General features: G+C 42.5%; 3 protein-coding genes across 3 annotated transcripts; 1 reads left to right on the plus strand and 2 right to left on the minus strand.

Moving 5' to 3' along the window:
• Window positions 1-6,904: 6,904 nt before the first annotated feature.
• On the minus strand, window positions 6,905-33,770 carry pcnx2 (pecanex 2). Its single transcript, XM_038974633.1, has 32 exons — window positions 33,618-33,770; window positions 31,713-31,863; window positions 28,090-29,235; window positions 27,801-27,939; window positions 27,520-27,662; window positions 26,508-26,586; window positions 26,235-26,370; window positions 25,459-25,601; window positions 25,203-25,356; window positions 24,882-24,914; window positions 24,042-24,213; window positions 23,798-23,908; window positions 23,588-23,679; window positions 23,331-23,440; window positions 23,113-23,221; window positions 22,886-22,978; window positions 22,285-22,435; window positions 21,878-22,019; window positions 19,884-20,061; window positions 19,476-19,584; window positions 19,150-19,279; window positions 18,168-18,226; window positions 17,778-17,993; window positions 17,238-17,491; window positions 16,460-16,693; window positions 16,125-16,228; window positions 13,922-14,066; window positions 11,578-11,808; window positions 9,088-9,362; window positions 8,475-8,650; window positions 7,357-7,790; window positions 6,905-7,075 (listed from the first exon to the last, which is right to left on the minus strand). Exons 1-32 carry the CDS (start codon window positions 33,768-33,770, stop codon window positions 6,905-6,907), a joined length of 5,973 nt encoding a protein of 1,990 aa, XP_038830561.1.
• Window positions 33,771-48,473: 14,703 nt separating this feature from the next.
• Window positions 48,474-64,974, plus strand: map3k21 (mitogen-activated protein kinase kinase kinase 21). The gene is made up of 10 exons (XM_038974999.1): window positions 48,474-50,136; window positions 55,899-56,079; window positions 56,749-56,897; window positions 57,303-57,478; window positions 59,339-59,579; window positions 60,083-60,199; window positions 61,094-61,244; window positions 61,347-61,444; window positions 61,555-62,328; window positions 62,452-64,974. Exons 1-10 carry the CDS (start codon window positions 49,362-49,364, stop codon window positions 62,844-62,846), a joined length of 3,057 nt encoding a protein of 1,018 aa, XP_038830927.1. The 5' UTR covers window positions 48,474-49,361; the 3' UTR covers window positions 62,847-64,974.
• A 3,656-nt stretch (window positions 64,975-68,630) lies between these two features.
• On the minus strand, window positions 68,631-70,719 carry il22ra2 (interleukin 22 receptor, alpha 2). Its single transcript, XM_038974634.1, has 5 exons — window positions 70,656-70,719; window positions 70,398-70,530; window positions 69,765-69,943; window positions 69,473-69,642; window positions 68,631-68,792 (listed from the first exon to the last, which is right to left on the minus strand). The coding sequence occupies exons 1-5, from the start codon at window positions 70,717-70,719 to the stop codon at window positions 68,631-68,633; spliced, it is 708 nt and encodes a 235-aa protein (XP_038830562.1).
• Window positions 70,720-72,089: the final 1,370 nt, after the last annotated feature.

Consider the following 72,089-nt stretch of genomic DNA (forward strand, 5'->3'; position numbering starts at 1 on the left):
GTACAAAATAAGTTACAAACACAGCAAAAAAACACAAAATAGCACAATTGGTTAGGAACCTGTAAAACCGTAGCCATCCCCTCCAGCTCCATTATGTACTAAGTAAAACATTTGTAAGAGTATAAGTACTGCCAACAGAGAGTAACTAGAAAAGTAGAAATTCCGCCAAAAATGTACTTAAGTACATGTAATGTGTTACTTGTAGCGCGTTACTACCCACCTCTGGTAGCTAGGATATATCAGTTAGCTAACCATTTACAGAAACAGCAGTTTATTAATAAGGCAATACACACTATCATTGTTGTGGCTAGATTACAAAGCTAACCTGAAATATAAAGCAGAAATTGAAAGACCTAACCTTATCTTGGCACTGAGGCGTGGTATGGAGGCTATTAATTGATTCATGAATAGATTAATAGAACGGAGTTATAAGGTTGAACTGCTTTTCTGAAGGGACAGAAAGTGTTGGCTGTGTATTTGGTCAATGACAGGAATTCCACATTTAAATCCACCCACACCTGAAAATCGGAACTTACACGGACCGTCTTTTTATACATTTTTTATTTAACTAGGCAAGTCAGTTAAGAACAAATTCTTATTTACAATGACGGCCTACCCCAGCCAAACCCTAACCCGGGTGACGCTGGGCCAATTGTGCGCTGCCCTATGGGACTCCCAATCACGTCCGGTTGTGCTACAGCCTGGAATCGATCCAGGGTCTGTAGTGACGCCTCTAGCACTGAGATGCAGTGCCTTGGACCGCTGACTACTTGGGAGCTCCTTCTGAGTATCTCAAAGACTTATTTCAATATACAATCAGTTTAATAAATAGGCAAACAGATTATGACTTTACTATTGTAACATGCAGTGATTATATTGTCTCTGTCAAGAGTTTGGACTTTTGCCGTAGATGGTAGAGTTCTCGACTCTGGACTGCAAGATTGCGTTCCGCTAAGGCACTTCTCTCTCTCTACATCGGTCGACTACGTTGGTGACCATGGTGGGATCCTTTGGATATGTGTAATGGTTGTCTTGTGGTGAATGAGCGGACCAAGGCGCAGCGGGTGATGAAGACATAATGAATATTTATTTACAGAACGACGAAACACGAAAACTCTTAAACAAACTACAAAACAACTAAACGACGTAGACTGACCTAAAACATGAGAACTTACAAATACACGAAGAACGCACGAACAGGTACAGACTACAAACAAACGCTACAGTCCCGTGTGGTACGAACATACATACAGACACGGAAGACAATCACCCACAAACAAACAGTGTGAAACAGCCTACCTATATATGATTCTCAATCAGAGGAAATGAAAAACACTTGTCCCTGATTGAGAACCATATAAGGCTAACAGACAATGAACCTAAACATAGAAACACATAACATAGAATGCCCACCCCAACTCACGCCCTGACCAACTAAACACATACAAAAACAAGAGAAAACAGGTCAGGAACGTGACAATATGCCTATGGGGCCTGGCCACGTGAATGAGTGAGCCTAGAGAGGCCTTCAAGCAGGATGTATAATACTGTACGTCACAAGACATATGATACTATAGTCCTCCAATTGGATTGATATTGTACGACCAGGTAAGAGGCTTGATACTATACGTTCACCAATTTTTATGATATTATATGACTGATATTCCGTTTGTAACATAGCCTAGTGGTTAGAGCATTGGGCCAGTAACTGGAAGGTTGCTGGATCGAATCCCCAAGCTGACAAGGTAAAAATCTGTTGTTCTGCCCCTGAGCAAGGCAGTTAACCCACTGCCATATGGAGGGGATGTACATTCTATCCTTTGACTCCGTAGTATTGAAGTCAATATCTTCTCTGTTACATCTTCTACTGAACATAGCCTTACAGTATATTGCATGACCTGGGTCTGGCTGTGGGAGCTAGGTTGAGTGTCACACACACACACACACACATCAGCTAATGGGGATCCTTAATAAATACAAATACACACACACACACAGAAAGAGAGAGAGTGAGGCGTCGTGAGACTGACAGCTGAACCCAGCGAAGGCTGCTCATGATGGCAGCCGTGAAGACAAAACACCAGAAAACCAATTATGCCATTGACAGACTGGACAGTTTGGGAAGAATGTGAGCTTAGTTTTTTACATTTTCCCACAATTCCAAAAGCATCAACACAGCCAGAAAAAGGGTAAAAAAAAAGCTGTGCCCCACTCCTTCCCCTAGCCTCCCAAAACTCTCACTCCCTTCCCCACAGCCTCAGCAGTGTGGAGAGGTGGGATTAGATTCAGGTGCGAGGGCCTGTTTGGGTTGGACGGGCCCCAGTCCAGAACAAAGTGTTTCTGTCTGCACTCAACCCAGTTAACAGCTTATTATGAGATGTTGCCATTCCGAGATGTCAATCAGTCGGAGGGCTCTGAACCAGCTGCAGGCTCTGAAAACATTTGACTCTAAGTTTTTAATGGGATCCCTTTACATGCCCCCTACCTCCACAAACCCAACCAACTACTGCCCCCATGCTGGTAACAAGAGCTACTCCAGGTATTCTCTGGCAAACATTAAAGCCCCCAATCCAACAGGAGAGAGATAGAATGGCAGAATAGTATATAGGGTTCTGAAAGAGGCGATTGCGTAGGTGCTGACTGACGTGGAGCCGTAACGGTGGTCTGTATCTGAGACTGGTCTCACTGACTAACAAGTATCCATGAACCCTTTCACAACAGCCTGAAAACTGCCTTACAGCCATATAGGAGCCAGAATGACGGTATCTACTGATGCCCAGAGGGTAGTGATTGTATGGCCCATAATGAGGGTTACCACTGAAAATGTTTTGGTCCTGACTGACTGACAGCCTCTATGTACGTCTATGGCATGCAGTGAATACTCTAGCATGGGAATACTGTAGAATGCGGTGATCACAGTTCTACTGTCGCCATCAGAGGCACAGGCTTTTGGCATAGATGGTAGAGCTCTCATCTAATTTCTGGACTGCACCCTCTTACAGCACTGCTCTCTCTCTATACATTGATCAGCCGTGGTGGAAAAAGTACCCAATTGTCAAACTTTAGTAAAAGTAAAGATTTCTTAAAAGAAAATTACTAAAGTAAAAGTGAAAGTCACCCAGTAAAATACTACTTCAGTAAAAGTCTAAAAGTATTTGGTTTTAAATATACTGTACTCAAGTATCAAAAGTAAATGTAATTGATAAAATATACTTAAGTATCAAAAGCAAAAGTATAAATCATTTAAAATTCCTTATGTTAAACAAACACGAAGGCACCGTTTTCTTGTTTTTTAATTTTATTTATTTATGGAGAGCCAGAGGCACACTCCAACACCCAGACATTTGTGTTTAGTGAGTCGGCCAGATCAGAGGTAGTACAGATGACCAGGGATGTTCTCTTGATAATTGCGTGAATTTGACCATTTTCCTGTCCTTCTAAGTATTCAAAATGTAACGAGTACTTTTGGGTAAAAAGTACATTATTTTCTTTAGGAATGTAGTGAAGTAAAAGTTGTCAAACATATAAATTGTAAAGTAAAGAACAGATACCCCAAAAAACGACTTAAGTAGTTTACACCACTGTAGGTTAAGGTTACACTATATTTAGATACTCCAAATACTGCCTGAGACACCTTTAATATTTGTCTCTGTATCCAATAAATAGTGATCGAGGAAGATCCCATTATAGCGCGATTGACATTTAATGGTAATTTCCGATTGAGCCGACATCCAGGCTGGGAGTCCCATGGGCGGGGCACAATTGGCCCAGCGTCGGCCGGGTTTGGTCGTCATTGTAAATAATAATTTGTTATTTAACTGACTTGCATAGTTAAATAAAGGTTAAATAAAAATAACAAATAAAAAAACATTATGTAGCGTTTCCGGTCTCCGTGAACACGGAAACATTGCCTTTAATAGGTGCATAGCCGGCAAAGGGCGATTGGATTGAATCTAACCCTAAATGTGATGTTCTTTGTTCAAATGTATATGCATGAAATGTACAATATATAAAACATGTCTCGCACTGTCATAATTAGTAGAATATTGGATGTGCAAGATTTTGGCACAATCAAAATGTTTGCCACTGCAGATATGGCACTGGGGTTAGAAGTTAACCACCTTCATTTATTCACATTCATTGACTTAATAATAAGTATCTGAAATTGAAACATTCATTTCCCAACTGCTTTTCTATAATTTGCAGGCTCTTTATCGTTCGACATTAGATCTAGCTCCCAACCACAGTGCAGCCAATGTGTACAACAATCCCAACGCTCTGTCAAAAGTTAATAAAGATTGCGTGTTATACGGTTTTGGAAACTCCAGAAACTAATTTCATATCACCCCAAAATAATTTTACAAATACAGAAGGTAAACTTACTGTGCGCCGTTTAACCACACACAGGTGTTATGCGTTGCACATTAAACTGAACTGTGATACTTCCTTAGCTAAATGGAAACTCGGGAACACAAATAAATTTGTCTCGAAGCTGTGTCACACAAATCTGTGGTAAAACAGCTAACAGTAAGTAAGTCTATTTTTTATTTTATTTTGTAAAGTTATTTTTGGATGATAATTAAGCTGAGTGTTGAAGGTTTCCAAAAACGTTTCGCAATCAAGGATAAATTGTTTCTAGACAAATCACCTCAGCTAATCTAGAGACGTTGAATGACTCCAATGTAGCATTGGCATCAGACGGGCAACATTAGATCCAGCCTTATATCTGAATGCATTCAACATTAAGCATGTGCACCACAGGCGACTGGTGGCACCTTTATTGGGGAGGACGCCGGGCTCATATGAATAATATATGCCATTTATTGCCTTTTATTCAAAGTGACTTAAAGTCATGCATTCATACATTTTAAGTATGGGTGGTCCCTGTGATTGAACCCACTAGCCTGGTGTTACAAGTACCATGCACTACCAACTGAACTACAAAGGACCAGTAATGACTGGAATGGAATGGTATTGACACATCAAACACATGGTTTCCTTGTGTTTGATACCATTCCATTCACTTCATTCCAGTCATTATTATGAGCTGTCCTCCCCTCACCAGCCTCCTGTCATGTACACCATAATATTGGTGTGATATTGGGCAACTGCTAACAACTATTATTTCACCACTGGTTAACAAACTCTGGCTCTCTAATTTCAGAGCACATTGTACACCTTTTAATAAACTGGTTTTAGAGAAAATTGGATCTGTTGTATTGCATGTTGCACTATGTGTGTAGGTCATGTAGCAATCCATCAGTTTTTAAACCTCCATTCTCTCATACACACTATGCTTTTATTTTGGTTGACTTCCAGTCGACTCGGTTCGACATCTCACTTTGGGACATGATCTAGTAAGATCATTTGGTGGATTTGGCCTGATCAATATGGGTGTGGCCATCTGAATTCGCAAAACTCGTGCAGCACACCATAATATGGTAACTGCCCTCTGGGCCGCCATAATCACAATTTTTTTTAACTGGTCGTTCAGTACAGTACCGTTTCCGTGTCTGTTGAATTCAACATTGCGTACCGTTCTGGCATACTGAACGCAACCCTGATGGCTTGATGCCGAAACGTTTGTTTTGTTTTTTCACCTTACATTATGAACTTTTCTGCACAATGCACTTTTTGGGCATCATGATGTCCCAATAAATAATCTCTATTTTTGCATTTAAACCTGTTTTGGATTTTTCCTCATTTTCGACAGTGTGCGGGTCTCCATCTCTCCCAGTATTATTATATATTTTGAAACCTACTCACCTGTAACAGACACTATTTGATATAAAGGTCCTTTAAAGAGCGAATATGGACACCCATCATTTCATTAGAGGCCCAGTGCAGTCAGAAACGGGATTTTCCTGTTTTATATACACTGAGTGTATAAAACATTATGACACCTGCTCTTTCCATTACATAGACTGACCAGGTGAATCCTATGATCCCTTATTGATGTCACTGGTAAATCCACTTCAATCAGTGTAGATGAAGGGGAGAAGACAGGTTAAAGAAGGATTTTTAAGCCTTGAGACAATTGATACATGGATTGTGTATGTGTGCCATTCAGAGGGTTTTTACCCTTAGTGTGGTAAAAATAAACGTATGGAGGTGTGCTAGACAATCTATACTTAAAAGGATCAGTTGTGTATTGTTTTTAAACATATGCATGCTTTTCTCCCACAAGAAAACATCTGCGGTAGGATACACCTGAGAATCCTCTGCAGAGGCAATCGAGGAGAGGAGCAAACTCCTCTGTTCACCTATTAACGAATTGACACTCAAAACATATGGGGACCAATTATCAGTTTCCGGGTCATGGAGGAGAGGAAGACGGAGGAGTCGAGGAGAGGACTTACTTTTGCACAATTGAGAAAAGGCTTATGTGTTCTACTTTCCCAGCCAGCACCTCACCAACCAATAGAGATACAACCTTTAGAAAGTGACAAAATATTTTCCAATTTATGAACGCTCAAAACTTTGTTTCAAGCACCTTTTGTTAGGTTTTTTATTGGTACACTGAGCACATTGTGAAAAATTAACATCAGTCCATGGAAAGTGCCCATATCTCATGCACCAGATATATCCTTAAAGTGATCTGTGATTATTGTTCACATTTACTCCACAGTATGAAATGAAACCAGTGATCCAGCGACACCATGAACACGACTGAACCTTTGAATGTGTTTAATTTGTTAAGTGTTTATGAGTTTTTAGTACACTATTAACACACCACATAATTCACAACCCTTTGGACAACCCTCCCGGTATAGGATCATGAACGGTGCAGGAGTTGTCTTTCTTACAAAAAAGTTTATTTTGTCACTCGAGCAACAGGCATTGTTGTTTACATTCAGAACACTGGGGCTGAACATGCTGCGGAGTGAGGCAGGTGTTGGTGGTCTCAGATAGTCTTTTGCTCTGGAAGTTCGTGGGTTTCAGAAGTTGTTGTGTCCTCCTGGCTCTTATCTGCGACCTGTGTGCAGCCTTTGTCACTTGAAGGCTTGTTGACTTTCACGCCATTGGGAGTGTTGGAGTAGGTTGCATCTATACTCTCGTAGGGCTCTGATGTCCACTGGGGGGCAACATAGAAAAGATAGACATTTTTTAATTCATTCAGAATTATTTCATTACATTTATTTAATACAATCTGAAATCTGATGCATTGTACCAACTAAAAAGCAAATTTAGTCTCATTTGAATTTTACTTATTTAAAGGTTCTGACAAGTGTCCTCAATCAACTGTTGACATTAAATGCTAACATAGGTAACCACAACATAGTTAAACGTTAATATAGTCTCATGAATTAAGCTTAATAAATGCTACTAAATATGTTATCGGGCTGGAGCTTCTACCTGTGTGGCTCGGCTAGTGGACCGGCAGGAGGGTCCACCCATGGCGATGTTGACGCTGCTGGATGACTGCGTGTCCGTGGTGTTGCCCCCCTCGGCCGCCGACAAGCCGGAAATGACCAGACCGCTGGAGAAGCTCCTCTTGCCGAACAGCAGGCTGAGGGTGGAACTGGAGGAGGACACCTGGCTTGAGCGGTGGTGGGCTGCAGCCTGGAGCTGGGAGCTCAGTTGGCCCCCGGCCGTGGAGAGCCGCGGCACCTGGGAGAAGATGGAGGCGATTGAGGTGTTGAAGGACAGCTGGCTGTTGGAGAGGCGCTGCACCAGGCCGTTGGCAGAAGCTGACACCTGCTGGCTGTCCAGGATGGGCCCTGACTGGCTGGTGACTGGAGGCCGCTGGCTCTGGGGCTGCACTGAGCGGCTCCGGTACTCTCTCCTGGCTGGATGCACATAAAGAAAAGAAGACACAGTCCGTGTCAGAACCTAACATGTCAGAACCATGAACATAGCTGTCAGAACCTAACGTTTCAGAACCATGAACATAGCTGGCAGAACCTAACGTTTCAGAACCATGAACATAGCTGGCAGAACATAACATGGCAGAACCATGAACATAGCTGGCAGAACATAACATGGCAGAACCATGAACATAGCTCGCAGAACCTAGCTGTCAGAACCTAACATGGCAGAACCATGAACATGGCTGTCAGAACCTAACATGGCAGAACCCTGAACATAGATGTCAGAACCTAACATGGCAGAACCCTGAACATAGATGTCAGAACCTAACATGGCAGAACCCTGAACATAGATGTCAGAACCTAACATGGCAAAACCCTGAACATAAATGTCAGAACCTAACATGGCAAAACCCTGAACATAGATGTCAGAACCTAACATGGCAAAACCCTGAACATAGATGTCAGAACCTAACATGGCAAAACCCTGAACATAACTGTGCAAGACACATCAATGTACTCTACTTAGATGTGTAATGCTTTCATGGTAAGGAAACCAATATGTAAATTAGTAACTTGGGTGAACCATCCCTTTAAACGTATCATGTATTGCATTTGTTGAGCATACGTGTGCATCTCCAGTAGAGAAAAGCTGGTGAACCAAACCTGCAGCGTGCTGCCTATTGGCGTGAGAGGTCCTGTTGGGCCTGGCCTGGTAAAGACTCAGGCTCTGGGAGGTGATGGAGTTTGGGTTGTGGCTCAGAGAAGAGGAGCCCCCTGCACAGTCCACATCCTCGATGTTCACACCACTGTTACAACTGGTCAGGTTATCCTTCCGCACCCTGCAACACAACACACACACACACATAGCGTGTGTGTGTTACCTTTATATTACCTTTATATGCCGTCCGACAGCTCTATTAAAATGATGTTTAACTCAAGGGCAATGAATCTGGATTGAAAAATCTACATCTAATGTCAATCGAAAGCATGGACCTATAAAAGGCTTACACAGTGCAGCCGTACCTCCACCCAATAAACACTCTAAACATAAAAGTTCCATTAGCCTAACAGAAGATGCTAATGGTCAGTTAGTTATTTCAATCTCTCTGGATGCAGCCAAACATGTTGCAGCACTTTAGCCCTATAGGGTTTGGAAAGAGTGGTGCTGTCACAGCAGAAAAGTCCCTGATTGGATTCCACCCATAGGGGAGCAGAGCTCTAGCAGACTGGTTGATAAAGGATACTCTTCTGTTTCCCCTTGGCAGCCAGCACTCACCGCAGCCACTTGGAGAAGAGCCAGGTCCTGATGCTGTCCAGGCTGAGAGGGCCGCCCCAGATGCTCCTCAGCTGCTTGTGGGTGCCCATGTAGGAGGTGGTGAGGGGGGACACGTACATGGGGTAGCCCAGTGGCTGGTCGCACGACGAGTTGATCATGTTTCGCAGGGCCTGCTTGGAGTTCTGGATGCTGCCGCGCTCTGGGTTGCGGTTGCGCAAGAACACCAGCTCCTGCTGCTGGCCGGCCCACAGGCCCCTTACACACTCCTTATTGATCTAGAAGAGAGGAGAGGATGAAGAGGGTAGTATTACTTACATATGAATACACATGACACAGTCCAAATCCATACTTCTTTGATTTAAATCACCATTTTAATCAACTATGATACTATGATTAAATCATGACTTCAATCTACTGGCGATGGCAGAGAGAGGGATCAGGGTAGTACTATTGACACCTGAAAACACATCACACACCTTGTCCAATTCCACATTTCTTTACTCTGATTAAATCACAATTTTAATCAACTGGATATGGCAGACCCATTTGGATAAAGTTTCTTTACTTCATTAACCAAACCAACAACTCGTCCACCCCACACTGCTCACTCTAAACTATTAATATACAGTGCCTTATGAAAATATTCAAAGCCCTTGACCTTTTCCATATTTTGTGTTTCAGACTGAATTTAAAATTGATTAAATTGAGTTTTTTGTCACTGGCCTACACACAATACCCTATAATGTTAAAGTTGAATTATGTTTTTACAAATTAATTAAAAATGAAAAGCTGAAATGTCTTAGGTTAATAAGTATTCAACCCCTTTGTTATGGCAAGCATGAATATGTTCAGGAGTAAGCATTTGCCTAAAAAGTCACATAATAAGTTGCATGGACTCACTCTGTGTGCAATATTAGTTTAACATGATCTCTGTACCCCACTTATACAATTATCTGTAAGGTCCCTCAGTCGAGAAGTGAATTTCAAACACAGATTCAACCACAAAGACCAGGGAGGTTTTTCCAATGCCTCGCAAAGAAGGGCACTTACTGGTAGATGGGTAATAATAAAAAAAAAGTAGACATTTAATATCACTTTGAGCATGGTGAAGTTATTAATTACACTTTGGATGGTGTATCAATACACCCAGTCACTACAAAGTTACAGACAGGACTCTGCCAGAGAGAAAATAAACTGTTCAGGGATTTCACCATTAGGCCAATGGTGACTTTAAAAAGGTTAGAGTTGAATGGCTGTGATAGGAGAACACTGAAGATGGATCAACAACATTGTAGTTAATCCACAATACTAACCTAATTGACAGAGTGAAAAGAAGGAAGCCTGTACAAAATACACATATTCCAAAACATGCATCCTGTTTGCAACAATGCACTAAAGCAATACTGCAAAAAAATGTGGCAAAGCAATTTACTTTTGTCTTGAATACAAAGTGTGTTTTTGCCAAATCCAATACAACACATTACTGAGTAGCACTTTTCATATTTTCAAGCATAGTGGTGGCTGCATCATGTTATGGGTATGCTTGAAATCATTAAGGACTGAGGAGTTTTTCAGGATAAAAAAGAAACAGAACCTGGTTCAGTCTGCTTTCCACCAGACACTGGGAGATTAATTCACCTTTCAGCAGGAAAATAACCAAAAACACAAGGCCAAATCTACACTGGAGTTGCTTACCAAGAAGAGTGAATGTTCCTGAGAAGCTGAGTTACAGTTTTGACTTATCTGCTTGAAAATCTATGTCAAGACCTGAAAATGGTTGTCTATCAATGATTATCAACCAATCAACCAGGTGTGGAAAGCTATTAGAGCCTTACCCAGAAAGGCTCACAGGTGTATTTGCTGTCAAAGGTGATTCTAACATGTATTGACTCAGGGGGTTGAATACTTATCTAATCAAGATATACTAGTATTTTTTTCTTCATATTTTTTTTAATTAAAAAAATAATAATTATAATAATTTATAATTTTTCTTCCACTTTGACATTAGAGTATTTTGTGTAGATTGTTGACAAGAAAAGACAATTAAATACATTTTAATCCCACTTTGTAACACCATAAAATGTGGAAAAAGTCAAGGGGTGTGAATAATTTTTATCAGAGTAATCTCATGTTCCAGACAGCTTCACACAGCTGGAATAGACAGCAATTCTGAATAATTCCAGTTTGAACTATAATACCATAGGCACTTCTATAGATCTGAAAGCACTGGATAGATGTAAGCAATATCGTAATAGCTTCATCTTGTCTTTTGGTTGGTAGAAAAACTGCCATATTGCTTACATTATACACTCCTCACTGATCTACAGAAGTAGCTACAGAATAGGGGCTTGGAATTCATCATGTGTTCAGCACAACTGTTCATTCCAATCTGGGGTGAAGTTTTTTAACCATTGGTGGGGAAAATGCTAAACTGACCCAAGATCAGTGTATAGGGGCAACTACACTCTACACCATTCATCCCACACCCACCTTAATGACCTTGAAGCTGAGGTGGCGTTTGTAGAGCATGATGATCTTGTACTCGTCCGTGCCATCATCCACCATGTGTCTCAGTGTGAGAAGAGTGTCCCGGCTGGACAGAACCGCCTTCCTCCAGGCTGGGTCGCTTTCATGGCAGATCACCAGACTGGTCTTGTAGTTACTAATGGCCTCGTACAAGATGGCTGGCTCCTCTGTCTCCTCCAGACATGTGAAGTGGTCCTGAGAACAACCAAGGAACAGAGCAGTAAGTAGAACCGCCATAAGTAAAAGCTTTATTTCAGGGATTTACTGAACCACTTAAAGGACAGGATTCAATTAACAGAGCATTGTCGAAAACTTTTATAGCGCAATTTGCACTGGAACCGACATCCGCCTATTTACCCGTGAATTGCTCCTTTTAAAGGCAATTTCTCTTGACATTTGCGGGAATCACATTCACAGTAAATGCTGCAGATGTCAGCTCAAGGGTAAATAACCTTTAAAAGCAAAGTGCAGTCAGTGCACTTATCGACAATGCGCTTTTGATTGCATCCTGGCCTAAATAAATCAATCTTTGCAGCTCTACTGTAAAGTGCCTTCAGAAAGTATTCACACCCCTAGACTTTTTCCAAAAATGTTTGTGTTACAAAGTGAAGTGGGATTAAAATGGATTTAATTTAATGTTTTTGTCAACAATCTACACAAAATATTCTGTAATGTTAAAGTGGAAGACAAATTCAAACATTTGAAAAAAATATATATGAAACATTTATTAGATATATAAGTATTCAACCCCCTGAGTCAATAGAGTGGCGCAGTGGTCTAAGACACTGAATCTCAATGCAAGAGGCATCACTGCAGTACCTGGTTTCAAAACCTGGTTTCAAAACCAGGCTGCATCACATCCGGCCGTGATTGGGAGTCCTATAGGGTGGCGCACAAGTTGGCCGGGGTGGGCCGTCATTGTAAATAAGAATTCGTTCTTTACTGACTTGCCTGGTTAAATATATATATTTTAATAGATGTTAGAATCACCTTTGGCAGTGATTACAGCTGCGAGTAAGTCTCTAAGAGCTTTCCACACATGGATTGCGCAACATTTGCCCATTATTATTTTCAAAAATCTTCAATCTTTGTCATATTGGTTGTTGATCATTGCTAGACAACCATGTTCAGATCTTAGATTTTCAAGTAGATTTAAGTAAAAACTAACTCGGCCACTCAGTAACATTTACTGTCTTCTTGGTAAGAAACTCCAGTGTAGATTTGGTGCTTAGCGCCATTCCGTCTTTTTTATCCTGAAAAACTCCCCAGTCCTTAACGATTACCAGAATACCCATAACACGATGCAGCCACACTATGCTTGAAAATATGGAGAGTGGTACTCAGTAATACTGTATGTTGTATTAGATTTGCCAAAAACATAACAGTTTGTATTCAGGACAAACAGGATGCATGTTTTGGAATATGTTTTATTCTGTACAGGCTTCCTTCTTTTCATTTGGGTTAGTAATGTGGAGTAACTACAATGTTGTTGATCAAACCTCAGTGTTCTACTATCGCAGCCATTAAACTCTGTAACAATTTTAAATTCACTCATGATGAAATCCCTGAGCGGTTTCCTTCCTCTCTGGCAACTGAATTAGGGAGGACGCCTGTATCTTTGTAGTGACTGGGTGTATTGATTCACCATCCAAAGTGTAATTAATAACTTCACCATGCTCAAAGGGATATATAAATATATATTTTTTTACAATCTACAAATAGGTACCCCTCTTTGCTAGGCATTGGAAAATCTCTTTGGTCTTTGTGGTTGAATCTGTGTTTGAAATTCACTGCTCAACTGAGGGACCTTACAGACCATTGTATGTGTGGGGTACAGAGATGAGGTAGTCATTCAAAAATCATGTCAAACACTATTAGTGCACACAGTCCATGCAACTTATTATGTGACTTGCTAAGCACATTTTTACTCCTGAACATATTTAGGCTTGCCATAACAAAGGAGTTGAATACTTATTGACTCAAGACATTTACGCTTTTCATTTTTAATTAATTTGTAAACATTTGTAAAAACATAATTCCATGTTGACATTATGGGGTATTATGTGTAGGCCATTTAATCCATTTTAAATTCAGTTTAACTCAACAACATTTGGAAAAAGTCAAGGGGTGTCAATACTTTCTGAAGGCACTGTACAGCAAGATACCATGGTTAATAGATACATGTACAGTCCACTGAGAATGAGCAGGAAGAGTTTAAGGTTAAATGTACAGTCACCTACATATTCTACTTCAATAAGGGAACAAGAGAGCAAATGTTATTGTCTTCAAGATAGGCTATTGTGAATACCTGATGGAGTTTGAGACTCATCCTCACACCTGGGGCCACCACTTTCTGCAGCAGATCCATGTCTGTGAACACCCACTCATCTTTAGTAGCGATACGGAAGTCTCCTTTGAACAGAGTGTTGAACCCATACAAGAAGGACTCCAAACTGAGTTAGAGAGACAGAGAAAGGGAGCATTGTCTTTTTTAATCACATTACAGAAAACAGAGGGTTAAAGTTTAAAGAGACTTGCGTACACTGTGATACTACAGTGTATTTGTACAGTTGAAGTTGGAAGTTTATATACACTTAGGTTGTCATTAAAACTCGTTTTTCAACCACTCCACAAATTTCTTTTTAACAAACTATAGTTTTGGCAAGTCGGTTAGGACATCTACTTTGTGCATGACACAAGTAATTTTTCCAACAATTGTTTACAGACAGATTATTTTACTTATAATTCACTGTATCACAATTCCAGTGGGTCAGAAGTTTACGTACGCTAAGTTGACTGTGCCTTTAAACAGCTTGGAAAAGTCCAGAAAATTATGTCATGGCTTTAGAAGCTTCTGATAGGCTAATTGACATCATTTGAGTCAATTGGAGGTGTACCTGTGGATGTATTTCAAGCCTACCTTCAAACTCAGTGCCTCTTTGCTTGACATCATGGGAAAATCAAAAGAAATCAGCCAAGACCTCAGAAAAATAATTGTAGACCTCCACAAGTCTGGTTCATCCTTGGGAGCAATTTCCAAATGCCTGAAGGTACCACGTTCATCTGTACAAACAATAGTACGCAAGCATAAACACCATGGGACCACTCAGTCGTCATACTGCTCAGGAAGGAGACGCGTTCTGTCTCCTAGAGATGAACGTACTTTGGTGCGAAAAGTGCAAATCAATCCCAGAACAACAGCTAAGAACCTTGTGAAGATGCTGGAGAAAACAGGTACAAAAGTATCTATATCAAGGTATTGGAGTGGCCATCACAAAGCCCTGACCTCAATCCTATAGAGAATTTGTGGGCAGAACTGAAAAAGCATGGGTGAGCAAGGAGGCCTACAAACCTGACTCAGTTACACCAGCTCTGTCAGGAGGAATGGGCCAAATTCACCCAACTCATTGTGGGAAGCTTGTGGAAGGCTCCCCAAAACGTTTGACCCAAGTTAAACAATTTAAAGGCAATGCTACCAAATACTAATTGAGTGTATGTAAACGTCTTACCCACTGGGAATTTGATGAAAAAAATTAAAGACGAAATAAATCATTCTCTCTTCTATTATTCTGACATTTCACATTCTTAAAATAAAGTGGTGATCCTAACTGACCTAAGACAGGACATTTTTACAAGGATGAAATGTCAAGAATTGTGAAAAACTGAGTTTATATGTATTTGGCTGAAGTGTATGTAAACTTCCGACTTCAACTGTATCGGTATTTATCTTCCTGGGGTCCAAACACATTAAGGCACTTACATCACACATAAAACAAAAGATAAAACAGTACATCATATAACATAAATACACCACTACATATCTACAACACAAAATGCATAAAACCACCAGACAACAATATTACAATGTACAGTGCGTGTGCTAGCGTGTGTGTGCGTATGCGTGTGTCTGTACCTGTGTGTGTGTCTCTTCACAGTCCCCGCGGTTCCATAAGGTGTATTTGTATCAGTTTTTAAATCTGATTCTACTACTTGCATCAGTTACCTGATGTGGAATAGAGTTCCATGTAGTCATGGCTCTATGTAGTACTGTGCGCCTCCCATAGTCTGTTCTTGATTTGGGGATTGTGAAGAGACCTCTGGTGGCATGTCTTGTGGGGTATGCATGGGTGTCCGAGCTGTGTGCTAGTAGTTTAAACAGACACCTTGGTGCATTCAGCATGTCAATACTTCTTTTACAAAAACAAGTAGCGATGAAGTCAATCTCTTCTCCATCTTGAGCCATGAAAGATTTACATACATATTATTAATGTTAGCTCTCCGTGTACATTTAAGCGCCAGCCGTGCTGCCCTGTTCTGAGCCAATTGTAATTTTCCGAGGTCCCTCTTTGTGGCACCTGACCACACGAGAGCCGTAGCTGCCCCCTTATGGAATCTCAATGTAACTACAGCTTAGTGTAGATTGATGTGTTTTTACCGTCCATGCCTGGAGGGTAATAAATCCCATATTTATCATGAAAGGAATGAATATTTGACAGCAATGGAAGGTTTACCTGTTGGACATGTTGTGAGATGCAGTCCCCAAGGATCTCCTGCCCAGCACAGACAAGGCATAGCACAGAGTGACCAGAGGGGAGTCCTCGTCACAGTCCACAGGCTGGCAAAGCACAAAGGTCAAAGGTTCTTATTGTTCACATCCACTGAAATGACCAGCAGCAAGGAAACCAAACTGTACAACATGGGGTCATACTGCATGTCATGATAAGGCCCTGGAGTTTTTCTTGACCACATGACCTTATCAGGAAAAATTAACTAGACTAGGGCCTGGAGTTTTTCCTGACTACATGCATGATTGTACTGTTCATTGCAATCTCACATCTCTACTTACCTCCTCCATTTTGTTGGCACAGTACTGGATCCACTCCAGATAGACGTTACAGAAGCTAGCCCTGGTGACGCCCTGGAGACAGTGGACGTAGTCTTCGTCTATCTTAACGCTGAACACGGCCGGGTCTCTCTCTATGTGGTGCCACTTGGTGTAAGACACCAGAGCCTCCGTGATAGAGGAATCCTTGATCCACGTCTGTAGCTTCAGAGAGTGGATCAGGTAGTAGATTATGCTCTAGAGGTGAAACAAAAGGGAATAATAACAGAAGATTGATGATTTTATGGTCTACTCCCTTTTGCTTGCATAAGACCAAGCTCAGACTTACCGTGGGATGAAACGTATTTAACTGCTTATGAAATAAAACCGGTAATGAATTACAAAGATGCTGAAAGTAAAAAAAAAAAAGAATATAATTGAGCAATAAGGCCTAGGGGGAGTGGCATATGGTCAATATACCACGGCTAAGGGCTGTTCTTATCCACGACGCAACACAGAGTGCCTGGATACAGCCATTAGCCGTGGTATATTGGCGATATACCACAAACCCCTGAGGTGCCTTATTGCTATTATAATCTGGTTACCAACATAATTAGAACTGTAAACAAGTAATTTGTGTCATACCCGTGGTATACGTTGTGACATACTACGGCTTTCAGCCAATCAACATTCAGGGCTCAAACCACCCAGTTTATAATACTGCTTAGATCATAGGTTAAATGCAAATTCAAAAACCTTTATTGTCTGTTACATTTCCATAAGAAGTAAAAAGGTCTACAACCTTCAGATAGTAGGTGATGAGCAGTTTGCGCAGGTCGTACACCTGCAGCATGGTGGCAGCATTGTTCTCGCTGATGCTGTAGCCCTCCAGCAGGTACTTGGTGGTGGTGACCTCCCAGGCTAGCCATCGCAGGTTGAAGGCCGCATTGCAGGACAGGATGTGGGGCAGGTGGCCCGGCTCACAGCAGCAACAGGCATCATCCTCCTCCACCCCCTCAGTGATGGCCTCTACCTCCCTCTGCTGGCAGTATGTACCTGGGGAGGAGGAGAAGGAGCACAGACAATCATGTTAATGGTGATTTTAAATCTGTGGTCGAGATGTAAGGTTTAGGATTATTAGAAAACAATTTCAGATAAAAATTGAATAACTTCAGAATTAAATGAAACATATCAAACATGTAACATTCAAAACAGTCAAGATATTTCCCATATCAGTAGAGTGTGATCAGAGCCACAGAGTATCTATATGTATATAGATCTATATGGTTCTGGGTGTGGTATAGTGCTCCTCACTGTTGCTGAATATTAGTCAGTATCTGACCTCTGAACTCCAGGCCTCGGAGCTGGAAGGTGACCAGGCCATTGCCGATCTCGATGAGGTGAACAAAGGCGTTGAGGTAGTCAGAGGCCAGGATGAAGCAGTCTCCAGAGCTGTAGTTCCCCCAGCGGCCCAGCATCAGGTCACCACACAGAGAGTGCTGCAGAGAGCGTGTCAGATACTCATAGAAGATGGAGTTCAGGTTGTTGTCGTCGCATCCTGGGGGAATAAAGGCTTATGTAAAATACACTGACTGACATCACCAACAAACCAACATGTATTAACCATGAGAAGATCTTTGTAGAGTTGAGAAATTCTAATTCAGATTATTATTTTAACGTTAATTAGGGGGAAAAACATGTTGATATTTATTAAATAAACTTAATAGGTTACCTGTCTCTTTATCAACCTGAGATACCAGTCTGCTATTAGAGTTGTCAATGCGTTTGGTGCTGCAAAATGGTACAAAACCATAGATTAGGGAGACAGTAAAATAAGGTAAACATTGTCTAATTCTGTTTTATTTTTAGGACCTTTTCTGTGTGTTAAATTAATTACATATATCCTCATCAATAACTCAGTGACTGGAGTAGAGTTAGAGACGGAAAAGGAAGCGAGATCTCACTCGATCCTTTTTTCTGGTTCATATACAGTCAATGAACTAAGCAGACCAGACCCAGTTGCTATTGCAATGGGAGAGACATCCCTTAAGCAGACCGGAACTGTGACAATTCTTTTCAGTGGTAAACGTCTTGAGTAAGACTTATTTTATCCATCATCTTTAGTGGTCTCTATACTCTGCTTGTATACCCCTAGCCTAGAGCACTTAGCTCAGGGTCCTTGCTATCTGGAATCTTTGGGACGTTCCTACCCCCTTGAAGTTTACATTTAAAATGGTTAAGGTAAGGGTTAAGGTTAAGGTTAGGGTAAGGGTAGTGGTTAGGGTTTAGGGTAAAAGGATCCCAAGGATCCAGGATAGCACTAACACACGGCTCAGTCAGCTGAGTGCATGACATCATCTCTGAGAAAGAAATGTCCTTATATGGATGTCAACAGGGGCTCTAGGAGGCCATATAATTCACCACTTGCATATTTTCTGAGCACATTAAAAACAGAAGAAAAAGATGTGAGTGACTAATAATGAACTTTCACCAGATGAATAATTATTGACAGCGACCTAACTCAATGGTTTGGTCATAGACTCAAATTGAGTCGGATGTCCCTTGTCCCCTTCTTTATTCATAATGGACTTTCCCACGTCCCATCTCTAAGGCTGAATGCCCTGGGGTGCGGCCGACACACCGTGGTGCTTTAAGGGGTGCATGCATATTTCATGGTGCTTTATCTCATGCTGTGGTCGGTGAAAGGCCATTACTTGTAGTTCCTCTCCCAGAACTTGACGGGCCGTGGGTAGGAGGTGACGAAGATGGCACTGCCCAAGAAGGGGCTGAGAGGGGTGTAGAACAGAGTCGTCACAAATGTTTGCAGCAGCAACATGGCTGAGTCTAAGCTGCATCATGAAGGAGAATCACCACAACCAAGGAAAATCCACCAGGTATCAATTAAATTGGAGACAACAGGTTTACCACACTCACATATCTGCTGTCAAATTCGCAGTTACATTACAGTTTCAGTCAGAGCAACGTCAAAACATATGCGCAAGCTTGTGTAGTTCCTGCACATGTCAAAACCAAAGGATACGAGGCACAGCGAAGGGCTGAGCGAATGCGTGGAAGGCGCTGCCCCATGCAATCTGCCATGGTGCGATATAGACCATGATGAAGTGGAGCTTGTGAAGCAGATCACTGAGCTGTAGAGGAACAAAGACCTGCTGTGAGTCACTGACAGACAGCAAAGCCAGTTATTTTTAGACCAGATCCTAAAAATAAATCCAATATAATAAAAAGTAGGGAGGCCACTACATACAGAGCAGCTGGCAGGTGTTCGCTGCTTCATATAGACCCCGAAAAAACTGTATGTTTGTTAATCAACTGTAGGGAGTTTGGGGACCGCAGTCATAGTGAGTTGTATTCCTTTCCTATCTTATTGTAGTGAGAGGTCTGTCATTGGGAGTGTGTATACCAGTCTCCGGTCACATCGCAGACTGACCTTGTGGAAGACAATGGACATGATAAAGAAGTCCAGCAGAAAGGTCTCTGAGGCCCTGCTGCAGTCGAACTCGAAGAAGACGATAGTGAAGATGAGAGTGACGAACTGGAAGCTGGGATTGCAAAAGGAGGCGCGGAGGAGCTTCATCCCAGCAACTGTCATCAACAAGACATCACAGCTGGAGCGAGACACAGAGACCTGAGCAACTCAGGTGTACAGGTGTGACACAGCGGAGCAAAGCAGAGGGGTGACATGGAGTGGGAGGGGAGCAGGGGAGACAAATGCACCAATACTAGCGAATATTGTATATACATCACACTTTCTTCCCTAGCAAGGGAAGTGACATGCAAAGTGACTGTTGTCATGATGACCAGGCTCAGATGATGACATCAAAGTGACTGACTGTCTACTAGTTAGTACCTGTACATAATTCAGACTGGGTTGAAAGTGATATTTATGTGATTGATTAAGGTACTAAGGGTTTTGTTCCACCTCCAAGATGCACAGAAGGGAGTGGTGGAGACTTTATAAACTTATGAAGAACTGTGTGTTTCTGGATAAGGTTTCCCCAGCTGCTACATGTAACTGCCAAAATAAAGGAAACAACAACATAAAGTGTCTGAATAGAGTGTTGGGCCACCAGAACAGCTTCAATGCACTTCGGCATAGATTCTACAAGTGTCTGGAACTATATTGCAGGGATACGCCACCATTCTTCCATGAGAAATACCATAACCAGCTGTTTTGTTGATGGTGCTGGAAAATGCTGTCTCAGGCGCTGCTCCAGAATCTCCTATAAGTGTTCAATTGGGTTCAAATCTGGTGATTTAGACGGCCGCAGCATATGGTTTCAATCGTTTTCATGCTCATCAAACCATTCAGTGACCACTCGTGCCCTGTGGATGCAGGCATTGTCATCCTATGGTGGCATAACCACGGTAGCCAAAATAATACCTGTGGAAAGAAGTGGCGGACGCTCAACCAACCGACGCCAGTCGAGGTGCAACCAAAAATAAAGCAAGGTTAAAAGATTCATGTTTCGGCCTTCATCAAAATAATCCTGATGATTATTCAGATGAAGGCTAAAACTTTAATCTTTTAACCTAGCTTAAATAAAACAAAAAAATGTAATGGTGAGCGAGTGTTGCGCCTTTTCCTTTTGATTTCTAAAATAATGGCCCGCCTAGCATTTTATACATCACGGGATGTTAATTGCTTAATTAACTAATTGCATAATTAACAACACCTGTCTGGAAGCACCTAATTGTAATATACTTTGCAATGCTCATTTACTCAAGCGTTTCCGTTATTTTGGCAGTTACCTGTACATTAAGATTTATGTTGACATTTTAGGGTAATTACGTAAGCGAGACAGAGGCAAGTTTAAAGGATTTCATTCTGTCTACCTGCAAAGAGATTAACTTTACATTCCAAACTGAATGTTATACAGACTGAAAATGGTTCTTAGAAGACCTGGGTCAAATACATACACAGGTTGGCATTTATTGAGATGACTCATGTACTGAAGGCAGCTCTGCAGATTGGTCACTAGCTAGCACAACCACAAAGTCATAAAATCTGATTTTAAACGTAAACGTAACCCTAACCTTAACCACACTGCTAACTCTAATGTCTAACCCTAACCTTAAATTAAGACCAAAAAGCACATTTTTGTTTTCATGAATTTTTATGATATCGACAATCAGTTGGCCTATCTAGTGGAAACCAATCAGTTCTGCCTCCAGGGCAAGCAAGACTCATGACAATACACGTCAACCTTCAATACATACGTCCAATACTTGGCATGCACTTGACTTAGTTAGCTTGGTACAATGGAACCACTGGAATAGTTCCAAAAGTGCAAACCCTAAATCACACCAAGCGTACATCAAATACTTTCAAATATTTTGCATTTGACCCAGGTCTGGGTCTTGGTTCAGGGAAAGGAGGGAGTATGTTTTTTTAATTAAAAACTTTAGGAGAAAGGTACTTACTGGATGCCTAGCTTCTTGTGGTGACTGAGTGAGAATCCATCGTTGGTGAGCGCACTCAGAATGATGGCTGGGTAAACCACGTATTTCTCAAAACACAGCAGGCCCACGTAGAGACGCTCAAACCACATCAACTGAGCATCATCTGGAAAATGAAATCAACTTTAATCACAACACGCAAGAGCTGTTTCTTACTTTTGCAGTACTTGACAAATCCGTATAGATGAAAGCACAGGAGATAGGTCTTCCCCAACTAACTGAACCCACACGGGTATAGAACTATAGGCTATTAAATGTAGTCTTTCATCAAATTTGTACCAAAGAGTCAGAGATGCAAAAGGTCTACAGTAGGAAAGACTGCATTGTGTCACTTTTTTTTTTTTTAAATAAACAATAAAGACAGGACTAACCTCTGGGTTCAAACTGGGAGTACTCATTGCTCTTTAGCACTGGGTGGGAGATCCAGAGCCAAGGGTGGTGCTTCCGTAACTGGGGTACGAGATAGTGGGTGACAAAGCCCACTGTCCCTGCCAGCGCATACAGTACTATGGTGACAAAGGGCTGTGGCGAGAAAGGAAGAGAAAAGGAGAGAGAGGAAGAGAAAGGGAGAGAGAGAGAAATGGAGAGAGAGAGAGAGAGAGAAAGAAGAGAGAAATAGAGAGTGGGAGAGAGAGAGAAATAGAGAGCGGGAGAGAGAGAGAGAGAGAAAGAGAGATGGAGAGAAAGAGAAAGGGATATAGCGGGAGAGAGAGAGAAAAGGGGAGAAAAAGGGATAGTGGGAGAGAAAGGGATAGAGAGGGAGAGAAAGGGATATAAAGGGAGAGAGATGGAGAGAAAGGAGAGAGAGCGAGATGGAGAGAAAAGGGGGTTGACTGAATACTGAACCGATCAGATAACATTTTATTTACGACACCACAGTAATTATTTACTGATGAGACAACATTGCTTTACGACACAAACAACATTTATGACACATCGTTTAGGGATGGTGTTTGGATGTAGGTAACCCACCTTTAGGGACAGGAAGACAGTGCTTGAAGTAATAGCAAAAGTTAAAATGTAGGCAATGGAGCAGACCACAAGATCCGAAAGAAGAATCTCCTTCTGCAAATGCAAATCATACAATATCACAATTGCGGAATATAATAATGTGTTAAAGTCAAACTTTTGTCCTGAAACAAAAACAGAGGACAGCATTTGAGTGGAAGTGGAGGAAACAATGCAAGTCTCTGACTTACCACTGAATTCATGAGCTTCTCTGGAAGAGGATCCTTGATGTCTTCTGAGTCTTCACCCTCTTCCTCACTGTCCACAAGAGTGGGCATCAGTTTGGACTTGATCAGAGACCTGTATGTGCACAAAAAAAGGAGAATATCTTAGCCTTAGCACTAACAACTCTCATACAGTCAGCATGTTAGCAGGCATAACAATAGGAGCAGAAAAGCAGGCGGCTTACATCAGCACAGTCGGATCACTGCTCTGCCCACTCAGATGATAGGATAGAACCACCAGCAAGCCACAGAACCCAGAGAACAAGGCTGGGGTATGCTGTTCATCCCAGGGCTCCTTTAGAATAGAATAGAAATATTGATTATTGTACCATTTCAAGCTCGACTAAACTGCCTCCGCAGCAACAAACTGTTCCGTCGCAGTGCAAAACATATCCTTCATGTAATCATACACGTCTTTACTCAATAATGAATTCATTCCTACCTTCAGAGCTCCAAAACAGAAACCATACAGCAAAGATAATGCTGTCAGACTACGGAATATACTGTACACTGCTGAGTGGAGTCCAGTTGCAGCTGACAAAGGAAGTGGAAACACAGGAATCAGGTTAAGGGCTAAGTTTATGGTGGTACAGTATGCATTCAGTTCATGACTATGAAGGTCAAGCAAAACAGAAAAGAGAGTGCTACTCACCTGTTCCACCAAAGAAATGAATGTCTATTTGTTCGAGAAGGTAAATCATAAAGGTGTTGATTTGTGGGAACAGGCCAACGAGAAATGTGATAGGAAAGCAGTAAGTGATGCCTGTCGAATATAGAACAGACAGGACTTTAGAACTATAAGCTTTTTAGAATGTCAAAATAAAATATAATCTAAAATTATTTAACGGAGATGACTGAAAAAAGGTAAAAGAAATGATTTATGCTACGTGACTTACCCACTAAAATGTCTCTCAGGAATTTGAGAGCATCTGCTAATACTATGGTGATGCCATATACAGTGGACACAGGCAGATCCTTACTTCTTAACATCTGTTCCAGAATCCAAATAAGGCCACAGAAAATACAGAAATAAGCAGCCCGGCTGTAGGCAACAATCTGATTGTGTCCCTGGAAAACATCAAGAGGGGAGAGAAATGAAGCAGAGAAAGCCTTGAACCATCTAGTTTGAAAAAATGTAAATACTAAACAACCAGTGAAAATGTAAAGGTAATTGCCTAAATAAAGGAAACACCAACATAAAGTGTCTCAATAGAGCGTTGGGCCAACAGAACAGCTTCAATGAATCTTGCCATAGATTCTACAAGTGTCTAGAACTCTATTGGATGGATGCGACACCATTCTTCAGCGAGAAATTCCATAATTTTATGTTTTGTTGATGGTGGTGGAAAAAACTGTCTCAGGCTCCGCTCCAGAATCTTCCATAAGTGTTCAATTGGGTTGAGATCTGGTGACTGAGAATGCCATGGCATATGGTTTACATCGTTTTCATGCTCATCAAACCATTCAGTGACCACTCGTGTCCTGTGGATGGGGGTGTTGTCATCCTATGGGGGCATAACCACAGTAGCCAAAATAATGGCCTGCCCAGCATTTTTCTACATGACCCTAAGCATGAAGGGATGTTAATTGCTTAATTCACTCAGGAACCACACCTGTGTGAAAGCAACTGCTTTCAATATACTTTGTATCCCTCATTTAATCAAGTGTTTCCATTATTTTGGCAGTTACTTGTATCTTCACAGTATGCCTTTAGAATATGTTCCATACAGACTCACATGTGTTGGCGAGGCTGCATCAGGTTGGACACTCTGTAATACAAACAATTTGTTCAAAGTGTTATTAACGTGATTAACTGATATACAGTCAATGACTGACAGAGAAATGTGTTTCCATCAGCAATGTGTCAGATAAAAAGTACTTAGCTAAAGCTTAATTCCATTGTTACAGTGGAGTATGTGGTGGAGCATTGAAAATGGCACAGTATTATCACAGATCTGGTATCCTATCACTGATCTGAATTATGTCAACACAGATAAGCAACGGTTGTACGGTTGATTAAGCCTTATCCTTTGTTACAAAATAGATACCTTCCTTACCTTTAACAATGAGTACTGGCAGCTAGCTATGACCACGCAGAACTGGAAAACCCAGATGTCTTTGAAGCAGCCATGGTTCAGCAGGATGAATCCCAGGAAGGCCACCAGGAAAGCCAGGAACACAACTGCTATGTTCTCCACCACATCCTGGTTCCTGAGGAGAGAGAGCAAAGGTCAGAGTAAAGTCTCTGTTAACTAGTTGATCAATCGCTGAGAGATGGAAAAGGAAAGATAGAATGGGAGCTTTTTCTCTTACCTGTCCAATAGCGCCAACAAGGCGAGCCGGTCATACAATATGTTTACCCACTTCCCAGGAAAAAGCTTGAGCTTGTAGTACAGCTTACGAGAAGGCTTTTCCTGTGTGGAGGTCTCTGATGATTCATCAATCGAGTCCTCCTCCTGTCAGAGGTGGAATTCAGGTTGTAGTGTAAAATAAATCTCAATATCACTTTAATTGAACCCTTAGTCATAAGGGTTACATAACACTGACATAATAGATGTCTTAAACCGTCATGACTGTTAGTTTCATCTCATAACAACTGACTACACGCTGTCATGACACAGATAATGTTTAGATCAGTTCTCATACAGCTACATTGTAAGTAATAATCAGTACATTTCACCCAGTGTATTTCCTGTGTGTGTGTGTTTGTGTGTGGTGTGTGTGTGGTGTGAACCATACATTGTGAATTAGGCGCTGAGAGGAACGATGTGCTATGTGATGTCTGAGCCAGGCAGGCAGTTTCTGTTCTGCTCACAGAGTCACTATAGTTTGATTAATGGCCAGCACTCTGATTTGCAGTGCTGCGTCTGAGCACCACTTGGCCTTGGTTGCCTGCGTCCACTGTCTGGGATGGATAGGGGTTTATGGGTGGAGTGGAGAGAGGAGAGAGGAGATGGGGATGAAAGAGTGGAGAGGCGGGGTGTAGTGACTTGGAAGATTTTGGGTGAGGGAAGGAGGGGAGGAATGGGTGGTGGGGGAAAAGGGATGGGGGAAAGGGGTTGAGGTGGAGGTGGGGGGGGTGTAGTCACCTGGAAGATTTCAGGGTGAGTTCTCCGAGGCCGAAGCCTGTGTGAAGGGATGATGCGGCGCTGGAAGGGGCAGTCTGTATGTCCACCCGCCAGCCCGTCCTGGCACTCCGAGTTGGAGGAAGTAGAGAGGAGATCACTGGGTACACGACAAGGTTCACATGTAAAAGCCCATGACGTTTAAAAACAACTCAAATGAAACATTGTCAAATGTAAATAGAACACAACAAGAACTTCATACAAATATTACATATTAAATAATTGAGGTTATAGTACCACATGTTGCCTGTGATAAGTTCAGCTCCGAGGGGTAGGTTTAGGGCTCTCTCAGCATACAGCTTACGAGGTCTGTCTCCTGGAATAGAGAGCAGACAGAACCTCACATTTAAAACACCTACCTGATATGACGTAAGTGATATACAGTATGTTACACTACAGTATGTTATACAATAGTTGGGCAATAATAGCACAGACAATTGACCCTTGGTTACTGTTGCAACCTCTGCCAACATTTTCCCGGGAAGCCCAATTTCCCATTGAACCACTGCCGAAATCTCCTCACAATGATCTCAAACTGTGTTTCTAATAAACAAATCCACTCACAATATTCTAAAACTGTGTTTCTAATACACAATTAAATTAAATACAGACTACCCCTTGCTAATCAGGAAACTCTTGGGTATGTTGTGGTGGACTGTCATTACAATTGCTTCACGGGAACCTGGTAAGATTAAGTTTGTAGTGTAGCTTGCCACTGACTGGCTCTGAATTCACTGTCAGCAAGCAGTCAAAGCTATAACCACTTCTGGAGCCAATTAGTGCTCTCAAGTCATATCCTGATGTTGACAGCAGACGGGAGTTAGCTAGCTAACATACATTTTGAGAAAAACAGGTTATATTAAGTGGCTAGCTAGTGTTAGCAACGTTTGGTGGTCAATGTGACTTAGAGCTAGCTAACCAGCTGAACTAAACAAAAGTATAATTTCACATTTAAAAAAAATACTCCAACAGGCTCTGCATTTCAAGAATCACAGTAGCAAGATACTATTCAATTATTTAGCCATTTAAACATTTATTTCTTGAAGAAAACGCTCAGTTTTCATGCGATTTAAACGGATGCTTGTCCGATGTATCGACAGTTGATATCCATTGAAGTGCTGCGATTGGTTAGCCAAAATTCTAGGGCGGAGATTATTGAAGGGTCAGTTCACTACCACATTATCCAGTGTTTGTAACCAGTTTGTAGACTTCAGTGAATTGATGCCGCACAACAATATTTTGCACTTACTGTGGACTGTATGGAAAGTATAGGCGTCCTCCTTGTTGGTGGCCTCTGGTCTGCATATGACCTGGAGCATGGAGCTCTCTGACTGAGATGTTTGGGAGGGTAGGGAGTCGTAGTCTGGGTCTTTATCCCGGTCTGTCTGGGGACTGAGAGTAGAGGACAAACTATACAACGATTATATAAAAAAAATGCATTCATTTACAATAAAGATCAGATCAAATAACAAAATAAAGTAAATTGTGATGATGACCTTTTATATCTAAGAGACATTTGAAAAGTTTTACCTGTCTGGAGACACAATGGGGATCCGTGTTTCGGGGATGGTGTGGAGGGTGTCTGTTGTGGCCAGAGTATTGGGAGGGTTTGGCCGCTCCTGCTGTCTCTCTGTCTCTGTGTTATCCTCAATTTTTGCAGTGACGTCCTCTGCAAAAGCAACACTCGTTTTCAATTTTACCAATAAAGAATGAGTAAAACAGCTATTTGCACAACAGAGACAATAGCTTCTCTCCTAAAATCTTAACTGTCTACATGTATATCATCATTATCTGACAACCTACATATACCTGGACCCACCTTCCTCCATGGCACTGTCATCCTCATTTGTCACCTCCTCTGGTGGCTTTTCACTGCCACTGGCTCCCCTGGTGCTGTTGATGGACTCCAGCAGCGACACAAACTCCACAAAGTTGGACTCGTTGGGGATCTGGCCCTCCTTGGCCTCCAGGTCTGACTTGGATGAGGTCATGGTGGTCTGTTTATTCTGTGATCTGTCAGCAATGAGGACTGCATCCTTCCCGCTGTCCATGCTCAGGCCTCGCACGTGTGTCCTGCCCCCCGGGCCGTACTTCCTGAACATAGACGGGATTCGCAGGAAGCCATCTGCATCCACATTGAGGTCCGGAGGGTCGTTCTCGTCAGGGTGGGAGTGGACATCGATGCCAGAGGAGCTGTTGTCGGCTGTGGTCAACTGGGGGCTGGGGTGTTCCAGGTCTGCCTCATTGTACTCTATGTCCCGGCAGTCCAGAGCGGCAGAGTCAGCGCTCATCAACTCTTTGGTGATCTGGCCGTCTGGGCTTGGGGTCTGCAGCTGAGCAGAGTCAGCCTCAGATAAGGGTTCCCCTTCATTCTCTGCCCCACTCCGTTCATCATCCTCAGGTGAGTCAAAGGTGATAACAGGGATTTTGATGAGGCAGTCGCCAGCAGCCCCTGCATGGGGGTCGATGCCCATCTGTGCCTGGGCAGACTCCAGGATGCTCTGTTTGACCGACTCCTCCAGTTCCGCAGCCGTCTGGGCATCACAGCTCATGGTGATGATGATCTTGACCATGTCGTTCTCATCCAGGCGGGCTGATGGGCCAGAGTTGTCCACAAAGACAACAGCGATCTCATCTGAGCAGTATGTCTCCTCTGGCTGGTCATTCTGAGGAGGAGGTGGGAGGGGGTCATCACGCTCCTGAATGATCTCTATAGAGTTGTTGTTGGGGTCCTGTTGGGGCTGTTTCTCCTGCTTTGTCTCATCTGTGCTTTCTTCATCACTCCCCTTGGAGGAGGGCAGTCCCTCATCAGCAATCTCCCTATCAGCCACATGCTTCTGCTCCCCCAGCAGGAGAGGGGCAGCCTGGTCAGGGTTGGGGCTAGACAGGTCCTCTGGGGAGAGCTCTTGCTCAGGCTGTAGGCTCACTCTGGGTTGTTTCTCCTTGGGGATACTGTCACTCTGGGCTGCAACAGATATATTAATGTTACAAAGAGCATATTGACAGGAATTTAGAATGGCTCATAAATGAAAGAAAAAAAATGTCTCAGTCTTTACAAGTTCTTCTCTTAACTAACAATAAAGAATATAGATCTTCTCAGCAACACTTTGCAAAACCAACATTATGTGAGAATATTTATTGGAAGCTGACAACATGCTTATCTGAGCATATTTGAAGCAATAATGTGCTAGGCTAGCATAATGAGTAGTAATCATTTTATCACTACATCCACACAATGCATTCCAGGAAGAGCATTTTATTCTCACAGTGAGATTTGAAAATAGAAAACCCATTTCCCACTATAGGGGGGAATCAGACCAGTGTTAAAAATATAGGAGAGTACAGTACCTTCAGTATTCTTTAAGTCTTCTGATTTTGGGCACTCCTGTAAGGGCAAAAGATATGGATGATGATGAATAGAAAAATGGGGGGGGGGGCAGTGCTCATTCACATCTTAGCTTTAACTCAAAAATGTCTATTCCATAATATAATATAGTAGTAGAATGGAGCTTGAGGGTAGTTATAATAGTACACTAACCACACCAATCAACCCAGGGTCCGTTTCTGTCTGTTTCACTGTAACCTGGATGACTGGACTCGGCCTGTTTCTCGTCAACATTGTCATGGCAACACTGTCAGGAACCGTGCTGCTTTTCCTATTTGGAAAGACGTAGAGTATGTGGTCATCTGTGGTAGTTCATTTATCAAAGGATGACATCATGTTTTTCAAGACAAAAGCACTACCCAAAAGAGACATTCTATTGTGCATTTGGAGAGTATTCAGACCCCTTGAATTTTTCCACATTTTGTTACGTTACAGCCTTATTCTAAAATGGATTGAATTGTTTTTTTCCTCATCAATCTACAAAGCAAAAACTATTTTTTTGTGTGCAAATTTAGATTAAAAAAAACAACTCATATCACATTTAATTATTCAGACCCTTTACTCAGTACTTTGTTGAAGCACCTTTGGCAGCGATTACAGCCTCGAGTCTTCTTGGGTATGACGCTACAAGCTTGGCACACCAGTATTTGGGGAGATTCTCCCATTCTTCTCTACAGATCCTCTCAAGCTCTGTCAGGTTGGATGGGGAGCATCGCTGCACAGCTAATTTCAAGTCTCTCCAGAGATGTTCGATAAGGTTCAAGTCCAAGCTCTTGCTGGGCCACTCAAGGACATTCAGAGACTTGTCCCGAAACTACTCCTGCGTTGTCTGGGGTGTATGCTTAGGGTCGTTGTCCTGTTGGAAGGTGAACTTTCACCTCAGTTTGAGGTCCTGAGCGCTCTGGAGCAAGTTTTCATCAAGGATATCTCTTTGCTCCATTCATCTTTCCCTTGATCCTGACTAGTCTCTCAGTCCCTGCCGCTGAAAACCTTCCCCACAGCATGATGATGCTGCCACCACCATGCTTCACCGTTGGGATGGTGCCAGATTTCCTCCAGACGTGACGCTTGGCATTCAGGCCAAAGAGTTCAATCTTGATTTCATCAGACCAGAGAATCTTGTTTCTCATGGTCTGAGAGTCCATTAGGTTTCTTTTGGCAAACTCCAAGCGGGCTGTCATGTGCCTTTACTGAGGAGTGGCTTGCATAAGGCCACTCTACCATAAAGGCCTGATTGGGGGAGTGCTGCAGAGATGGTTGTCCTTCTGGAAGGTTCACTCATCACCACAGAGGAACTCTGGAGCTCAGTCAGAGTGACCATCGGGTTCTTGGTCACATCCCTGACCAAGGACCTTCTCCCCCGATTGCAGTTTGGCCGGACGGCCAGCTCTAGGAAGAGTCTTGGTGGTTCCAAACTTCTTCCATTTAAGAATGACGGAGGCCACTGTGTCCTTGTGGACCTTCAATGCTGCAGAAATGTTTGGTACCCTTCCCCCAGATCTGTGCCTCGACACAATCCCGTCTCGGAACTCTACAGACTATTCCTTCGACCTCATGGCTTGGTTTTTGCTCTGACACGCATTGTCAACTGTGGGACCTTATATAGACAGGTGTGTGCCTTTCCAAATCATGTCCAATCAATTGAATTTACCACAGGTGGAATCCAATCAAGTTGTAGAAACATCTCAAGGATGATCAATGGATACAGGATGCACCTGAGCTCAATTTCGTGTCACATAGCAAGGAGTCTGAATACTTATGTAAATATGGTATTTCTGTTTTTTATTTTTTATATATTTGCAAAAAATTCTAAAAACCTGTTTTCACTTTCTCATTATGGGATATCGTGTGTAGATTGATGAGGTAAAACATAATTTAATCAAGTTTAGAACAAAGCTGTAATGTAACAAAATGTGTAATAAGTCAAGGGGTCTGAATACTTTCCGAATGGACTGTATACTTTGGATTATATTTGTCATACATTTTGTTTTATAAACAAGCTCACCTTAATTTAGCAGCAAGACATGAATCTGACGCGTTGCTTTTATTCTCTGCACCTTGGATGACATCAGAGAGACTGCTTGGGGGCACAACGTCACCTTTATCAAACATCACATGAAGGCGATAGTTGACCATCTTTATCGTGATGAAGAAGATGGTGACTGAGGTGCAGTATATACTAAGTGCCATGGTGGTGGGCGGAAGAGCCTGAGGATAGAACACACAAACTCCCTCAATATCTCAAAACACATATCCTGACAATAAAATAATCTCCCATTAAAAAAAATGGTAATCTTCTTCATCACAGAGTGCATCCCAACCTTTCCTCAATAATATGATAACTAGTCTCAAATTAAGTCTGAAACACAACACCATAGCAGCTATTTGGGACTGCAATATTATGCTCAAACAGCCAAGAGCGACACTGAAAGAAAAACTATTGTCTGAGGATGATCTGAATGAAAAGTCAATGCTCCGACCATATAATGTAGTCATGTGGCCACTCAGCTACATACTGAGATGAGTGAGTCATCAGAGGAATCAACCAACCTGTCACTAGAAACAAATATGTGCATTAGCCATGGTGTTCATTTATGTTAAAACACAGGTATGCTATAGGCCTACATGAAATTATGAACAGTAAAACCGTGGGCTTGTGACTTGCTCTGATCTATAATTCAGAGGAACTGTCAGCCTAAGGGATATCATACGTTTTGTGCTTAGCTCCTTGTCATCAAACCCTGAGGACCAAGTCCAAAAAATTCATAATCACACAATAACATTGTATTCAATTTGTATTTTATTTGACCTTTATTTAACTAGGCAAGTCAATCAATTAAGAACAAATTCTTATTTAAAATTACAGCCTATTTTATTGTCAAGTAATATATCAACCAAAAACAATTAATTGACAAGAGCTATTTCTATATTATTTGTATAAAAACATATATCGATATCTATTTTCTGAGAAATCGAGCGTATGGAAATTCAGGCCCTTATGAAGTGACACAATATCACATTCTGTGGTATAGGGAATAAAATAAGAACTTGAAATAGAGGACAAAACTAATCTCCTTGAAATGGGTTAGTGGTGGGACAATATTACACCATTACATAAGAATGACAGTCCTTCATCACTTTAACATCTGCACAAATAATCAGAAGGCTTTTGGTCTTCAGAGTAGCTCATACTGTATGTCGTTTGACCTTTTTTATCAAGTTATTTATAGATAAACTCTGAAACAAGCGTTGTGGGTTTTTTCTTAAATGAATATTAATTGAAACTTTTCCTTTATTTAACCAGACAATAGGCCATATTCTGAAACATAGTAGGCCTATTCTGTACAACAAATAGCATAGAATTCTTGAAATGAAAATACATTCAATTCCATTACGATGGAAATAAAGTGACACATTAAAGAGACCACAACCACAACATTTGGTGCCGGAAATAATTTTTTATAGGCTATCTTGACCAAATTAAACCAAACCCAAACAGCATCATTAATGACGTAGGACTACTAGCCACTAAAATAAATTGATCAAATGCAGATGAGTGCGTGCTGTAGGCTATACTATCACATCCAAACAGCAGAGAAAGGTTAGGTGTGCCGCCGTTTGTCTTTGTGAACGCTGTGTAGGCTACCTACAGTCAGTGTTACAATGCCTGGACTTTTCTGCTTTTTCATCACTGTGGCAGCCATGCGTTCCATCACTGTGCTACATACTAGCCTACAGCATGCAGAGAAAAATGCGACCATTCCATTTTCTGCCAATACAATTAATAAATAAGCGGAAACGTTTCAGTGCTGAGGATAAAAATATCACTGTAAATAAAATATGAGAACGGAATGTTGTTCCAAGAGAACCGTGTTTGTAAATGAAAAGGGCGCTTAGTGATGCGGCGCACTAAACCTTATAGCCAACACAAGATCTGGGCCTTTGATTGAATTTATACTCACCAAATGTAGTGATAGTGGCAACATAAGAAGGAACATCCACAAATAGAGGTGACAGGAGTTATTGAATGTGTTCTGGTCCGGGTCATGGTACCAACCTCCGGTCAATGATGCCCAAACCCCCTGACGCAGAGTCTGTACCAGTTGCGAGCCCATCCTCCTCAACTGCAATAGATTCGTATCACGAGGGTCAAATGCATATGTGGCCCATATACTACGTTGTTACCATGTTGAAACTATAGCCCTACTGGCTCTATTAAGCTATCATTCGCAATTTACTCGCCGCATCATTTCATCCAAATGTCAGATCTCACATGGTGCGGACAGCTCTCTCTCATCCTCTCTTCTTCTCTACCTCCGTCGGTCCAGATGAATTATGCATATAAACCCTGGATTGCTGATGCTATGTATTGTCTATTGTGTGGCTTTGAAGCCACCGGTCGGCCATATTGGCCCTCCCCGGTAGGCGCGGTCTTCCATAGGAATGAATGGAATTCTACAGTATTTCAATTAAATGTTTCAAGGACAAAATAACATGTATGTAGGTATACTTTTTTGTAGTGGAGACAGTAACATTAGTACAACAACAACAAATGTTTTTTATGTTTAGCTCACATAATATAATTCAAAAGTGTGCATTAAGGTGTCTGTAATAGAATACACGTGTCTAAAACGAATGTAGACATTAATACATGCATCTCTTTCGCTTCCAAAATATATTTTTTTACGACGGAGGAGTACCAAGATGGCTGCGCGATGGCTTCAATACAGCGCCCCCTGTTAGTCATCCAGGGTTTGTACACATCACTGGTCCAGATGCGCAGCTCGTGAGAGAGCACGAGCAGCAGCCACTCCTCCAGCTATACGGTGCTGCATCACTAAAACTAAACCCTCATGCGGTTTATGAGCTGATCCTGAATTGAATCGACCTTATGGTTATTGACATCGTTTCACATTTATAATTGACTCTAAGTAAAAAATAAATAAAAAATGTTTCTCTATTCTTTGGGACTGATATTATATATTTTAAAAAATATTATTGAAAGAAAAAAGTATCATCTTGGTGATTGAATGTAATAGATAGGCCACGAATCATGCAAGTCCCCATCGAACATGACAATAACAGTAGCCTTTGTCAAAACTCACGAACAAAACGTGTCCTGCTGATCAGTGGAAATTTTACAGGCCCTCAAAAATGTGAAAAAAAACCAGCTATTCACAAGTAATAGTTAAAAAAATATGGTCTTAAAAGGTTAATAAATAGGCCTTGTTGTGGAAAACTCGAGCCAAAGATTAGGCAGAGACTAATTTTAAATGATAATAGTGAATCTTTAATACATATGAGCAGCTGGAAGGTAGATCCCCCTCTGATTGCAGTCAGGGAAAGAGCTTGAAGAATAAATGGTTACATGTTCCTTATATAGTGGGAGGTGATAATACTATCATATTGTTTACACAACAGTCCTTTTATACAAGCAACAGTTCAAGAACACAATAGCCTCATGTTAAGGTGTAGTGATAACAGAATTCTATGAAAGGCATATTACAGTCCAACACAGAACAATAACATAACGCTTGAGAAGATACAACAGCTCACCCCAATTCTGTCACAACAATTCCCCCTTTGATGCTATGGAAACCATAAGCATCACCATACATGATATATCTGAGCTGTTGTCAGACAGAACTTAAAACCTTCTGGCTTCTGGGAAATTGGCATTTTACACAGAAAGGGGTGGTCTGAATGGAACTCCTGAAAGGTAACTTTATAATAATAATCTGGAGAAAAGGGGAGGTTCGTAGGGATCGGGGTCATTTCCAATAGGGCAATCTGAATCCCCAATGAAGGGTGAAACAGTGGCCAGATCCGTCAGGTCATTTAAGTTCGCTTCTGTGGTCATGAACATCTGGTGGGGAGGAGATACTGCTGTGTGCTCAGAACAAGACACCATGGCAAGCTCCTTCTGGCCTCCTTCAGCCAGTACCTGTCCCTCATCACCCCTGGTCCCATATCTCTCTAGACTTTGTCACTGGGCTCCCTCCGTCTGATGGCAACACTGTCATTCTGACGGTAGTGGACCGGTTCTCCAAGGCCGCCCATTTCATCCCTCTCCCTAAACTACCCTCTGCCAAGGAGACGGCCCAGCTTATGGTGCAGCACGTCTTCCAGATCCATGGACTCCCGGTGGACATGGTCTCCGACCGTGGTCCTCAGTTCTCGTCTCAGTTCTGGAAAGCGTTTTGCACCCTTCTTGGGTTGTCGGCCAGCCTGTCCTCCGGATTCCATCCCCAATCCAACGGCCAGTCGGAGCGAGCTAACCAGGACCTAGAAACGACCCTAAGATGCCTGGCCTGAACCAACCCCACTACCTGGAGCCGACAACCGGTCTGGGTGGAGTATGCCCGGAACACCCTTTTCCCCGGTCTCTGTTTTTTCCTAGCCCTCCTGGTTTTGACCCTTGCCTGTCCTGACACTGTATCTGCCTGCCTGACCACTCTGCCTGGTCTGACCTCATGCCTGCCTATCCCTTTGTACTGTCTGGACTCTGACCTGTTCACTGATCCCCTGCCTGTCCTGACCTCGAGCCTGCCTATCGCCTGGTACTGTTTGGACTCTGACTTGGTTTATGAATTCTCGCCTGTCCCCGACCTGCCTTTTGCCTACCCCTTTTGGTATAATAAATATCGGAGCTCAACCATCTGCCTGCCTCCTGTGTCTGCATTTGGGTTTCGCCTTGTGCCCTTATATGTACTTTCTGTCCCTGGGACATCAACTAGTCAAAATATGTAATCTGCTAGGGCCTTCACAAAGTTGGTGCCATCTTATCAGCTCTTTCTTGTTTTTCCACAGTCCGTGTACTAAAACATTTATTTGGATCTACTCACTTCAATTTTGGACAGTGTTCTACGTAATTGAAACAGATTATTGTTTTTAGATGACATTACCTTCTTACTTAAATCACTGGTATTATTCAACCTCTATCAAATTTATAAATAATAATATTGGAAATGATTATTCATACCTCTGTTCCAAATGTTCCCACTGTGTCCCTTACAGCCTGAGTTCAGTGAGTACCACTCACTTTCACTGGTGCCTTATCTATGGGTCCACAGGAAGCTTATCTTGAACCCAAACACCAAATGGCGGCCTCTATTTTAATATCAGTCCCAAGCTCAAACCCTCTGTTCGCTTAGGTGCATAATAAAACCAAACAATGGCAACCAAATGCTTTTCACACTTGTATTCGTCATGTGACCTTGTATTGAAACCTTAGCTTCTCCATATTACTAAGATATTGCATTATTAGAGTGCTATCTCAAGCCACTAATAACATACAGTATTACCATTCACCATACTGTCAGCACTCATTCAATTTGACATCAACTGAAAGATCATGATTAACATGAATCTTTTCATTTTGCTTTCTTTATCACTGTCTTTGTTACTTTCACTATTCTCCGTATTTGTTTCCTTCAACTAGGACCCTTTACTCTTTCCAATAGGAAAGCCCTCTCAATCACTTCTCTGAATACACATGGATCACTCTCAAACAATGTTCTGCTCTCACCCCTATTGTACCTAGAGCTACAAACAAAAAGGTTTACAAAAATAAAAAATAAAAAACATGATAAGTTCTGTTCACCGGGATGCCATTGCTCCCTTTTACTTTTCCTTATTGGAAGGCATTGTTCGTATTTTAGTGAATATCCAATTTCCGTTGGATAATTACTTTCTGTTTCACACTCATTAAATGTCTATTTTGAGATTAATATGTAATGCGCCAAAATTCTGAATACATCAGCCAATTCAGAAGGAGGGGAGAGAAACTTTGGAGGGAGCTTCCTTTTTAAGGTAGCTGTCGAGACTATTGTTTCTTTTTAGGATCAAAATGTATTATAACTGGGCTAGCACTGCCTATCAGTCCACTGACATTGGAGTGGTCTGTCCATAATGAGTCTGGAACTTGAGACAGAGACAGTTTCCCTCTCCGTTTCGGGGAGAGGTTCAATTTCCCTACTCATGAATTGGTTTAGAATTTCATTGTTAGGGATATCAACAAAAACTTAAATCGGTAGTACAATAAATTGTAGCATTTAGTGTTGTCAGCAAGTCTCTTTCCAGTAAATTCAATGTTTGAGTGGTTGAATATTGGAAATCCTGTTCAACGTTTACTGGTCCTATAGAACAGGGCATGGGTTTTGTTTCAAAATGTACTACCGGGGTGGAGGAAATCCCATAAGCGGTTACAGTTTTATTGATTAGGGGTAAGTCAAGTCCAGTTTCTTCACTAAAGGTGGATGTAGTAGCACCCATATCTACCAACATAGGAATTTATTTTCCCTGTATTTTTACCATAATGTTTGGGCCAGATTGGTCCACCTTTACCTGTGGGCATTACTGTATCAAGGATGTTATTTCCCCTGAGGGATGTCCCTATTGTGGCTGGTTATTCCTTTCCCGCATTTCTTGTATTTTTGAGCATTCACTTATTCAGTGATTGGGGTCGTGACAATAGAAGATGCCTTTACCTCTATTCCTATCCCTCTCTCTATCCCCCCTAGCTGCTCCATTGCTACAACCCCTGCCACACCCACACCCATGGCTGCAACCCCCGTCCCCTGCTTCGACCGCGGCCCCCAGGTTGAAAAAGCTCCTGTCATGTTAAACTGTAGCTGATGGTCAGTTTTGGTGGATTTATGTTTAATAGTTCCCATGCAATGCTGAAGTAGGATAGTAACTTCCGGTAGGGTTTTAGCTTGCCAACCTGGAGTAATTTGGTTGAGTATCTCAGAGACCTTGAAAACCCACACACATAATTGTCACGACTTCCACCGAAGTTGTTCCCTCTCCTTGCTCCTTGTTCGGGCGGTGTTCGGCGGTCAGAGCCCACTCCTACCCAGTGTCCGGTTGGGCATAAGTATGTTCCGTTCGATGTCCGCAATCATTTGATCTGCTGGGCCCACACTTCACCCTCCTCTGGTCATCCTGGCATCGGTCGGACAGTGCGCTGTCTTGCTGGGAAGTACTGGTGGTCCACGTTAGCCAAGGACGTGAGGGTTTATGTGTCCTCCTGTTCGGTGTGCGCACAATGCAAGGCACCTAGACACCTGCCCAGAGGGAAATTACAACCCCTTCCCGTTCCACAACGACCGTGGTCACACCTCTCGGTGGATTTCCTGACGGATCTTCCACCCTCGCGGGGTAACACCACGATCCTAGTTGTTGTGGATCGGTTTTCTAAGTCCTGCCGTCTCCTTCCTTTGCCCGGTCTCCCTACGGCTCTACAGACTGCGGAGGCCCTGTTCACCCACGTATTCCGGCACTACGGGGTGCCTGAGGATATAGTTTCTGATCGGGGTCCCCAATTCACGTCTAAAGTCTGGAGGGCGTTTATGGAGCGCCTGGGGGTCTCGGTCAGCCTTACCTCAGGTCTTCACCCCAGCAACGGGCAGGTGGAAAGAGTCAACCAGGAGGTGGGTAGGTTTCTGCGGTCCTATTGCCAGGACCGGCCGGGGGAGTGGGCGGTGTTTCTCCCCTGGGCAGAGATGGCTCAAAACTCCCTCCGCCATTCCTCCACTAACCTGTCACCTTTTCAGTGTGTGCTAGGTTACCAGCCGGTCCTGGCACCATGGCATCAGAGCCAGATCGAGGCTCCTGCGGTGGATGAATGGTTTCGGCACTCAAAGGAGACATGGGACGCTGCCCATGTGCGTCTGCAAAGGGCCATCAGGCGGCAGAAGATGAGTGCCGACCGCCACCGCAGTGAGGCCCCGGTTATGCACCGGGGGATCGGGTCTGGCTCTCGACCCGAAACCTGCCCCTTCACCTGCCCTGCCGGAAGCTGGGTCCGCGGTTTGTGGGGCCATTCAAAGTCCTGAGGAGACTAAACGAGGTTTGCTATAGGTTACAGCTCCCCCCTGATTACCGTATTAACCACTCGTTCCATGTGTCTCTCCTCAGACCGGTGGTGGCTGGTCCGCTCCAGCAGTCTGAGGTGCGGGAGGTTCCTCCGCCCCCTCTGGACATCGAGGGGGCCCCGGCGTATACAGTGCGAGCCATCATGGACTCAAGGCGTCGGGCGAGAGGCCTTCAGTACCTCGTGGAGTGGGAGGGGTACGGCCCGGAGGAGAGATGCTGGGTACCGGTGGGGGACATCCTGGACCCATCGTTACTCCAGGAATTTCACCGACTCCATCCGGATCGCCCTGCGTCTCGTCCCCCGGGTCGTCCCCGAGGCCGGTGTCGGTCAAGGGGGGGGGGGGGGGGGGGGGGGTACTGTCAAGTTGTTCCCTCTCCTTGTTCGGGCGGTCGACGTCACCGGCTTTCTAGCCGCCACCGATCCATGTTTCATTTTTCCTTTTGTTTTGTCTGTTTACACACCTGGTTCCCATCTCATAATTATGTTCCTTATTTAACCCTCTGGTTTCCCTTTCTGTTTTGTGCGTGATTGTCTTTCGTGTATTCCGGTGTGTTGTATTTTGAGTCCTGTTTTGTCCTTGTTTGGAACGGGATTTTGTTACGTTTTGGATTGAGTAAATCAGTGATTGTTACTCTTATCTGTGTCCTGCGCCTGACTCCTTCGCTATCTTTTAGATAGATTCTGACAATAATGCTGATACCAGGGGGCTTGTTAACCCCCTCCGCATCAGACGCCATTCCAGAGTGCTTGAAAAAACAAGTCTCTCATTCTGATCGAAAAACCATGGGCATCTTCACCATCATTCAAAACACAGGATGTAAGTTTGGTCCAATCTGCTCGAGTAGGATAGCGGTGTAACACTACTGTTGTTAGGGCTTCTGTTTTCAGTGGAGGACACAAAACCACTGGTGGTGGTCGTTGAGGCTGTGTAACGGGAACTGAGGGAGGGGCCAATGTATCGGTACATTTAGAGGGTATATCACCCATGATTTCTAATTGTTTTCTTAGTCCCCTATTGTTACACCAAATCACTTCAATTTTTATTGTTTTCTCCAGGTTTTTGTATTGTTACTTAATCAAATCTCTAGTAACCCATTATACACACATTTATAAAATCTCTATTAACCCATCATACACACATTTATCACTTCATCTCTCTTTTTCCACGCTTCAAGATTGCTTCGATCACGTGGACTGGGATATGTTCCGCATAGCGTCGGACAATAACATTGATGAATACGCTGATTCGGTGAGTGAGTTTATTAGCAAGTGCATCGGTGATGTTGTACCCAAAGCAACTATTAAAACCTTCCCCAACCAGAAACCGTGGATTGATGGCATCATTCGTGCAAAACTGAAAGCGCGAACCACTGCTTTTATTCAGGGCAAGGCGACCAGAAACATGACTGAATACGAACAGTGTAGCTATTCCCTCCGCAAGGCAATCAAACAAGCTAAGCGTCAGTATAGAGACAAAGTAGAGTCGCAATTCAACGGCTCAGACACGAGAGGTATGTGGCAGGGTCTACAGTCAATCACGGACTACAAAAAGAAAACCAGCCCCATCGCTAACCACGATGTCCTGCTCCCAGACAAACTAAATAACTTCTTTGCTCGCTTTGAGGACAATACAGTGCCAATGACACGGCCCGCTACCAAAACCTGCGGGCTCTCCTTCACCGCAGCCAACGTTAGTAAAGCATTTTAACGTGTTAACCCTCGCATGGCTGCCGGCCCAGACGGCATCCCCGGCTGCGTCCTCAGAGCATGCGCAGACCAGCTGGCTGGTGTGTTTACGGACATATTCAATCAATCCTTATCCCTGTCTGCTGTTCCCACATGCTTCAAGAGGGCCACCATTGTTCCAGTTCCCAAGAAAGCTAAGGTAACTGAGCTAAATGACTATCGCCCCGTAGCACTTACCTCCGTCATCATGAAGTACTTTGAGAAACTAGTCAAGGATCATATCACCTCCACCCTACCTGACACCCTAGACCCACTCCAATTTGCTTACCGCCCCAATAGGTCCACATGCGACGCAATCGCAATCACACTGCACACTGCCCTAACCCATCTGAATAAGAGGAATACCTATGCAAAAATGCTGTTCATCAACTACAGCTCAGTATTTTATTTTATATTATTTCACCTTTATGTAACCAGGTAGGCAAGTTGAGAACAATTCTCATTTACAACTGCGACCTGGCCAAGATAAAGCAAAGCATTTCGACACATATAACAACACAGAGTTACACATGGAGTAAAACAAACATACAGTCAATAATATACAATAGAAAAAGAAGTCTATACACAATGTGAGCAAATGAGGTGAGATAAGGGAGGTAAAGGCAATAAATAGGCCATGGTGGCGAAGTAAATACAATACAGCAATTAAACACTGGAATGGTAGATTTGACAGTAGATGAGTGTGCAAAGTAGAAATACTGGGGTGCAAAGGAGCAAAAATAAATAAATAAATAAATACAGTAGGGGAAGTGGTAGTTGTTTGGGCTATTTATAGATGGGCTATGTACAGGTGCAGTGATCTGTGAGCTGCTCTGACAGCTGGTGCTTAAAGCTAGTGAGGGAGATAAGTGTTTCCAGTTTCAGAAATGTTGTAGTTCGTTCCAGTCAATGGCAGCAGAGAACTGGAAGGAGAGGGCGCCAAAGGAGGAATTGGCTTTGGGGGTGACAAGTGAGATATACCTGCTGCAACGCGTGCTACGGGTGGGTGCTGCTATGGTGACCAGCGAGCAGAGATAAGGCGGGACTTTACCTAGCAGGGTCTTGTAGATGACCTGGCGCCAGTGGGTTTGGCGACGAGTATGAAGCGAGGGCCAGCCAACGAGAGCGTACAGGTCGCAGTAGTGGGTAGTATATGGGGCTTTGGTGACAAAACGGATGGCACTGTGATAGACTGCATCCAATTTGTTGAGTAGGGTGTTGGAGGCTATTTTGTAAATGACATCGCCGAAGTCGAGGATCGGTAGGATGGTCAGTTTTACGAGGGTATGTTTGGCAGCATGAGTGAAGGATATTTTGTTGTGAAATGGGAAGCCAATTCTAGATTTAACTTTGGATTGGAGATGTTTTATGTGAGTCTGGAATGAGAGTTTACAGTCTAACCAGAAACCTAGGTATTTGTAGTTGTCCACATATTCTAAGTCAGAACCGTCCAGAGTAGTGATACTGGACGGGCGGGCAGGGGCAGGCAGCGATCGGTTGAAGAGCATGCATTTAGTTTTACTTGTATTTAAGAGCATTGAAGCTCGTCTGGAGGGTTGTTAACACAGTGTCCAGAGAAGGGCCAGAAGTATACAGAATGGTATCGTCTGCGTAGAGGTGGATCAGAGACTCACCAGCAGCAAGAGCGACATCATTGATGTATACAGAGAAGAGAGTCGGCCCAAGAATTGAACCCTGTGGCACCCCCACAGAGACTGCCAGAGGCCCGGACAACAGGCCCTCCGATTTGACACACTGAACTCTGTCGGAGAAGTAGTTGGTGAACCAGGCGAGGCAATCATTTGAGAAACCAAGGCTGTTGAGTCTGCCGATGAGGATGTGGTGATTGACAAAGTCGGAAGCTTTGGCCAGGTCAATGAATACGGCTACACAGTATTGTTTCTTATCGATGGCGGTTAAGATATCGTTTAGGACCTTGAGCGTGGCTGAGGTGCACCCATGACCAGCTCTGAAACCAGATTGCATAGCGGAGAAGGTACGGTGGGATTCGAAATGGTTGCTGATCTGTTTGTTAACTTGGCTTTCGAAGACCTTAGAAAGGCAGGGTAGGATAGATATAGGTCTGTAGCAGTTTGGGCCAAGAGTGTCCCCCCCCTTTGAAGAGGGGGATGACCACAGCTGCTTTCCAATCTTTGGGATTCTCAGACGACACGAAAGAGAGGTTGAACAGGCTAGTAATAAGGGTTGCAACAATTTCGGCAGATCATTTTAGAAAGAAAGAGTCCAGATTGTCTAGCCCGGCTGATTTGTAGGGGTCCAGATTTTGCAGCTCTTTCAGAACATCAGCTGACTGGATTTGGGAGAAGGAGAAATGGGGAAGGCTTGGGCGAGTTGCTGTGGGAGGTGCAGTGCTGTTGACCGGGGTAGGGGTAGCCAGGTGGAAAGCATGGCCAGCCGTAGAAAAATGCTTATTGAAATTCTCAATTATAGTGGATTTATCGGTGGTGACAGAGTTTCCTATCCTCAGTGCAGTGGGCAGCTGGGAGGAGGTGCTCTTATTCTACATGGACTTTACAATGTCCCAGAACGTTTTTGAGTTTGTGTTGCAGGAAGCAAATTTCTGCTTGAAAAAGGTAGCCTTGGCTTTTCTAACTGCCTGTGTATATTGGTTTCTAACTTCCATGAAAAGTTGCATTTCACGGGGGCTGTTCGATGCTAATGCAGAACGCCACAGGATGTTCTTGTGTTGGTTAAGGGCAGTCAGGTCTGGAGAGAACCAAGGGCTGTATCTATTCCTGGTTCTAAATTTCTTGAATGGGGCATGCTTATTTAAGATGGTGAGGAAGGCATTTTTAAAGAATAACCAGGCATCCTCTACTGACGGGATGAGGTCAATATCCTTCCAGGATACCCGGGCCAGGTCGATTAGAAAGGCCTGCTCGCTGAAGTGTTTCAGGGAGCGTTTGACAGTGATGAGTGGAGTTCGTTTGACCGCTGACCCATTACGGATGCAGGCAATGAGGCAGTGATTGCTGAGATCTTGGTTGAAAACAGCAGAGGTGAATTTAGAGGGCAAGTTGGTTAGGATGATATCTATGAGGGTGCCCATGTTTACAGCTTTGGGGTTGTACCTGGTAGGTTCATTGATAATTTGTGGGAGATTGAGGGCATCAAGCTTAGATTGTAGGATGGCTGGGGTGTTAAGCATGTCCCAGTTTAGGTCACCTAGCAGCACGAGCTCTGAAGATAGATGGGGGGCAATCAGTTCACATATGGTATCCAGAGCACAGCTGGGGGCAGAGTGTGGTCTATAGCAGGCGGCAACGGTGAGAGACTTGTTTTTTGAGAGGTGGATTTTTAAAAGTAGAAGTTCAAATTGTTTGGGTACAGACCTGGATAGTAGGACAGAACTCTGCAGGCTATCTCTGCAGTAGATTGCAACACCGCCCCCTTTGGCCGTTCTATCTTGTCTGAAAATGTTCTAGTTAGGGATGGAGATTTCAGAGTTATTGGTGGTCTTCCTAAGCCAGGATTCAGACACGGCTAAGACATCCGGGTTGGCAGAGTGTGCTAAAGCAGTGAATAAATCAAACTTAGGGAGGAGGCTTCTAATGTTAACATGCATGAAACCAAGGCTTTTACGGTTACAGAAGTCATCAAAAGAGAGTGCCTGGGGAATAGGAGTGGAGCTAGGCACTGCAGAGCCTGGATTCACCTCTACATCGCCAGAGGAACAGAGGAGGTAGGATAAGGGTACGGCTAAAAGCTATGAGAATTGGACGTCTAGGACGTCCAGAACAGAGAGTAAAAGGAGCAGGTTTTTGGGGGCGATAAAATATATTCAAGGTATAGTGTACAGACAAAGGTATGGTATACATTTAACACTATAGTACCCTCCAAACTCGTCATTAAGCTCGAGACCCTGGGTCTCGACCCCACCCTGTGCAACTGGGTCCTGGACTTCCTGACGGGCCACCCCTAGGTGGTGAGGGTAGGAAACAACATCTCCACCCCGCTGATCCTCAACACTGGGGCCCCACAAGGGTGCGTTCTCAGCCCTCTCCTGTACTCCCTGTTCACCCATGACTGCGTGGCCATGCACGCCTCCAACTCAATCATCAAGTTTGAGATGCCACCACAGTGGTAGGCTTGATTACCAATAACGACGAGACGGCCTACAGGGAGGAGGTGAGGGCCCTCGGAGTGTGGTGTCAGGAAAATAACCTCACACTCAACGTCAACAAAACAAAGGAGATGAACGTGGACTTCAGGAAACAGCAGAGGGAGCACCCCCCTATCCACATCGACGGGACAGTAGTGGAGAATGTGGAAAGTTTTAAGTTCCTCGGCGTACACATCACGGACAAACTGAAATGGTCCACCCACACAGACAGCGTGCTGAAGAAGGTGCAACAGCGCCTCTTCAACCTCAGGAGGCTGAAGAAATTCGGCTTGTCACCAAAAACACTCACAAACTTCTACAGATGCACAACCGAGAGCATCCTGTCGGGCTGTATCACCGCCTGGTACGGCAACTGCTCTGCCCACAACCGTAAGGCTCTCCAGAGCGTAGTGAGGTCTGCACAACACATCACCGGGGGCAAACTACCTGCTCTCCAGGACACCTACACCACCCGATGTCACAGGAAGGCCAAAAAGATCATCAAGGACAACAACCACCCGAGCCACTGCCTGTTCACCCCGCTATCATCCAGAAGGCGAGGTCAGTACAGGTGCATCAAAGCTGGGACCGAGAGACTGAAAAGCAGCTTCTATCTCAAGGCCATCATACTGTTAAACAGCCATCACTAACATTGAGTGGCTGCTGCCAACATACTGACTCAATCTCTAGCCACTTTAATAATTAAAAATTGGATGTAATAAATGTATCACAAGTCACTTTAAACTATGCCACTTTATATAATGTTTACATACCCTACACTACTCATCTCATATGTATATACTGTACTCTATACCATCTACTGCATCTTGCCTATGCCGTTCGGCCATCGCTCATCCATATATATTTGTATGTACATATTCTTATTCCTTCCTTTACACTTGTGTGTATAAGGTAGTTGTTGTGAAATTGTTAGATTACTTGTTAGATATTACTGCATGTTCGTAACTAGAAACACAAGCATTTCGCTACACTCGCATTAACATCTGCTAACCATGTGTATGTGACAAATAAAATTTGATTTGATTTCCAACTACGTCTATCAACCGACACAATTCTACCTGACCACTGGTCTATCACTTCCTCACTATACTCAACACATCCTAATACCAACCAAACAATTATAGTCAAATGCTTTAACCACCTTCATTAACCCTCTCATGTGTGCAAACCGATTATATATATTATAACTATAATCTAGTTGTAGGCTATCCAATTCCTAGTTGTAGGCTATCCGATTCCTACTTGCAGGCTATCCTATTACTACTTGCAGGATATCCAATTCCTGCTTGCAGGCAACCCGATTCCTGCTATAAAGTACTTTTCCTAGATGTAGGCAAACTGATTCCTACTGGCAGGCGATCCAATTCCTGCATCACGTGATTGAAGGTAAAACAATCCCTACATGTCGGCAAACCGATTCCCACTAGTGGAGACACCAGACAGATTCAGTATTATAAAATTGTTCTGCCAAATTGAACCCCCAAATTTTGTGGATGAAGAGGACAAGATATTTTTCACCATTAAGGTTTGGCTGGAAAACAGACAGTCCCTCACAGAGATTTTTGAATAAGGTCTCTTACCTTTTTAAGTTGTGGCCAGAGGGATGTCTGGGTCCAAGTTGCGCCAAACAGGTCAAAAAGTCAAGTTGCTCTCATCCGGGTCATGGCACCAAATGTTGTGGAAAACTTGATCCAAAGATTAGGTAGAGACAAATTTAAAATGATAATAGTGAATCTTTAATACATATGAGCAGCTGGAAGGTAGATCCCCCTCTGATTGCAGTCAGGGAAAGAGCTTGAAGAATAAATGGTTTCATGTTCCTTATATAGTGGGAGGTGATAGGATAGGAATGCCTAGGATAGGATAAAGTAATCCTTCTAACCCCCCCCCCCCCCCCCCCCCCTTAAAAGATTTAGATGCACTATTGTAAAGTGGTTGTTCCACTGGATATCATAAGGTGAATGCACCAATTTGTAAGTCGCTCTGGATAAGAGCATCTGTGTCACGCCCTGGCCTTAGTATTCTTTGTTTTCTTAATTATTTTAGTTAGGTCAGGGTGTGACATGGGGAATGTATGTGGTTTTTGTAGTGTCTAGGGTGGTTGTAAGGTTTAGGGGGTTTATTAGAGTAGTTGGGTTTATGTTTAGTATAGTAGTCTAGCTGTGTCTATGGTTGAGTGTAGGTATCTAGGAAAGTCTATGGTTGCCTGAATTGGGTCTCAATTAGAGACAGCTGGTTATTGTTGTCTCTGATTGGGAGCCATATTTAAGGCAACCATAGGCTTTAGCTGTTTGTGGGGAATTGTCTATGTCGAAGTGTTTTGTGTCAGCACTGATGTTTGTATAGCTTCACGGTTGTTTTGTTTTTTCCTTCTTTAAAATAAAAGAAGATGTACTTTCCACGCGCTGCGCCTTGGTCCTCTCTCAGTCCCGTTGACGATCGTGACAATCTGCTAAATGACTTAAATGTAAATGTAATGTAAATGTGATAATACTATCATATTGTTTACACAAGTCAGTTTATACAAGCAACAGTTCAAGAACACAGTATTATTGTTAGGGTGCAGTAATAACAGGAGTCTATGAAATGCATAACATCACAGTCCAACACAAAACAATAAGATAACCCTTGAGAAGTTACAACAGCTCCCCTCAATTCTGCCATTACATCCTGACAGTATTTACAGTTAATTATATGCCTAAATTATAGGCAAAATGAATGTAGGCTAGTTTATGTATAATTAATAAACAGTTATGTCTGTTTGGTTGAAGTTGTGATTGTCGTGTTGGTGCTCATGAGATAATGGGTTTACACATGGCAGCAATGTAATTCATTATTACTCCCATCATCAATAATATGGCATAATATGCCATCACCGCGCGCACTTTTCTGCACACGAAGGCTCCTCCCCACTGCTCCTCTTCTTGTTTTCCTGTAGAGACATGCATGTCACGTGAGGGGAAATCCACCAATCTGCGTGTTGAAGAGCTCAGCTCGAACGAGCGAGCAAACTTCCTAACAGGACCAGCCTGCTGCTCAGGCAGCCCAGTGTATGTAGTAAGAGCGATTTCGGTGGCCGTACAGATTGTTCTGAGGAAAGTTGATGGAACGTTTGGTTATCTTTCGGATCCTAGCGAATCATTAAAACGCAACAAAACTTCATATTGTTGGCTACACGAGGATTCATACTGACAAGAAATTAGCTGCATTTATATTCAAACTTTTTAAAGTGTCAGTGCAGTCAATGGGCTGACGACCTAAGCTAGCTAGCGTAACGAATGGGCTAGCTAACTAAAGGTTTGGAGAGCGATTAAACTAACGTTAGCTAAACTTGCCAGCTAAAAGTTAGATGAAAACGTAGCTCGGTTACCAACAATGATATAGCTACTACTGTTGGCGCATGTTTCTGGTGTTAAACCCAAGTTTATTTCGACAATGTGCAGGTAACGTTACTATTTTGGCACTTAAACTTCATAGCCTGATAGATAATTCAGGAGCTACCGTTAGCACAGCTACTGTAGGTATGAGTTTTTTCTAGCTACTAAGCTAGCTAGCAGTAATTGGGGCTTATTTTTCACTGTCCGTAGTGGGACTGGGTCAACTTCCACGTACACCCTGATAAGTAGTTAGCTACATAAATGTGCTTTGTTCATTCAAACTAGCGTAACTTTATAGGTGACTAGCTAGCTAGTCTTAGCACTCTAACTAGGTAACGTTACTAGCTAACTTATTGAATAGTTACGTTTCAGAAGTTGATCCACAAATAAACTTGACCAGAGTGGCGACGTGGAAGAAAGTAGCAAACGTGTCTTACCAGGACATTGGAATACCATGTTGGGACCGTCTTGCCCATTTGTGAAATCGTTCTGAACGATTCACGAGCATTCCAATGAGTGTAGAGGTCGTTTGATTTTGCAGCAGCTTTGCACCCTATGGTTCTGCTACAGACACCGAGAAATGGATGTTTCCAAGGCTGGTTTCCCAAACGGTGAGGGGCGACCGAAAGACACGGGAGAGCATGACTGGACAGATTCCCCCACCGCAAGAGCTTGGGCTCATTCTGCTCCTCTTTCCCGGTCGCTGTGGACGGCTGTGTTTGACTATGGAAGTACTGGAGAAGACGAACTTAGTCTGCGGCGGGGGGACGTGGTTGAGGTCCTCTCGAAGGATGCTGCGATCTCGGGAGATGAAGGATGGTGGACGGGTAAAATTAACCACCGAGTTGGGATTTTCCCTGCAAATTATGTTACGTATCAACCTGCAATTTACAGACTTCCCGACGGTAGCACGGTAGGGGTGCGGGAGCGTCCGAGTACTCCCGTGCAAATAGATTTTAGTGAACTGGTTTTAGAGGAAATAATCGGTGTCGGGGGATTCGGTAAAGTTTACCGAGGGGCATGGAAGGACCAAGAGGTCGCTGTAAAGGCAGCCCGACAGGATCCTGACGAAGACATTACTGCAACTTCGGACGGTGTTAAACAAGAGGCCAAGCTCTTCTCCATGCTACAACATCCCAATATAATAAAACTTGAAGGTGTCTGTCTTGAGGAGCCGAACCTGTGCTTGGTGATGGAATATGCTCGCGGAGGGACTCTTAACCGGGCTTTGACAGGTCGGAGGATACCCCCACACATTCTTGTCAACTGGGCTGTTCAAATCGCCAGGGGCATGCACTACTTACACGAGGAGGCTGTTGTGCCCATTATTCACCGTGACCTGAAATCCTGCAACAGTAAGCAACATATCAATATTACCATCTGCTCAAAATAACCATCCATCACTTTTCAGAACAGATGAAAATCTGAACATGGCCACAGGAATGGTCAACAATCTCCTCTACCAACTAAAACATTACCCTAAAGCTCATGAATACACTTTTACTATCACTGTAAAACTGACAAACAATATATCTCCTAGCACCAAGAAATGTTGGGTTTTGCAATTTGTCTGATTAGGAAAGCTGCCTAGAATGTTATTGTAAAGTAAGCTCAGCTGCTGTACTTAAACTTCAGGTGACACTGCATGCACGTTGTAGATAGGCCTGCAACTGAGAGTTGAGGGTTGGCATTTGAAGGAATGATTTGTGGAACCCAGAGCAAGGTCTTCTCCGCCATGACTTTCCCTGTTCAAACTATCACACAAACTCTCTGAAACCCTCTTATGCTAATCCCACATTTAATGATATGCTAGAACATGAGGATGATCATATTAATTCACTAATCAACCAAACACCTGGCCACAGTGGCATGTTGAAAGATAACTACTGGCATACTACTTCCTATATCTATAGACCTAGGTATTGTTGACACACAGTGAGCTCCAAAAGTATTAGGACAGTGAAACATGTTTTGCCTCTACTCCAGCACTTTAGATTTGAAATCATACAACTACAATTATGTTAGTGCAGACAATCAGCTTTAATTTGAGGGTATTTTCATCCATATCGGGTGAACCGTTTATAAATTATAGCACTTTTTGAACATAGGCCCCCCCATTTTAGAGGATGAAAAGTATTGGGTCAAATTTACTTAAGTGTATTAAAGTAGTCAAAAGTTGACTTTGATACCACATTAATAGCAAGCAATGATTGCATCAAGCTTGTGACTTGACAAACTGTTTGGTTGTTTCAGATTATTTGGTGCCCAATAGAAATGAATGGTAAGTAATGTATTGTCATTTTAGAGTCACTTTTATTGTAAATAAGAAAATAGTATGTTTTTAAACACTACATTAATGTGCATGCGACCATGATTATGGATAGTCCTGAATGAATCGTGAATAATGATGAGCTAGAAAGTTACACGTACAAATATCATACCCCCCCAAAATGCTCACCTCCCCTGATATTGTAATGGTGAGATATTAGCATGTTTTGAGGGTATAATATATTATTATTCACGATTGATTCAGGACTATCCGTAATCATGGTAGCATCCATATTAATGTAGAAGTGTTCACCCGATATGGTTGTAAATACCCTAAAATTAAAGCTGACAATCTGCACGTTAACCTCCATAGTCATTGTATCATTTCAAATCCAAGTACAGAGTACGGAGCCGAAACAACAAAAAATGTGCGCTCCAAAAGTATTGGTACAGTATCTGTCCCATATTGCGTGACAAGTAATTGAACGGGAACTCTGTGACAATACATTAAGTTAAAGGTGCAAAATGCAGAAATCGCTCTGCCATTTCCGGGTTGCTAAAATTGTAGTAGTTTGCCTAATTTCAGTTTGTGACAAAACAAGCAAGTGCAGAGAATCATTGTACCTTCTAAACCGCTGTGCAATATCTTTTCACTAAACAAAACTATTGTATTTTCAGCTGTGAAGCGGGTGTACAAAACCAAAATGAAGACGCAAATACGAAACTGAATGGGAAGCATAGAAATAGTGCACATAGAACAGATTTACCCCTTCTTAGACTTGCTTTCATTGCGAATGACAGACCTATAACACATGTCTATGCTAATTTGATCAGGTTGCCCAAAAAGTTACATATTACAGATTTAATTTAAATTGGCCAAAGCAGTAATGTTTTACATTCTGACCCAAATACGTCAGTCTGCCTTTGGGAAGTGCAGAATCATTGCTGCTATGAAATTGCACCATCTCCGCATTCCATTAATTTCCACAGTACACAGGCAACTTTCCCTTTCCCAACTCTGTCCTTTTCTGTCACCCCTATGGACTTCAGAGGCCTGTACAAGCAGCTGAGAGCTCTCCATCTGCTTGTCGTTCTGTTAGGCATGTGGCTGATCCTCAGAAACCCAGATCCTCTTCAGGGCATGTGAGAACCAGGCAGGGCCCTAAAGAAGGATCTTTGTATGCAGGGGGGGGGACCCTCAAGAGGATGTGAAGTAAGATCAACCTTTGCTCAGCTGGGGTCCCTAACCCCAACCCCCCCAGAAATATTGTCTCAAATTAAGCCCCTGATTTACTAAACACTCAACTTCAAACCATGTCATCAGTGTATGTGCTCCTAAATCACGAGTGCTGTTACAATGTTGGAGCTCACAATTGTAATGATAATATGGTTATTTTCCTAAACTTCTCATATTAGGCTTATATGGCCCATGTGGAAATCAAACCCACAATCCCGGTGTTGCAAGAACCAAACCAAACTGAGCCACTAGAAAACATGATTCTAGAACTGACCCTTGCTACAGTTAGGTTTTAGGCATGTTTTTCAGTTGGTGAGAATATTTAGACTCAAACCTTGGTGGGGATTTTGAGGCCTCTGAGTCGTCCCTCTAAATAATGCATGAACATTTTTGAGTTGACTGTGGCTATGTACTTCAGAGTGAGACATCACCGCTGTGTTGTGTGAAACATGATTCTGGCACAGTGTCTGTTTTGCGGTATACCGATAGTGGCTCGTCTTATCAGGCTCAGATTTCTCAGAAGGTGAACCTTGTTCATCAATTTTACTGTATTTTTGTTTTCACTGGGGAATCATACACGTGTCTACATAGTACTGTCAGATAGTACATAGTACAAACTTTCACGGTGTGGGCAAACCCAACCTCTTCTATTGAACAGCTATTCGGGTAGCACGGTAGCACATGTTAAATGGACAATAGACACTGGCTCACACCCCACCCCCAAGCAGCACTGCACTGCTAACACAAGTTAGTGTGTATCTTTCCACATTATTGTGACAGACAGCACTGGTAGCCTGCTGAATTTAATTGGGGGGAAATGTGTTTGTTTAGGGGGCTCACTGAATTTACCCACTGACCCCCACTGGGAACTATACACTTTCTGTTTAAACCAGTTACTTAGGACACCAGCCACAAATAAGGGAGCCCAGAGGGCAATTCATCTGTGGGATATTGTTGTGAATGTTTGTCTTGAGCATGCATTGTAAGATGAGGCAAAATGCAGTGCACAAACTTTCAATACCCAACTACCTTCACCTTCAGAACTGATCAACCCACAATTTACTTAGTGTAGTACTAGACACTGATTTGATCAATGATTATTTGAAGGGAATATCAAAAAGTCAGTGAAATTGTGTGTCTTTGTGTGTCTTAATCTTTTAATACCTCGGTCGAAGGAGGAATGCCGCTAATGAGGGGCAAAAGCTTAACATAAGTTTGCACAATGGAGTGGTCAAGCACTAGTTGCTAGGTGACAGCAGCCACAAGAATGCCCAGACTCCTGGGTCTGAAAGGCTTATTTTCATTATATTTAATCTCCACAACAGCTGCAACTTTTAAATTCTTCACATTTTTTTTACAAGAGGTTATTCCTTCTTGCTGATTGGAGTTGGAGAGCAGAGAGGTACTGTAGATGGACGAAATGTTCATTGGCAGGCAGTGCAGAGCACACTGAAACTTGGCCTCTTGCCAGCCCTCATAACACTTTAATTTTGTAGTTTCGGGCACAGAGATGCAAAGGTTAAAGAATGTCAAGAATCTCGCTCCAGAATGGAGGTAACAATAGTGCCCTGTTGAAGTGCACACTGTTATTTTGTGTATCCAAGTCATGGCTATTGTTGTGTCTAGTGCTCAAGTTTACACCCTAACCTATAAAATTGTTACTGTAAATATATATGCCCTTACAGAGGAGGGCTTAAGTAAGCTAAGCATTACTATAGATTGCAAGGCAACTTTTTTTAAACTTCCCTGCAGTTAACCACAATGAGTAGTTCGCTTACTGTAGTTTTTTTTCTGAAAGGAAAACTGGGAAAGCTTTGAGTATTTTTTTATTATTGCCACCAAAGAACTGCCTATTATCCGGCATCTTGAATAGTCCAACAGCTGGAGAAAACCTGACTGACTCAACCCAGTGTTCTGTCTACAAATTATCACCTTGAGCTGGTACCTTTTAAGGCTAACTTTTTTTGTTTATATAGTGTGGTAGAAACACAAGGGAAATGGTCAGAAAAATAACAGGGGGAAAGACATTTTTCTCAGTGCCACCCAGGCCTACGGCCTAATAGACTAGACCTATAGTTTGTCTATGTTAGAAATACTCAACAAATTGGTTTTTAAAGATAGTCCTTTAGGCTGTGGTTTGCTCCCCTCCCTGCTACCGAATCATGTTAATTACTATGGCAGAGCTCAGGTTCCGACATCCACATCTGAGGAAACTCCTTTAAAGGCCTGAAATGTGCCATGGGCGTCTCACTGAAATACAGCCTATGTCAACCCGACTTGTATTCAGAGGTTTGGACCAGCATTCAGGGTAAGGTTAGCATTAGTATATCATGTAATCAGGGAGTCTGTTATCAATGAACATACCACTTTTCTGTATCCTGTTCTGGAAAAATATAGAGTTATGTCGGGTAACTAGCCTAATCAGAATTTATAGAATCATGGACAATTAGATGAAACCGCTGTATTTTATAGGCCAGAAAAACCTATTTTGAAATGGAATGCCAATTGTCACATTTAGGAATAGGCCTAGTTTCTTCCTATAAGCCTACTTGAATATTGTGCCACTCTAAAGAACATATTTGTTTAAATCTAAATGAAGGTAGATGCTATGTCAGTTACAGTATATTTATCTTCTACAAATAACAGACACAAATAAGGACAAAAATAATCTTACACTGCCATAGCTCTCCACAATATTGTTGCTGTCCTTGTCCACTGTGATTTTGTTACATTACCCTCCTCCAGATGTAGCCTATGTTGTGTGCTTTGTCACCCTCTCATTTGGCAAGTCAGTGACTGTGAGCTGGCAGTAGAGTCAAGGTCTCTTCTGGCTGTCCTTATCTACTGTATGCTCTATTCTGGAGTAGATGATTATTAACATTCCGGGCATGGGAAAGTTAAAAGTGCTCCCTTGTAAAATTAAATATGTGTTGTAGTTTTTAGATAATGGTGTTTTGTTAGCTTGGCCAAGTTGGATATGGTATTGATATGGAGGAGTCAAGGACAGAATGAGCTGATATCTGACTTTCAGGCAACCACCCCCAGTCTTAGAGACTGTTACACATTCTCTTTAATCAACAGGTGTCCAAACCTGGGGTGAATGCCAATGTTAATAGGTTCTTAATAAGTAGAGGGCGGCACACCTGCCAAAGTAAACAATGGCCTCCCTTCTTTAGCTAGGCCTATAGTTTGGGTACAGTATGTAATATCTATATTGTCTATATGTCCACGAGGAAGAATGTCTTCTAAATTAGAGGAGTAGTAATCGGGTTTCACTGCATATTTATATTGTTTGAATCGCACAAAGTTCTTCATATTCACATCGTCTTTAAATAAAGCAAAAACTGCAGTCCTCTGAGAACACTTCATACTGTTTCTAGCCTATTCATTCAGTTAAAGGGTGGTGTGTTCGGTTTTGCCTTACAGACAGGTTCTGTAAGTATCAGTATAAAGAATGTTTAAGACCTGGGGACAGATCTATTATAATCCTGTCATCTTCCCCGTTGATCATAATGAAAAAGCTGCTTTTTTAAATTTGTTTTTACACCTAGAAGATATCCCATTGTGTGTCGCCAAACCAACCCTCTCCTCTGTCCTCTACTTTTTACCTAGTTTTGTTGCTTGAAAAAATAGAGAACGATGACATTGGAAGGAAGACTTTGAAGATCACAGACTTTGGCTTAGCCAGAGAGTGGCACAACACCACCAAGATGAGTGCTGCTGGCACGTACTCATGGATGGCCCCCGAAGTCATCAAGTCCTCCCTCTTCTCCAAAGGCAGCGATGTCTGGAGGTAAAAAAAACAACAGCACGCTCCTTCTCTCTGTTCCAAACACAGTCAGACTGGAATCAATAGGGTTTTTAGGAAATTATGATTTGGAAAGGTGGCACCATGATACTCCTTTAATTTTAAGACATTTAGAAACATTTGTCCTGGCCTATTTCTGATAAGTGCTCTCCCGTGTTTCTACACCTGCATTGCTTGCTGTTTGGGGTTTTAGGCTGGGTTTCTGTACAGCACTTTGAGATATCAGCTGATGTAATATATATATATATAAATTGATTTGATTTGTTATTTTGTTTAAACCAAAACTGTTTTATCAGATAACTTTATGTACATTCTGTACTACTACTATGTGCAGTATAGCCTACAGTAGCCCTGAACACCCTCCACTGGTTAATACAATCTGATGCATCAGGAGCTAACATTAATTTCATGAAAGATGATTACTGTAGGCTTGGTGCTTAATCTCAACAGGATCATTTGTGTTTGCACTGTACAGGTAAACAACATTTTACTGCCATTATTTAGTATTCAACATGTCCATTATTCAAGAACAAGTTCCTCTAAACAGCAGGTCTAAGCACATCAAGAAAGCTTTAGGCAATGTGAATTTGAGTGTTAAAATAGTGTTATAATATTAGGACATTGTGCTCACTGTATCTGTGTTTTCTCTACTAGTTATGGGGTCCTGTTATGGGAGTTGCTGACAGGAGAGGTGCCTTACCGTGGGATTGATGGGCTGGCTGTGGCCTATGGTGTGGCTGTCAACAAGTTAACCCTCCCTATTCCATCCACCTGCCCAGAACCCTTCGCCAAGCTCATGGAAGGTGCTCTCACCAAGTCTGACCATCCATCTGCTGTTACCGTTCCTCAACCCATTTTTGAAGAACTCATGTTGCCTGAAGTACATTCATAGGATAATACACTCTCATTCCAGGACATTTGTGTGTGTATTTGGTCGCTGGTTCAAATACCCAAGCCGACACTGGTGACAAATCTGCAGATGGGCCCTTGAGCAAGGCACTTAACCCTAATTTGCTCCAGGGCGCCGTACTACTATGGCTGACCCTGTAAAACAACCCATTTCACTGCACCTATACGGTTTATGTGACAATAAATCATATATACTTTAAAAAATAAATAATAATTTGCATCACACAACTAGATATTGGTATTGATTTAGTTCCACAACATTGATCCCAATCTTGGTTCCACATTGTTTTTTATCTCAGAGTGCTGGGAACAGGACCCCCACATCCGGCCGTCGTTTGCCTCCATCCTGGAGCAGCTGACAGCCATAGAGGAGGCGGTGATGGCCACTATGCCCCAAGACTCCTTCCACTCCATGCAGGAGGACTGGAGGGTGGAGATCCAGGAGATGTTTGACGAGCTCAGGACAAAAGAGAAGGTACAGGTGTAGGAGCTTAATTTGATCACTCTTTTGTTGCTGAGAATTTTCCTTCATCGCAGGAAATGCATAAGAGTTTCATGATTTACATAAATTCACTAAAAACCCACACTAACACACAATTATATTAACAGTATTGTACTTTGCATGTAGCAACATTATGGATTATACGTTCAGATCCTGTGCTACAGGATTATTTTGCTGTGACAATGTCGGTCAAATTAAGACCATACATCTGTAATAATAGCAAGTGTCACATCCCTCCCCGTATGCCTTCGTTCATTTGATCAGTGTAGGGGCATGTATTCTCAAACATAATGCCGTGATGTGAATGGTGAGAGGCATTATGTCAGCACTCAGGAAACAGTGAGAGATGTTGTGCAATGTATTTAGAATTTTCACTAAGTACATTTGACCTGTTTTATAATTTACTCATCCTTTGTTGCTTCATTAAGTAGGTAAGGTGTATAGCTCAAGTATAAACTGAGAAGTATAAGGTTAGAAGCGATTGGAAGGCAGCTGTGCAATAAACCTGTAGTTAAGGAAATGCTTTGATTTGAATGGTTAATTTCTGGGAGCGAGCTAATCGTGTCTAACAAAATAAGGTATTACCGGTAGTGTTAATGGTTTTAAGTATTTCCCCTTAGTCCCTCCTCTTATATCAAATGCGCTTTCGTGTAAATTCAGCTGAATTGTTAAGCAGCAAACTTGGCAAATTGCGAAATATGTCAAATCTCTCCCAGGGATAGCATGTCAATTCTTCATGTTATTTCCCCATACATTTCATTTCATTACCTCTAAAAGGTAACAGAAGCACAGACAGTCATACATTGTTCCTCCAGAGTGTGAGTTTCTACATTCCATTGTTAAAAGTTGCATATGATCTAAAACGCTTATCCATCTATATTTCTGAGGGACCATAAGTCTAAACCTACTGTAGGTATAATGAGGTTCAGCTTTCTTCTAAAACTTCAGTGACGTTTTTTGCCGGAAGTATATAGGGCTATTGTTTTTCAGTTATTTTTAACACATATTATTATATAGTTTTTCAACATCACAAGTTGCAACGTTGTTACACAACATAACTCAAAATTTCACTTCAGTGGGTTTGTAAAGCTGCTTTGCAGAAGTCATTCATTAAGGATTATTCCGTTTTATGAGAGGAACCTAAACAAAATCAAGAACATGAAATCCAAATGCTGCCCTGCAGAGTAGATCAACTGATTTTGTTAACCCTACATTTGCAACCTAGTTGACAATCAAGAGTTGGCAGCCTCTTAGCCAGGCAGTCCAAGGCCTCTCTACCACTCTGTAGCTGTGTCTCAGCAACTGAGGGGCCCCCTTTAGCTTGTGGTCTTTGGCTTAGTCATCGCTTCCCCACACACCACAAGGTCTGCATAGCTCCATGAAGCCAGTTAGGATTTACAACCTGTGAGTGCTGGCCAGCCTCTCTTAAAAGAGCTCTCCTTCACTCAGGGCTCTGCTCCAGGGCACTGATCACTGCTCTGCTGGATGGTGTTTGGAGTTATTTGCAAAGGTAAATCTGTAAACAAGGAAGGTATTTGTGAATTATTTTTAGCACAAATGATAGAAGGGATAAGGATATAATGCCCTGTCTAGAACCTGTCGCTGTGGATCATTTTTCCAGTGTTTCCCCTATCATTGTATTGCAGAGGCGGGCACACCTGCCTATCGCTGTCCCTCCCTCCCCCTCCTTGGCTTCGATTGGTCTCAATTTATAATTTTGTTACTTTGGGCAAGTCGTGCACCCTACCGAATGCAAAATGTAGGGGGACAAAATATATTATACAGAGTTGTCTGTCATCTGACCCTCCTACATGTGTTCCTTCCTTCCTGTAGGAGCTGCGTTCGCGTGAGGAGGAGCTGACGCGTGCGGCGCTGCAGCAGAAGTCCCACGAGGAGCTGCTGAAGAGGAGGGAGCAGCAGCTGGCGGAGCGGGAGATCAATGTGCTGGAGAGGGAACTCAACATCCTCATCTTCCAGCTCAACAAGGACAAGCCCAACGTCAAGAAGAGGAAGGGCAAGTTCAAACGTAGCCGCCTCAAACTCAAGGACGGCAACCGCATCAGCCTGCCGTCAGGTGGGTGTTTCTGACTGTCTTTCTGTCTTGTCGAGATAGTCTGTCTTTAAGTCAATGTTATCTTCGAGTTGAGAAAAAAAGTTCAACAAATTTTACACCAATGGTAATCTCGGACACCCAGAACAAAAATGTTGCGTTATTTGGTCAAATGCTCAATTAGGTTCTCTCTTTCTCATAGATGTATGAGGTAAGATATTAACGAGACTAAAAAAGTCTCCACCCCCCTAAACGGAAACTCGCAGGCAAAAAAAAATTCCACTTAAAATCAAAGCTTGAAATCCCGCCCCCACTTTAAGGACCACCTTCACCCAAATAATCTCAAAATAACCAGTGATGGAAAACCAAAGCACCGGAACTACGGTTGCTCGTTAGTCATCGCATCCCAGTCTTTTGACAGACATTACGATACCATTTATGTTGCGTAGTCTGTCCACTAGAGATTACACAAATGGTAAAAGCTAAACAAGTGACCAACCACCCTGGCCTGTGTCTCTGTTTTCTAGATTTCCAGCACAAGATCACGGTGCAGGCGTCACCCTCCATGGACAAGAGGAGGAGTCTGAACAGCTCCAGCCCCCCCAGCAGCCCCACACTCATACCCCGCCTCCGGGCCATCCAGTGTAAGTGCACCTCAGACAATCAATCCACATACTGCATTAACACAGGAACACGACAGACCTGGGTCAAATGCATAACAAAACAATGTAACTATCAAATAAAGTATTTTTATGTGTGCTTCATTGTGGCATAGCTGTTATGACTGGGTAAGCTTCCCTCTCCAAATGCTGATGTGGTTCTGCGTGAATGTTTTCTCCCTCTAGTGTGTGCCCGCATTGACAGTATCCGAAGGGGCAGTATGTATGTGTATCACCAGGATGTGGATATCACCAGCGAGTGCCAGCCCTCTACTGGGTTTAGGAAGAAAGGCAAGCAACTGTGGCATTGTTGGGATGTGGCCACTGTCTGCTGTGTGTGTGCACTGGCTAACGTGTTTCTCAACTGCTAAGGTTCTAACAACCAACTACCAGCTGCTGCCTGTGTGCTTCTGGCTACTAAGACAACTTGATGGACTATCATCATCGCTGATTTCAGAAAATGAACTTGGGGTTTATCCTCTGAAAAGCCCAGGGTGTTTCAGGGTTTTTACTACTACTGATAATAATATGGGTTTGCTTTGAAATGAAGAACACGTTGGGATGCGTCAGAGGCTGTTTGTAACCTGTAATGTTTATCACAGAAGTTTTTGTTGTTGTTTGCAACCCAACCTGTTCTTGAAATATTGACATAAAATACTGGGTCTTTTTGATTTCCTAACCCGTGTTTAGCTGCAGGGATTATATTTCTTATTGCGGTGAAGGTTGTCTTCTCAAATAATCCAGTCCTCTAATTGCTTAGCTACTCAGGTGTTTGAAGACTAATATATCTGCTGGTGGCCTGGACTCTCACAGAGATTTGTCACTGGGGCATTGGAGTACTCTGCCAGTTGTTGACTGATGTTTGCTGCTTCATCACAGTGACTCTGGACGAGAGCAACAGGACATGGGGACGAAGCACCATCTACAAGCCAGAGGAGTTTGATGATGTCAAGAAGGGGATTAAGAAGAAGGGGCGAACGTGGGGACCGAGCTCCGTTCAGACCAAGGAGCGGGGAAACTGTGCTGAAAGGTACAGGACATTAGTGTTTCTTTCCATCTCCATTCAGTATTTCTTCTGTCATCTTCATGGTGTCTGTGTGGGTTGTTTGATGAAATTGACTTGTCCTGGCAGAGTGAGGCCACTGTCTGATGGAAACAACCCCTGGTCCACCAGTCTGGTGAAGTCCCAGAAGTCAGTTCCATTGGCTGCGTTGTTTGCAGAGCAGCAAGGTGAGGAAAATCTGTTTTCTAATATAATCAGATACAACAATACCATTTCTTAGTCCTTGTCAAAAGCTTATCAATGACTATTTGTCTCTGTCCTCGTCCTTCATGTTTAGGGACCAATAAAGATGAGATATGCTCACCAGATAGCTCGGACAACAGCAAACCAAAGCAACTGAAGTTCCCCAATCAGGTGTACATCGATCTACCTCTGTGGAAGGATGAGCAGCAGCAGGGGGGTGAGGGGACGGCAGGAGGCTGCCCTGGGGAAGGCCTGGAGGACCCCAGCACCACCTCAGCCAGCTCCACCAGCACCACCCCCCAGCACACCCCCACCAACAGTCTGAAGAGGGCCTCAGCTCGCCGCCGGACAGATACCGTGCTCTACGTCTGTGCCTCGATGCTGGCCTCGGTGGGGCTGGGCTTCGACCTGCGTGACACGCTCAAGGCCCCACCGGGAGACGACCCTGAGCCCCAGCCCAGCGTGGAGAAGAAGAAGAAAGAGGGTCTGTTCCAGCGCGCCACACGCTTCCGCCGCAGCACCAGCCCCCCTGGTGGACGTTCCTCCCGCAAGGAGGAAGCAGCCTTATCCTTGTCGGCGGGCTCCCAAGGCCCTGTCAACCTCATCTCCATGTCCTCCATCTCAGAGTGCAACTCCACCAAGTGCCTCCTGCAGTCGGACGTGGAGGGGCCTGAGCCCATCCCTGTGAAGGAGGTAGACCCCAGAGCACAGCCCAACAGCGGCTCCCAGCCACAGGGTCCACAGGGGCCGGGCAGCAGGACTCAAGCTGAGGTCGAGCCCCTCCCCCAGCCTGCAGCCTCAGAGCAGACTCCGCCTCAGAGCATGGGCTCTAGCCTCCGAAGGAAGAACTCGTCCGTCGTTCAGGACAGTGAGTGAAAGTGACAGTCAGGACTGTATAATGCAGTAGTGTTCTTTAATGCTGTGAGGTGACACCACTGTACAACTGCGCCCTGAACTGTTGCAATGAAACTGACTTAATTTATTTCCACAGCTAATGGTACATCTGGCTGTCACACGACCTCGTCGGGACAGTCTTCCACCACGACCTCTCAGAAGAAGTCTGACAGGGAGGAGACCCCTGAGAAAGCAGCCAGTGGGGAGACTGTTGCTTCCAGACCCCGGCCTCTGTCCCTCCGGGGCAAACCCCACTCCTGGGGTCTCTTGAGGGGCCAAAACAAGAGCTACTCCCTGGGCCACTACTCTGGCGAGAAGAGCGCCAGGAGCCTCAACATCGTCCTCTCTTCCACTGAGGTCAAGATGGACTGCTCTCTGCTGGACATGGACACAGAGGGGCAGAAACGTGACTGCACCGTGCCCCTCTGCCGAATTCAGAGCAGCCCCAGTCGCCCTTCCGTCTTCGAACTAGAGAAAAAGTTCTTGTCATAGCAGAAATAAGCTGCCTTATTACCAGGGTACCAGAGCACAATCTTTAACGTTTGAGTTGGATCAACAACTCTTATTTGACATTCCAGGGCATTCCACTGCCCTCATGTTTTTTTAAACTGAATGTGGGCCACTGCTGCTTGATGATACCTGTGCTTTTTTAAAATTTATATCTAATATTTTGCTAGGTAATTTAATATTGGGGGGAAAAACATATTTCAATAGCATCAGGTTGATTGAACAACGAAGGAACACGTTCCATTTTTTGTTCTTGCAAAAATGGCGCCATTTCTGCACACACACTGGTTTGGATCGTGGCATCTCAAGTTAGAAAATGATGCGTACTTTAAAATGTCAAACAATGTTCATTTGCTTTTGTCTAAATATATTTTTCTCCAATTTGATTTAATGCTGGTTATTTTTTTTCTATTGATTTTGTTCATCGATTCTATTTTATAGATACCACAGTGTTTATTTTAGGACAAGTTCTGTCCAATGTCAGAGGTAATATTGAATGTCTTAGGCTTATCTTTGACTTCTGTCTGGAAGTCAACATGTGGCTCAACTGACAGATGTAGAGTAACAGTGCAATCAACAACACTGGAGATCCTAGTCTCAACACTGAAACACTAAACAAGGCCTGGTCAGCCACTACCTTACCACTATACGACTAGACAAGCGTTACAAACAACTGAACCAGTAGCACTACTGTACAGACTATTCAGCATTATTCGCTGCTATGTTTTTTGTGGAATATGACCATTTGGCTCGAAACCAATTCACATGGGGGCTTAGTCTACCTAGCTTCCTGTGCAAACACTATTTTGAAGATCAAAGAAATGGTGATTGGATGGGGGGGAAGTATGAAGGTGTTTTATTTGGCTTATCATAAATGTATATTTTGTGTGAATGGTTATCATTACAGTATTGATTATTTCACACCTTTGTTCATAAAGATAATGCCTAAAGATGGAATGACATTTTGAAAAAACATTCCAATACTTGTTTGAGTAACAGATGCAGTATTCCTTAGCTTTTTGTTAATATGAAAATGATTGCTGATAGGAACTGCCTTCTTTTTGATGCACCTAGACTATACAAGTTGTTATCGTCTAAATATTCAGTCCCATGCAAGTCATCAGTACCGAGCAACATGTAAAACTGTCCTGTAAATATCCAATGTACAGTATTTTTGTTCGTCCCGTTATACTGTTTTCAAAGAATACTGAAGGTTAATCTCCTTTTGTAGTACTGTTTTAAATCAATATTCCTAATGGAACATCCCAGTCAGCTGTTGAAGTCAGTAGAACTGGAAGAATACCTTATTTAAAAAAATAAAATTAAAAAAATAAAATAAAATGTAAACACTGCCTTTGAGATCACATTGTCATAGCTAGAGCATTTATGGGGTCCTTGCTATATCCTGACATGTTATGCCTGCCATTAATACAACAACTTTGATAAGGCTTTCTTTTTCATACTTTTTATTAGCATTGTGTTTGCTGTGCTTGGGAAAAGATCACTACAAGAGTTTGAGATGACAGACATTTACAGATCTTTAGTTATTTTATTTTTTTGAAACCTGTTTTATCACATTTTGTTCACAGAATCGCAGTGCTCTTTTATCCCCATGTTAACAATCACAGGCTTTAAGTAATACATCAGTTGACCTCAACCTTCTTTTATACTTGAACCACTTCAAGAATGGCTGATTAGCATGATAGGTCTTTCAACCAGCATGAATCCTCAGAAACCCCCCACGTTCTTTCTGGAAATGTAAATCAACTCAAGACGACCATACTAAACAAATCTGAATGCATACCTTCAGAAAGTATTTACACCCCTTGACTTTTTCAAAATGTTTAGTCAATTTAAAATGGGTTCAATTGAGATTGTGTCACTACACCCAATACCATTTTTTTTTTTAGAAATGTTTACAAATTTAAAAGGAAACGCTGAAATATCTTGATTCAACCCCTTTTATGGCAAGCCTAAATAAGTTCAGGAGTAAGTTGCATGTGTGCAATAGTATTTAACAAGATTTTTGAATGACTACCTCATCTCTGTACCCCACACATACAGATAATTGTAAGGTCCCTCAGTCGAGCAGTGAATTTCAAACACAGATTCAACCACAAAGACCAGAGGTTTTCCAATGCCTCGCAAAGAAGGGCACTTATTGGTAGACAGGTTAAAAATATATTAAATATCTGTTTGAGCATGGTGAAGTTATTACACTTTGGATGGTGTATCAAAACACACAATCACTACAAAGATACAGGCATCCTTCCTAACTCAAGTTGCTGGTGAGGAAGGAAACCGCTCAGGGATTTCACCATGATAGGAGAAAACTGAGGATGGATCAACAACATTGTAGTTACTCCACATTAGTAACCTAAATGACAAAGTGAAAAGAAAGCCTGTACAGAAAGAGAGAGAAAAAAATAGAAAACATGCATCCTGTTTGCAATAAGGCACTAAAGTAAAACTGCAAAAAATGTGGCAAAGGAATTAAACTTTGTCCTGAATACAAAGTGTTGTTTTTGGGAAAATCCAACATCGCTGAGTACTACTCTTCATATTTTCAAACGGTGGTGGCTGCATCATGTTATGAATATGCTTGGCAAAACTTGAACATGACTATCAAGCAATGATCAACAATCAACTTGACAAGAGCTTAAATAATTGTTTTAATGATAATAATGTGCAAATATTGTACAATCCAGGTGTGAAAAGCACTTAAAGACTTACCCAGAAAGACTCACAGCTGTAATCTCTGCCAAAAGGTGATTCTAACATGTATTAAGTCAGGGGTGTGAATACTTATGTAAATCAGATATTTCTGTATAAGGTATTGTGTGTAGATGTGTGACTGTTATCAAAACGTCACACCAGGGTAAGCCTACACAGCCCTTATTTGAAGTGTTTCTAAAATCCCCTATGGGAAAAATGAATGGTGGAAAAACGATTGAAACCATTTCCCTGTTTAACCGCTAGGTTTTATGGGTATCTATGACTCATACTGTGGTACTCTATAGCAGGGTTTCCCAAACTCGGTCCTGAGGATCAGCTGTGTAGTGCTGGTGGGGGGGGGGGCGACTTTGGGAAACCCTGAGATAGAGGTGAATGAGCTCTGCTGTTGATCTGCAGACTCTGTGTTGACGAGGGAGAAAACAACCTACCGTCTCCTATGTTCCCAACACTTTCACCAAAGCTCAAAGTCGCTCACATTCCATGAGACAGATTTTTGATACTGTATTTTTAAATCAGCCGTTTGGTTTGTGAAATTATGTAAAAGTAAAATTGACAAATGTATTTTATTAAAAAAGAAAGTTGATTTGTTATGTAGTATCCATGTACATACTTTTATTTGTGACCTAGTGTATGTATTCTAGTTATTTCCTGAATGAATCTGTATTGTGTTTTAAAGAAGTTTATCCCAAGAAATTGAATACATTGTAATAGATTTTTTTCCTTCATAGATAAGGTTAAATCTGTAAAATATAAAAATGTATGATTTGTAAAAACAAAAAATCCTATTACCGGTATACATGTATTATACACACATTTGATGGTTATCAATAACCAGTCTGAAAACATATTGCCATTCTGTTACAATTCAAAACAAAGTCAGAGCATAAAAGTGAGAGTAATTTTATTCAGGGTTAAAACTGTTGCTGCATGCGTAAGACTGAATAATGAAATGTGAAATATATGATTCTGTCCCATGTCATGCTCCATACAGGTTGGTGGAAACAGAACAAATCTATAGTGATATGATGTTAAAGATACAGTATGAGGTAGGATGCATTCATAAAGAGCGATCAAATGGACTGTCGATCTTACACAAAAGGATTTGTTGTACGATCTGAAATTGCAATTTATGAATTGTAGATTTGAATTGTTGTCTGAGATGACTGTAGTATAAGATAAACAATTATTGTTCATATTTGTTTTGAATTATTAGTGTCCCTTGTGTAAATCAACCTCAATAAAGATATCCGCAAGGATATGTTTGTCAAAGCAAAATGAGTAGGTTTTATTTGCATTTGAATACAGACAGTGTAATGAGTCATTTAGCAGACACTTATCCAGAGCAACTTACAGTCAGTGCATTCAAGTAAAGTAGGTAAGACAACCACATATCACAGTCATTGCAAATAAAGCAGCTTTCTGCAAAACCAGTGCTAGTAAAACTGATTCATTATTTGAATTATTGATTCATTTCATTCATTGATTACATGTCAATGTAATCTGGAGACTGTAATTTACTGGGATTCTATGGCTGTTTACAGGCAGCCCAATTCTGATCTTTGTTCCCCATTATTGGTCTTTTGACCAATCACGTCAGGTATTTTTCAGAGCTGATCTGATTGGTCAAAAGACCAATTGGTGAAAAAAATATCAGAATTGGGCTGCCTGTGTAAATGCAGCCTTAGCAATTCTATAGGAGACGGTAGGTTGTTTTGTTCATCGTCAACACAGACTGCAGAGCAACAGCAGAGCTCCTTCACATCTATCTTACAGTGCAACCCCACCTACACAAGGATAGGAATGATTGTGCTTTATCAATATCACCCATTAGCATAGTGTGGCGGCAAGTAGCCTAGCGGTTAAGAGCGTTGGGCCAGGTTGCTGATTCAAATTCCAGAGCCAGCAAGGTGGACAAATCTGCCATTCTGCCCTTGAGCAAGGCAGTTAACCCCCAACAACAACTGCTCCCGTGGACATTGATTAAGGCAGCCCCCCGCACCTCTCTGATTCAGAGGGGCTGGGTTAAATGCGTAAGACACATTTTGGCTGAATGCATTCAGTTGTGCAACTGACTAGGTATCCCCTTTCCACTTAATATGCAACAGGCAGTCCGCAAGTGGGATATTTTGTCCTCCCAAAGTTTAAAGTTTTTGGTTAAAAAAAATAATACTTTCAAAATCACCAAGAATTCATCTAAAAATTAGTTTGATTTAGGAAATCTCATTTTGGGCTTAGTTGTGGTCAATTTGCAGTGTACAAATTATTATAATTGTGTTCCAACCCCTCCAACCATCCACTCTGACACTCTAGTTACCTACCCCTGCTATATGTGTGGTAATTTAATTATTGATGACATATCACAATGTTTAATTGTTTGGTGTCTACTCATTGTTTTACGTACAACATTTGTCAACAAAGTTATCGATGAAAGAAATGTGAAGGATCCTAAAAGTGCATCCCTGTGCAGTACCTGAGGTAATAGTGGATAAATCAGTGTATACTTCCAGTGAGGTTTGATTGTCACAGTATCATGTTGAGTTTCCGGTTTGGCAGAGAAATCCAGGGCTACATTTTCCCCTGCAGGAGGAAATAAAAAGAGGAGAGAAACTTAAGTGTCTCAAAGCTAAAACCAAAAACAAATCTGAGTGACTTTGCACATGCCAATAATCTAAAAATACAGAACAAGGACGTTTTTTACTCAAAGGGAAGATTTGACAAAGCAAATGTAATCCCAAGGCACAAGTCACTACTCGCCCCATATGAATATCTCTCTAGGGAGAGATTTCTCTCTCCCAGATGACGGTAATACATATCCCCTCATTTTGTCATCTTTTGTCCTGGCCGACAGCCTGTTTTGAACAGCCTTTCTCCCCTGACTCCCTGGGGTCAACACTGAGAGTGTACAACAGGTCTACACTTTAGGCTACCAACAAAGGCCAGACTCGGATGCTAGCCTAAGCTGGCTGTCTCAGGTGTTGCCTGCTCCCAAGGCGCAAAGTGCTGGGTAACGTAAGGCATACCTGGGGGAAGACATTAGATCCTGGCCCTCAGTGTGGTGATGCAGGCCCTAGGGCTCCGGGTGCTTCTACGGTCCAGCAGGTGCAAGCGACTCTCGGCCGTCAGGCAGTAGGTGGTCCCGGGGCTTAGATCTGAGATCAGGAGCTGTTTGACACAGCCCTCCATTTCAAATGTTTCCTTCACAAGGATTAGTCAGAGAATAGGCTTAGACAGAAGACTTCTGAATCACTTGGCAGCACTCATCAAGTAAAAAGCTTGAAGGATTCTGTGAACCTCAACTATTTCAGTAGTTTATAACTATTCTGTGACCATTTTGTCTCAAGTCTTAAGCTCCCTTTATACCTGATGTTAATATGCAACCTTTGTCCTGATCATGTCCACATTCTGATCGTGCCCACATTTTTAGACAGGTATAGACGATTAAAAGACATTGTGATCAGATCTTTCTGACCACCTCTGGAGGAAGTTATTTGTATCTGGATATCTTAAGAGTGTAAATAGATCTGGATGGTCAAACTATTTAAATCATCATTATACCGCCCTGTAAAATAATTGACAGGTGGCACCACTGACTTGTGAATTCATATTACTTTTGGAATAATATCTGTGAAATAATTTGCATACACAGAGGGACAATGACATCTGGTTACAATGCAGACAGTGGACAGATAAGAGACACCTTTAAATTACCAAGTGTAGACGCAACAAACCTTGATAAGAAAGTGATTGGATCATCTCAATCAGATCCCCAAAAACACGTTAGCGCAAGGTATAAACTGGGCGTTTGAGTTAAAGTTGGAAAATTCCATTGTTAATTAAGGACAATTTACTAATTATAAATAATATAAGCTAGTTACCTCATCAACATCACTCTGCATGAGGTGTATAGTAAATGACATTCTTTGCAGCCTCCTCACACTGATCCAGCTGCCATTAGGTCTCCTGTGGGGAGAGCGTGGAGGCTTGAGCCGGACCACAATGCCTTTCTCCGTCACATGAAGTTTCATAGTCGGTGGGCTGACAGAGGCTGCAAGATACAGAGGCCAAACCACGCTGTCTAGTAACAACAGCTCTGAAATTGTAAATCCTTGTTTGCATAAAACACTTCTGATTACCCATTTACCATTGATAGTAATGAGAAGCACTTACTCTCCCACTTGGGGTTGAATCTGGCGGATAGGACCCATGGTGATTGGGTCCCTGAGTGGGCTGCATGGACCCTGGCGTAGTACCATTCTCTGGGGTCGGATGTCTCCTTGCTCAGGTCACAGAGCAGCCGGCTGATGCCATGGCACTCCTTTGCATTGGTCCACTGCTTCTCCCCATATCTGAGGTGGGGAGAAATTAAAGGAATAATCTGAGCCTGTATTCATAAAGCGTCTCAGAGTAGCAACCCCCCCGGTCCATATAATCTTATTAGTTATGATCCATAAAACAAAACGTATCCTAGATCAGCACCCCTACTCTGACACGCTTTACGAATACAGGCCCAGAAATATAAACAAAGTAGGATAGGTGCATGTCTCTTCTTGATACATGTACATTTTTTCACCTGTGTTTAACTTGTTGTAAAATGTACAGTTTTTATAAGAAAATATACTGAAAAGTATTTCTAATTTGTTTGAACAGAAAATTAAACAACTCCTGAATTGCAATCACCACATGCCTAGCTCATTGTCCTACATGATTTTGAGCTATAGGATGATATAGTAAACATATGTGTTCATATAGTAGCCTGTGTCAGATTCACAAAGCTTTAACTCAAACAGTTTTGATACTCACACTTTCCACTGGACAAAGTATTGTTGGTCGTTGGTGGAGTTGGCATGTTGTTTCCAATGCAAGACATTTCTGTAGTCTAGGGAGTGGAATTTCACCTCCTGTGGGGCGAAGACATCTAGAGGATATTCTTTGCCTGAAATGGAGACCAGTATCATAAAGCAAGACATTTTCTCCTAACTGGAAGAGAGATACACATTGCAGGCATTCGATATTATAACCATGCACATGCATCATGTTGAATATTAAGACGGGACTTACTCTCTGAGCAGCGACTGAGGGAGCTGTAGCACAGCAGTAGAGTGGGGATCAGGAGGGATGCCATGTTAGCTGTAGCGCGGTATTATGACATAGATCTGGTTCAGCTCTGTGCCCTTTTTAACCAACCATAGTTCCCTTTTTTAAACTTGTTTGTGACATTTTCCATGTAATATAGATGATATGAAGGTATTATGACAGAGATCTGGCTCAACTCAGTGCCATTTTTAACTATACCTCTCATGGAAGTTAAAAGAGGGAACAAAGGTTTGTGACGACACGGCACATATGGTAATATAGATAAACAAGCAGAAAATTGTAAAGGCAACAAACGTACATTTACTTTGTAGATAATATTTTGGTTTAACACTTGTGAAGATGGATAGAGAAAAAACACTTTGTGCCAATATCAAATGTGCAATATTAACATCTGTACCTGCTACTGGACTATAAATATATATATACACATACACACACACACACACACACAACTGCACTGTCAGATAATAAATTAATTGAATTATGCAAATGGTGGCATAAAGGTATATGTGAAGTTAGTTATGATATTTATTAGGACCAATGTGTGTGGGCAAATCACACCTTTGCACGAAAACAAGATAATATTATGCTGCCATGAATACTAACATGTGCTAGTGTAGAGGTGTAAAGCAGTGTCATGGGTTCAGGTGTGTGGGTGGATGTTGGCTTGAGGTGTGTGTGGGGTATTGTATGAATAGGCATCTGGAACACAGGGTCTGGAACAGATAAAAAGCTGACCTTTACCATACTTCCTCAATTCAAACTTACTTCAACTTTGTAGTAATGGCCATTTATGGCAATTTGTTCATACCCGTGACAAAGCATAAATGAATAAACCCCAATGACCTTAAGAGTCAAATTAGGCTTTGCAGTTGATCAAAACGTACTACCTATTGCATTTAGAAAGTGCATTATCGTAAGCAATACAAATGATCCTACGTAGAATATCGTATGATTCACTTTATATAAATAAAAGTACAGTATATTCTATGCCATTTTGTTCTATACTAAACAAAAATATAAACGCAACATGCAACAATTTCAAAGATTTTACTGAGTTACATGTTCATAGAAGGAAATCCGTCAATTTAAATAAATTCATTAGGCCCTAATCTATGGATTTCACATGACTGGTAATACAGATATGGATCTGTTGGTCACAGATTGCTTAAAAAGAAAGGTAAGGGGGTGGATCAGAAAACCAGTCAGTATCTGGTGTGACCACCATTTGCCTCATGCAGCGCAACACTTTGAGTTGATCAGGCTGTTGATAGTGGCCTGTCGAATGTTGTCCCACTCCTCTTCAATGGCTATACGAAGTTGCTGCATTTTTGCAGGGAACTGGAACACGCTGTCGTACACGTCGATCCAGAGCATTCCAAACAGGCTCAATGGGTG

Source organism: Salvelinus namaycush, chromosome 35, assembly GCF_016432855.1.
Source record: "Salvelinus namaycush isolate Seneca chromosome 35, SaNama_1.0, whole genome shotgun sequence".
NCBI classification, from domain to species: domain Eukaryota; kingdom Metazoa; phylum Chordata; class Actinopteri; order Salmoniformes; family Salmonidae; genus Salvelinus; species Salvelinus namaycush.

Excerpts from the sequence above, each read along its gene's own strand:
- pcnx2 (XM_038974633.1), bottom strand. The coding sequence starts at position 33,770 with ATGGGCTCGCAACTGGTACAGACTCTGCGTCAGGGGGTTTGGGCATCA. Across the intron at positions 31,864-33,617 it reads TGCCACTATCACTACATTTG|GCTCTTCCGCCCACCACCAT; the intron begins GTGAGTATAAAT and ends TTCTATCCTCAG. Across the intron at positions 23,680-23,797 it reads TCATTTCTTTGGTGGAACAG|CTGCAACTGGACTCCACTCA; the intron begins GTGAGTAGCACT and ends TTCCTTTGTCAG.
- map3k21 (XM_038974999.1), top strand. The coding sequence starts at position 49,362 with ATGGATGTTTCCAAGGCTGGTTTCCCAAACGGTGAGGGGCGACCGAAA. Across the intron at positions 50,137-55,898 it reads TGACCTGAAATCCTGCAACA|TTTTGTTGCTTGAAAAAATA; the intron begins GTAAGCAACATA and ends CTTTTTACCTAG. Across the intron at positions 60,200-61,093 it reads CCGCCTCCGGGCCATCCAGT|TGACTCTGGACGAGAGCAAC; the intron begins GTAAGTGCACCT and ends GCTTCATCACAG.
- il22ra2 (XM_038974634.1), bottom strand. The coding sequence starts at position 70,719 with ATGGCATCCCTCCTGATCCCCACTCTACTGCTGTGCTACAGCTCCCTC. Across the intron at positions 70,531-70,655 it reads CCTCAGTCGCTGCTCAGAGA|GCAAAGAATATCCTCTAGAT; the intron begins GTAAGTCCCGTC and ends TCTCCATTTCAG. Across the intron at positions 68,793-69,472 it reads TGCAGAGTGATGTTGATGAG|GAAACATTTGAAATGGAGGG; the intron begins GTAACTAGCTTA and ends ATCCTTGTGAAG.